The sequence below is a fragment of the Ovis aries genome, chromosome 11, assembly GCF_016772045.2.
Source record: "Ovis aries strain OAR_USU_Benz2616 breed Rambouillet chromosome 11, ARS-UI_Ramb_v3.0, whole genome shotgun sequence".
Classification (NCBI taxonomy): domain Eukaryota; kingdom Metazoa; phylum Chordata; class Mammalia; order Artiodactyla; family Bovidae; genus Ovis; species Ovis aries.
The window spans coordinates 8,894,344-8,955,291 of NC_056064.1; the positions used below are offsets into that span (position 1 = coordinate 8,894,344).

At 48.6% G+C, this 60,948-nt stretch overlaps 2 protein-coding genes and 1 non-coding gene across 8 annotated transcripts; 1 reads left to right on the top strand and 2 right to left on the bottom strand.

Annotated features, from left to right (window-relative positions):
• The first annotated feature begins 14,313 nt into the window (after nt 1–14,313).
• Nucleotides 14,314–44,400, top strand: LPO (lactoperoxidase). 5 transcript variants are annotated; one of them, XM_060394700.1, is made up of 14 exons: nt 14,385–14,427; nt 14,701–14,751; nt 19,181–19,301; nt 20,651–20,738; nt 25,353–25,513; nt 27,064–27,181; nt 27,593–27,722; nt 28,459–28,665; nt 30,117–30,441; nt 32,053–32,213; nt 40,569–40,821; nt 42,494–42,667; nt 43,285–43,522; nt 43,710–44,400. In XM_060394700.1, exons 3-14 carry the CDS (start codon nt 19,226–19,228, stop codon nt 43,915–43,917), a joined length of 2,139 nt encoding a protein of 712 aa, XP_060250683.1. In that variant the 5' UTR covers nt 14,385–14,427; nt 14,701–14,751; nt 19,181–19,225; the 3' UTR covers nt 43,918–44,400.
• Nucleotides 23,229–23,335, bottom strand: LOC114117028 (U6 spliceosomal RNA). The gene has a single exon (XR_003590824.1). It is a non-coding gene; the product is annotated as a U6 spliceosomal RNA (small nuclear RNA).
• Nucleotides 44,401–45,748: 1,348 nt separating the features above from the next.
• MPO (myeloperoxidase) lies at nt 45,749–56,377 on the bottom strand. 2 transcript variants are annotated; one of them, XM_027975362.2, is made up of 14 exons: nt 56,345–56,377; nt 56,117–56,194; nt 55,875–55,968; nt 55,398–55,573; nt 55,085–55,208; nt 54,859–54,988; nt 54,581–54,787; nt 53,422–53,740; nt 51,165–51,325; nt 49,291–49,546; nt 48,673–48,843; nt 47,490–47,727; nt 46,546–46,760; nt 45,749–46,000 (listed from the first exon to the last, which is right to left on the bottom strand). In XM_027975362.2, the coding sequence occupies exons 2-13, from the start codon at nt 56,190–56,192 to the stop codon at nt 46,553–46,555; spliced, it is 2,160 nt and encodes a 719-aa protein (XP_027831163.1). In that variant the 5' UTR covers nt 56,193–56,194; nt 56,345–56,377; the 3' UTR covers nt 45,749–46,000; nt 46,546–46,552. The 2 variants fall into 2 exon arrangements, with proteins under 2 accessions (XP_027831163.1, XP_042111204.1); XM_042255270.1 differs by having other exon boundaries at nt 56,117–56,213.
• Nucleotides 56,378–60,948: the final 4,571 nt, after the last annotated feature.

A 60,948-nucleotide genomic window follows, 5' to 3' on the forward strand; every position in this document is an offset into this window, starting at 1 on the left:
CCACCTAGGCAAAATCTGATGGCATGCCTTTTGGAAATTTAGTCTGAGACTCCTTCAGAGGAATTACACTGGAGTCAATGTAGAAAAACACACACAGTCAATGGACCAAACTTATTTTAAAAACAAATTAGTCTTGGCTGTACTTGAGAATGGCTTCCCAGCTGGCACTAATAATAAAGAACCCTCCTGCCAATTCCAAGAGACTTAAGAGAGGCAAGTTAGATCCCTGGGTCCAGAAGATCCTCTGGGAGAAATCCTGGCAACCCACTCCAGTATTCTTGCCTGGAGACTCCTCTGTCCGTAAGGTTGCAGAGTCAGACACAACTGAAGCAACTTAGCACACCCACAGGTATTTGATGAAAATGGGGATAACTTTAGGAAAACTAGGTTTCACAATTTTAAATTTTAGTTTTGTTAATAAAGGTCTGTGTTTACCAGGACCCACTTCCCAGATAGTTCCTTGCTGTTATGTTATACTGTTACAAGATTTTATTAAATTGTCAGAAAAACACTCCAAGTTTGTTTCTGAAACCTAACTTTGTAATCAATCTTTGGAAAAAAATCAGAGGCTGCAGGAGCTTAACACCAAGTTAGGGTCATCTAAATTTAAAGGCTCCCTTATGCTGGGGACAATTAAATCATTGTTATTGTTCAGTCACTCAGTCACGACCAACTCTTTGAGACCCCATGGACTGCAGCATGCCAGGCTTCCCTGTGTTTCACCATCTCCTGGAGCTTGCTCAACCTCATGTCCATTGAGTTGGTGATGCCATCCAACCATCTCCTCCTCTGTCATCCTTTCTCCTCCTGCTTTCTATCTTTCCCAGGATCAGGGTCTTTCCCATGAGTTGACTCTGCTCATCAGGTGGCCAAAGTATTAGAGCTTCAATTTCAGCATCAGTCCTTCCAATAAATATTCAGGATTGGTTTCCTTTAGGATTGACTGGTTTGATCTCCTTGCAGTCCAAGGGACTCTCAAGAGTCTTCTCCAACAGTTCAAAAGCATCAATTCGTCAGTGCTCAGCCTTCTTTATAGTCCAACTCTCACATTAATGCATGACTACTAGAAAAAAACACCATAGCTTTGACTATACGGACCTTTGTCAGCAAAGTATTGTCTCTGCTTTTTAATACACTGTCTAGTTTTGTCATTGCTTTTCTTCCCAGGAGCAAGCATCTTTTAATTTCATGGCTGCAGTCACCGCCCACAGTGATTTTGGAGCCCAAGAAAATAAAGTCTGTCACTGTTTCCATTGTTTCTCCATCTATTTGCCATGAAGTGATGTGACCGGATGCCATAATCTTCATTTTTTGAATGCTTAGTTTTTAAGCCAGTCTTTTCAGTTTCCTTTTTCACCTTCATCAAGAGATTTTTAAAAATTCCTCTTTGCTTTCTGCCATAAGGGTGATATCATCTGCTTATAAGAGGATACTGATATTTCTCCCAGCAATCTTGATTCCAGCTTGTGCTTCATCCAGCCCAGCATTTCACATGATATACTCTGCACAGAAAAGCAGAGTGATAACATACAGCCTTGATGTACTCCTTTCCCAGTTTGTAACCAGTCTGTTGTTTCATGTCAGGTACTAACTGTTGCTTCTTGACTGCAGACAGGTTTCTCAGGAGGCAGGGAAGGTGATCTGGTATTCCCATCTCTCAGAATTTTCCAGTCTGTTGTGATCAATACAGTCAAAGGCTTTAACATAGTCAATGAAGCAGATTTTTCTGAAATTCTTTTGCTTTTTCTATGATCCAAGAGATGCTGGCAATTTGATCTCTGGTTCCTCTGCTTTTTCTAAACCCAGGTTGTATATCTGGTTGTACTGCTGAAGCCTAGCTTGAAGGATTTTGAGCATTCCTTTGCTAGCATGTGAGATGAGTGCAATTGTCCAGTAGTTTGAGCATTCTTTGGCATTGCCTTTCTTTGGAATTGGAATGAAGACTGACCTTTTCCAATCCTGTGGCCACTGCTGAGTTTTCCAAATCTGCTGGCATATTAAATGTAGCACTTTCACAGCATCATCTTCTAGCATTTGAAATAGCTCAACTGGAAATTCATCACCTCCACTAGCTTTGTTTGTAGTGATGTGTCCTACTTGACTTCACACTCCAGGATGATGTCCTTTGATCACACCATCATGGTTATCTGGGTCATTAAGACCTTTTTTTTTTTTTTTTTTTTTAATAACTCGTCTGTGTATTCTTGCCATTTCTTCTTAATCTCTTCTTCTGATAGGTCCATACCATTTCTGTCCTTTATTGAGCCTGTCTTTGCATGAAATGTTCCTTTGGTATCTCTAATTTTCTTGAAGAGATCTCTAATCTTTCCCATTCTACTGTTTTCCTCTTTTTTTTTTTTTTTTTTTTTTTGCATTGTTCACTTAGGAAGGTATTCTTATCTCTACTTGCTAATCTTTGGAACTCTGCATTTAGATGGGTATATCTTTCCTTTGTCTTTCACTTCTCTTCTCAGCTGTTTGCAAGTCATCCTCAGTCAGTTGTTTTCCCTTTCTTTTTCTTAGGGATGGTTTTGATCACAGCCTCCTGTACAATGTTATGAACCTCCATCCATAGTTCATTAGGAACTCTATCAGATCTAATCCCTTGAATCTGTTTATCACGTCCACTGTATAATTGTAAAGGATTTGACTTAGGTCATACCTGAATGGGCTAGTGGTTTTCCTACTTCCTTCAACTTAAATCTGAATTTTGCAATAAGGAGTTCTTGATCTGAGTCACAGTCAGCTCCTGGTCTTGTTTTTGGTGACCGTATAGAGCTTCTCCATCTTCAGCCACAAAGAATGTAATCAATCTGATTTTGACATTGACCATCTGGTGATGTTCATGTATAGAGTCTTCTCTTGTGTTGTTGGAAGAGGGTGTTTGCTATGACCAGTGCATTCTCTTGGCAAAACTCTGTTAGCCTTTGCCCTGCTTCATTTTGTACTCCAAGGCTAACCTTGCCTGTTACTCCAGGTATCTCTTGACTTCCTGCTTTTGCATTCCAGTCCCCTATAATGAAAAGGACATCTTTTTTTAGTGTTAGTTCTAGAAGGTCTTGTATTCACAGAACCATTCAACTTCAGCTTCTTGGCATTAGTAGTTGGGGCATAGACTTAGATTTCTGTGATATTGAATGGTTTTCCTTGGAAATGAACTGACAGAAAAAAATCTTTCTGTTGTTTTTGAGATCAAACCCAAGTACTGCATTTTGGACTCTTTTGTTTTCAATGAAGTCATTCCATTTTTTTCAAAGGGATTCTTGACCACAGTCATAGATATAATGGTCATCTGAATTAAATTCGCCCATTCCCGTCCATTTTAGTTCACTGATTCCTAAAATGTCGATGTTCACTCTTGCCATCTCCTGTTTGACCACTTCCAATTTGCCTTGATTCATGGACCTAACATTCCTTGATTCAGGTAATGTTGTTCTTTATAGCGTCGGACTTTACTTCCACCACTGGACACATCCACAACTGGGCGTTCCTTCCACTTTGACTCAGCCTCTTCATTCCTTCTGGAGCAATTTCTCCCCTCTTCTCCAGTAGCATATTGGGCACCTACCAACCTGGGGAGTTCATGTTTCAGTGTCATATCTTTTTGCCTTTTCACACTGTTCGTGTGGTTCTTAGGGCAAGAATGCTGAAGTGGTTTACCATTTCCTTCTCCATTGGACCACGTTTTGTCAGAACTCTCCATCATGACCTGTCCATCTTGAGTGGCCACCAGAAAAGGCTGTGGTCAATGTGATCAGTTTGGTTAGTTTTCTGTGATTGTGGTTTTCATTCTGTCTGCCCTCAGATAGATGAGGATAAGAGACTTAGGGAAGCTTCCTAATGAGAGGGACTGGCTATGGGGAAAACTAGATCTTGCTCTAGTGGGCAAGGCCATGCTCAGTAACTCTTTAATCCCATTTTCTGCTGATGAGTGGGACTGTGTTCCTTCCCTGTAGTTTGGCCTAAGGCCAAACTGTGGTAGGGATAATGGTGACCTCCAAAAGGACTTATGCCAGCACCTTCCAGTACTGCAGTCAGTGTCCCTGATCCCTAAGCAGGCCACTGGTGACCATGCCTCGGCTGGAGAATCCCAAATACTCACAGGTAAGTCTGGCTCTCTCTCTTGTGGGGTCACTGCTCCTTTCTCCTGGGTCCTGGTATGCACAAGGCTTTGTGTGTGCCCTCCAAGTCTCTTTCCCCAGTCCTATGGAAGTTCTGTGATCAAATCCCACTGGATTTGAAAGTCAAATTCTCTGGGGGTTCTCAGTCCCTTTTGGATGCCCAGGCTGGGAAATCTGGGGTGGGCCCTGGAACTTTCACAACAATGCCATAACTTCTTTGGTATAATTGTTCTCCAGTTTGTGGGTCACCTGTTTGGTGGCGCTATACAGGGGCTGATGGCAACCTCCTCCAAGACTGAAACAGGAATCCCAGTTCTTGTTCGAAGAGCTGAAGAATGGAATCCATGAACACCCAAACACTCACTGTACCAAGTGAAAAGAATTTATTAGAGGGAGGAAAGTACAAAGATCTTGGCAACGATGCTAAGAGGGGATTCCCCAAAGGTGGAACTTACAGCAGTTTTTATAGCTTCAATCTGTACATTTTTGGTTGGCTCCTGTCCTTAAATCATGTTATTTCTAAAGGTCAAGATGCTTAAGTTAAGCATCTCTGTGGCTTCTCTTGGGCAGCTTTGATGACCCGCAGAGCGCAGGCGGCTACGCTACGACATCCTGGAATGTGAAGTCAAGTGAGCCTTAGAAAGCATCACTACGAATAAAGCTAGTGGAGGTGATGGAATTCCAGTTGAGCTATTTCAAATCCTGAAAGATGATGCTGTGAAAGTGCTGCACTCAATATGCTAGCAAATTTGGAAAACTCGGCAGTGGCCATAGGACTGGAAAAGGTCAGTTTTCATTCCAATCCCAAAGAAAGGCAATGCCAAAGAATGCTCAAACTACCACACAATTGCACTCATCTCACACGCTAGTAGAGTAATGCTCAAAATTCTCCAATCCAGGCTTCAGCAATATGTGAACTGTGAACTCTCTGATGTTCAAGTTGGTTTTAGAAAAGACAGAGGAACCAGAGATCAAATTGCCAACATCCACTGGGTCATTGAAAAAGCAAGAGGGTTCCAGAAAAACATCTATTTCTGCTTTATTGACTATGCCAAAGCCTTTGACTGTGTGGATCACAATAAACTGTGGAAAATTCTGAAAGAGATGGAAATACCAGACAGCCTGACCTGCCTCTTGAGAAATCTGTATGCAGGTCAGGAAGCAACAGTTAGAACTGAACATGGAACGACAGACTGGTTCCAAATAGGAAAAGGAGTACGTCAAGGCTGTATATTGTCACCCTGCTTATTTAACTTCTATGCAGAGTATATCATGAGAAATGCTGGGCTGGAAGAAGCACAAGCTGGAATCAAGATTGCCGGGAGAAATACCAATAACCTCAGATATGCAGATGACACCACCCTTATGGCAGAAAGTGAAGAGGAGCTAAAAAGCCTCTTGATGAAAGTGAAAGAGGAGAGTGAAAAAGTTGGCTTAAAGCTCAACATTCAGAAAATGAAGATCATGGCATCTGGTCCCATCACTTCATGGGAAATAGATGGGGAAACAGTAGAAACAGTGTCAGACGTTATTTTGGGGGCTCCAAAATCACTGCAGATGGTGACTGCAGCCATGAAATTAAAAGACGCTTACTCCTTGCAAGGAAAGTTATGACCAACCTAGATAGCATATTCAAAAGCAGAGACATTGCTTTGCCAACAAAGGTCCGTCTAGTCAAGGCTATGGTTTTGTTAGGGGAAGCACACTGATTGAAACCGCCCACACTGGCCAAGCACCATAGTAACCATTTGCAAGAGTTGTTTTATGACAGGAGATCCTGATAAGGAATACGGAACTAATAAGCCACCACCAACCAGAAGAGTTCGGGAAAGGTCTAAAGGAGACACCGCGTGTCCATCCACTTCCCGGAATCCCTCTCAGTAGCATCCATCTTGGCTGAGCAATGCATGCACCACCAGGAAAGACTCTGAATTAGAATGATTGGCCAAAGACCACCTGGAAACTAATCCCATTACCATAAAACCCGAGACTGTGAGACACGCGGCAGAGCAGTTCTCCTGGGTTTCCTTACCCTACTGCTCTCCACCCGGGTGCCCTTTCCCAATAAAATCTCTTGCTTTGTCAGCACATGTGTCTCCTCGGACAATTCATTTCCGAGAGTTAGACAAGAGCTCAGTTTCGGGCCCTGGAAGGGGTCCCTCTTTCTGCAACAGTTTTTCCAGTGGTCATGTATGAATGTGAGAGTTGGACTGTGAAGAGAGCCGAGGGCCGAAGAATTGATGCTTTTGAACTGTGGTGTTGGAGAAGACTCTTGGGAGTCCCTTGGACTGCAAGGAGATCCAACCAATCCATTCTGAAGGAGATCAGCCCTGGGATTTCTTTGGAGGGAATGATACTGAAGCTGAAACTCCAGTACTTTGGCCACCTCATGAGAAGAGTTGACTCATTGGAAAAGACTCTGATGCTGGGAGGGATTGGGGGCAGGAGGAGAAGGGGATGACAGAGGATGAGATGGCTGGATGGTGTCACTGACTCGATGGACGTGAGTCTGAGTGAACTCCGGGAGTTGGTGATGGACAAGGAGGCCTGGCGTGCTGCAATTCATGGGGTCACAAAGGTTCGGACACGACTGAGCGACTGAACTGAACTGAAATGTGGCTTCTCTTGATACTCGGATTAAGTCACCGCCCTTTTTCATGCCCCCAGGCCATTTTATAATGGGCCAAATGTATCAGTACTGTACTCCTTTTCCTATTGGGAACCAGTCTGTTGTTCCATGTTCAGTTCTAACTGTTGCTTCCTGAACTGCATACAGATTTCTCAAGAGGCAGGTCAGGCTGTCTGGTATTCCCATCTCTTGAAGAATTTTCCACAGTTTATTGTGATCCACACAGTCAAAGGCTTTGGCATAGTCAATAAAGCAGAAATAGATGTTTTTCTGGAACCCTCTTGCTTTTTCCATGATCCAGTGGATGTTGGCAATTTGATCTCTGGTTCCTCTGACTTTTCTAAAACCAGCTGAACATCAGGGAGTTCACAGTTCACGTATTGCTGAAGCCTGGCTTGGAGAGTTTTGAGCATTACTCTACTAGCATGTGAGATGAGTGCAACTGTGCAGTAGTTTGAGCATTCTTTGGCATTGCTTTTCTTTGGGATTAGAATGAAAACTGACCTTTTCCAGTCCTATGGCCACTGCTGAGTTTTCCAAATTTGCTAGCATATTGAGTGCAGCACTTTCACAGCATCATCTTTCAGGATTTCAAACAGCTCAACGGGAATTCCATCACCTCCACTAGCTTTGTTGGTAGTGATGCTTTCTAAGGCCCACTTGGCTTCACACAGCAAGATGTCTGGCTCTAGATTAGTGATCAAATCATCATGATTATCTGGGTCTTGAAGATCTTTTTTGTACAGTTCTTCCATGTATTCTTGCCACTTCTTCTTAATAGATTCTGCTTCTGTTAGGTCCATACCATTTCTGTCCTTTATCGAGCCCATCTTTGCATGAAATGTTCCCTTGGTATGTCTAATTTTCTTGAAGAGATCTCTAGTCTTTCCCATTCTGTTGTTTCCCTCTATTTCTTTGCATTGATCACTGAGGAAGGCTTTCTTATCTCTTCTTGCTATTCTTTGGAACTCTGCATTCAGATGCAGTTAGCTCCTGGTCTTGTTTTTGTTGACTGTATAGAGCCTCTCCATGTTTGGCTGCAAAAAATATAATCAATCTGATTTCGGTGTTGACCATCCGGTGATGTCCATGTGTAGAGTCTTCTCTTGTGTTGTTGGAAGAGGGTGTTTGCTATGACCAGTGCATTTTCTTTGCAAAACTCTATTAGTCTTTGCCCTGCTAGGCTTAAGATTAATGATCACCAGTTGTTTTTCCTTCAGGCATATGGAGCAAAAGTTAATTACTGTCCTTCCCTGGATCTGAGTGCTGATAACTTAGCAAACCAGGGACACATTCCAGGAATTCAAGACAAATGATATACAGTCAGCAAAAACAAGACCGGGAGCTGAGTGTGGCTCAGATCATGAACTCCTTATTGCCAAATTCAGACTTAAATTGAAGAAAGTGGAGAAAACCGCTAGACCATTCAGGTATGACCTAAATCAAATCCCTTATGATTATACAGTGGAAGTGGGAAATAGATTTAAGGGCCTAGATCTGATAGACAGACTGCCTGATGAACTATGGACAGAGGTTCATGACATTGTACAGGAGACAGGGATCAAGACCATCTCTATGGAAAAGAAATGCAAAAAAGCAAAATGGCTGTCTGGGGAGGCCTTACAAATAGCTGTGAAAAGAAGAGAGGTGAAAAGCAAAGGAGAAAAGGAAAGATACAAGCATCTGAATGCAGAGTTCCAAAGAATAGCAAGGAGAGATAAGAAAGCCTTCCTCAGTGATCAATGCAAAGAAATAGAGGGAAACAACAGAATGGGAAAGACTAGAGATCTCTTCAAGAAAATTAGAGATACCAAGGGAACATTTCATACAAAGATGGGCTCGATAAAGGACAGAAATGGTATGGACCTAAAAGAAGCAGAAGATATTAAGAAGAAGTGGCAAGAATACACAGAAGAACTGTACAAAAAAGAGCTTCACAACCCAGATAATCACAATGGTGTGACCACTCACCTAGAGCCAAACATCCTGCTGTGTGAAGTCAAGTGGGCCTTAGGAAGCATCACTACGAATAAAGCTAGTGGAGGTGATGGAATTCCAGCTGAGCTATTTCAATCCTGAAAGATGATGCTGTGAAAGTGCTGCACTCAATATGCTAGCAAATTTGGAAAACTCGGCAGTGGCCATAGGACTGGAAAAGGTCAGTTTTCATTCCAATCCCAAAGAAAGGCAATGCCAAAGAATGCTCAAACTACCACACAATTGCACTCATCTCACACTCTAGTAGAGTAATGCTCAAAATTCTCCAAGCCAGGCTTCAGCAATATGTGAACCGTGAACTTCCAGATGTTCAAGTTGGTTTTAGAAAAGGCAGAGGAACCAGAGATCAAATTGCCAACATCCACTGGATCATGGAAAAAGCAAGAGGGTTCCAGAAAAACATCTATTTCTGCTTTATTGACTATGCCAAAGCCTTTGACTGTGTGGATCACAATCAACTCTGGAAAATTCTGAAACAGATGGGAATACCAGACCACCTGACCTGCCTCTTGAGAAATCTGTATGCAGGTCAGGAAGCAACAGTTAGAACTGGACATGGAACAACAGACTGGTTCCAAATAGGAAAAGGAGTATGTCAAGGCTGTATATTGTCACCCTGCTTATTTAACTTCTATGCAGAGTACATCATGAGAAACGCTGAGCTGGAAGAAAAACAAGCTGGAATCAAGATTGCCGGGAGAAATACCAATAACCTCAGATATGCAGATGACACCACCCTTATGGCGAAAGTGAAGAGGAACTAAAAAGCCTCTTGATGAAAGTGAAAGTAGAGAGTGAAAAATTTGGCTTAAAGCTCAACATTCAGAAAATAAAATCATGGCATCTGGTCCCATCACTTCAGGGGGAAATAGATGGGGAAATGTGGAAACAGTGTCAGATGTTATTTTGGGGGGGCTCCAAAATCACTGCAGATGGTGACTGCAGCCATATAAAAGATGCTTACTCCTTGGAAGGAAAGTTATGACTAACCTAGATAGCATATTCAAAAGCACAGACATTACTTTGCCAACAAAGGTCCGTCTACTCAAGGCTATGGTTTTTCCAGTAGTCATGTATGGATGTGAGAGCTGGAATGTGAAGAAGGCTGAGCGCCGAAGAATTGATGCTTTTGAACTGTGGTGTTGGAGAAGACTCTTGAGAGTCCCCTGGACTGCAAGGAGATCCAACCAGTCCATTCTGAAGGAGATCAACCCTGGGATTTCTTTGGAGGGAATGATGCTGAAGCTGAAACTCCAGTACTTTGGCCACCTCATGTGAAGAGTTGACTCATTGGAAAAAACTCTGATGCTGGGAGGGATTGGGGCAGGAGGAGAAGGGGACGACAGAGGATGAGATGGCTGGATGGCATCACGGGCTCAATGGACGTGAGTCTGAGTGAACTCCAGGAGTTGGTGATGGACAGGGAGGCCTGGCGTGCTGCGATTCATGGGGTCGCAAAGAGTCGGACATGACTGAGCGACTGAACTGAACTGAACTAGGCTAATGAACTGAAACGTTTACTGAAAACAAGACAGAGGTCTCAGAGTTCTACACTGACTGCCTAGCAACTTCTGTCTCAACCCACTCTTCTAGAGATGGAGACTCTAACTGCCATTATGGGGCAAGGGGTGATGACTGATCTGGCTTCTTCAAGCTATGTAGGGACAAGAGGATGGCAGTTAGGTTTTCCACCAGTGCGGCGATCCAGTGGATCTCGATATATCATCTTAGGCTCCATTTCCATAACCATTTGAAGTTTGATAGCTTCTATGCAGGACATTACAAAGCAAGAGAGACGATTTAGAATATAAGGGCCAAAAGGCAATAAGAGCAAAATAAGGCTTCCAGTGAGGACCAGGGGTTTCCACAAGATGGAGGCTGATATCCAGCTCCATAAGCCAGTCCCAAAAGGAGGAGCAGTATCAGCCATCTTCTGGACTTGACTTTTCATATCTTGAAGAGAATCAGACACATTCTGTAAGAATCATGTATGTGTACACAGCATTCTGTATGAATTATGGCACAGGTTCCTCCCTGTGCAGCCATTAATATATCTAATGCCATTCTCTTTTGGAGTACAGCTTTGCGCAGTAAAGCTTGTTCTGAATTTAAGGCGGCAATCACCACTGTACTATCATTTAAAGCTTGTCTTGTAAAATTAGTCAAGGCTTCTACTTTGAGCATCATGTCAGTGGTGCCAAGTGATGGCACAAATATTGCAGCTAGGTAGTTATGGTGGAACCAAGATGGTGTCCAAAGGGCCCAGATAACTCTTTTAACACAACATGCTCAGACGCACACTGCTCTATTTAGTTCTTCTCAATGTAATAATGACCTCTCAAGTGCCTTTAGATTGGACACAGGCTAATGTTCTCATTTCATGGGCACATTATTGTGCAATGTTCCAAAACTGGTCAGACTGTTGGGTCTGTGGAGCCCTACCATTATCCTCCATTCACAGACTGCTTTGGGTACTGTCATCCTTAGATAGACCCAATTTTCAAAGGTATGTCATTCTACTCAAGAAGATCAAGCCAAAGATTTAAATGTCCTTAACATGACTTTATTGACTTGGTGTAATGATATGAGTGGACTGGGACACAATTTACATTTTGATTATGATCAAACAGAAAGAGATACCTATTGCTGTTATATAAAAGAAACAACCAATACTAGCAGAGAAATTAAAACTACACAATATACTGCCCAACAGATATACCAAATTTGGCACCAGGATATGTGGATAACTCCAGAAAAGGGACAGTTAATAAAAATAGCTCCCATTTGTTGGGGACAAAATAATCATACCAAGTTATATCCTGACAGTACTAACCTTTAGGATTCTTACCAAAGCCTTTATGTAATCAAGCAATAATAGCAAATCACATCAGCTCAACAGATTCAGTCATACGGCCAGGGACCAACTGGGTCACTGTAGAGGACTCATGCCACTCACTGTGTCTCCCAGGACTGCTGTGCCAGAGCCCCAGTCCCTGCAACAGGCTGCCTCTGACCTGTGCCTCCACAGGAGACTCTCAAACACACAAAGACAGGCCTGGCTCAGTCTCTGTTTTGCCTGTTTTACAAAATTATTGCTTATTGCATAACCACACGTGTGACTGAGCTTTTGATAGAATGATGACATATAGTTCCATATGAGATCAATGACTGTAATAGTGTAACTCTGGACATAGGAAGAAGGAACAAGAGGGAATATTTTCCTGGACCACAAGAGGCTAGTGAGACAGGTGGTCTGGAGCCTTTTGACAGTGTTAATGAGACCTAGTCTAATATTAGCAGCATACTGAGTGGCCTGTCAGTGAAATCTTTGCCAGACCTGGGAATAAGCATTCTTAGCACCGTGAAAGGGGATGAGAGAAATAAACAGCCAAGAGCAGCCTTGGGGCAAAGTCCTGGTTCCCCATCACTGGATGCGCACAATATCTTTGACCTATTTTGCAATACTGAAACCCTCTGTGGGTAATGGTTTAAAATAGTAAGCTGCCCTTAGGCATGTAGACCCCAGATCAGTTGAACCTAAAGAATGACAATGTGGACTGCTGCTTACCTCACTACCAACCCATCAGAAGAATGTCCATGAGCTGATCACACCCTCTTTGAGCAATTGCTATAAAACTTCTCACTATCTTCCCCAAGTGGGGACACATGGTTTTGAGAGCATTAGCTCACTGTGGCCCCCTTTGCTTGGCAAAACAGTAAAGCTATCCTTTTATACTTCACCCCAAACTCCATCTCTGAGATTTGATTTGCCACAGCTGTACAGAGAAGCTGAACGTTCGGCATCCGGTGTTTCCTGATGCTGCTATTACTAAAATGTCTTGAACTCTCTGTGCTGACATATAAGAAACTGTTGGCCTTTTTAGACTGGACTACTTGTCTTCCAGTCTCTATTTCTCAGGCAAGTTCCCTAATGGGGAGGCATCTAACTGTGCTAAACAGGTATAACTAGACTGAGATAAGTCCATGAATACATGTCAGCAAAGCTCTGAAAACACTAATTAGCCTTAGGACAGTTACATGTCCACTGTGATGCCTCCGGGTCTGCTTCACACCCAGAGCAAAAGGAGGACCAGCCCAGTCTGGAGCTGACAGTGCCCCAGCTGCCCATTCCAAAAAAATTCAAACCTGAGATATATCGCATCATAACTTGACCAAGAGCCAGGGACAGTCAGACCTATAACCCTGACTCCAGTAGCTCACTATATGCACATAGGAAGACAGTGTTATCCTACACAGTCTTCCAGAAGGAATTTCCATCTTGTAATTGTTCAGAACCAACTATGTCAAGATTCACCTAAAGATACAGCTTCGTTAACTCATAAAGCATGAAACCCAGAGTTGAGAGCCTTGAGAATCATGTACCAAAGTTCAGGGAATGGTCAGACAAAGAAAAACTTGGCTGAGAAGCAGAAATGTCTTTCAAAGAAAACAAGAAGAGCCTGCAGTCCCTCACTCGCCTTTCCTAGACAGCTGCCTTCTTTTGAGATGCCCAGCTCATTTGCCTATATTCATCACAAGAGAAGCAGCTTCTAACTACCTTGCATCAGCCAGAGAAAAGGAATATCACTTTTTGGAAGGTAAATTCAGGGGACTGGTTTGGGGGTGATGAATTCCTGACAGTCCCCCAGAGTATTTCCAGTGCAAAGTATAATTTTATAAAGAAGTTTATATTTTAATCTGTCTGTAAAATCCATCTTCATGAAATTTTGTATTCTTTGAACCTTCCTGTTTCCTTCCTATAATGATCCAATGAACTTGATGGTGTATAACATTATAATCGGGCTTTCAATCAATAAGGTCTTGACTATTGGTGTTTTTTAATGGCTCAGCCTATAGAAGGTATGAAGTCATAGAATCCTAGGAATCATCTAAGCCAACCACTGGTTTTGCAACTAGAGTATACAAGGAAACAGAAGGTGAAGTGACTAGTCCAGAGCCACACAGTGACAGAGACAGGAATTTAATCTACCCCTGACAAGTCCAGGGCTCTTATCACATCTCTGGTGGCCAAAATGGGACTGTATTTTGAAATTTTGATCATCCAAAAAGGGAACATTTGAAAACTATTGTAAACCTCAGAGATGAATCTCTTGGCTTCCACAATGACAGGATGAAAAGTAAAAGAGAAATCAAAAGGAAGTGGATAAAGGAATGGCTAAGTTGCTTCAGTCGTGTCCGACTCTGTGTGACCCCATAGACGGCAGCCCACCAGGCTCCCCTGTCCCTGGGATTTTCCAGGCAAGAGTACTGGAGTGGGTTGCCACTGCCTTCTCCTAAAGGAATGGGATAGAAGCCATTTATTTGTTCCTAATTTTAAGAGCTAGAGTGACAAGCCTGCTCAGAAACTGGAGTTTTGCCTTTCATGACTGCAGCAGGACCACGTAGTCAAACTGGAAAATGAGAAGACGAGGATTTGTCTTATCCAGGGTCAGTGACAGTGTACCAGCCAATCCCTGCAGCAGTTTCCTCCTGCGTGTGCCCAGAGTCACAGGGTGTTTCCTGCTGAACCTGAGTCTCCTGCAACCCCCATCAGCCATTCAAAATCTTTCCTTCTGGGCTTTTCTCTGAAATTCACTCTTGATAGACGGTATATAAGGCCAGCTCCTCCAAGCAGAGAAACTCCCCCTGGCTGCCACAGGAGGCCAAGGCACTCAATAGGTAAGACTCATCGACTTAAATTTTTCCTGGTGTCTGCAAAGTTGATGATGAAATTTCCTAAAGCCTTCTCAGAAAGCTTGGTATAGTAAGTCTCCTACATAGGAACCTTCAAGTTCTGAACTTTCAAAGATGGGAAGGTGCGTGCTCTCAACATCAGGTGTTAGCGAAACTGCACCTTGCCTCTATCTCCTCTATGCTGACAGTCCTCCAGCTCTACCATCTCCCACCTCCTCTCCCTGCTCCAGTGAGTAACTCTTCTTGCCTGTTCACTAGGTGCCAGTCACTGTATGCCAGCTGTTGTACTGTCCCACTGTACTTTTCAAGGTACTGTACTGTAAGATTTCAGACGTTCTCTTGTATGTGCTTTTTATGTGTTATTTGGTGAACAGTCTTATAAACCTATTATAGTACAGTATTCTGTAGCTGATTGTGTTAGTTGGGTACCTAGGCTAACTTTATGGGACTTATGAACAAATTGGACTTACAAATATGCTCTCAGAATGGAACTCATTCATATACAGGGGGCTTACAGTACTGGATCTAGACTTGTCATCATCCAGCACTTTCTAGTGCCAGATTCAGCTGCCACCCTGGAAGGTCATCCCTGTTCAGTGTAAGGGAGAATATTATTGAATTCATTGTGGGGAAAAGAGGCCTTTCTGAGTCTAAAAAAAGAGTCATAGAATTGTAAACTCTTAGGGCCTGAAGGTACCATATTACTCTCATCCATCCTGTTTGGGAAATAAAGCCTAAGAGAGACCATGTGTCCCAGACACTCAGAAAGTTGGGGGAAAAATAATACAGAATGATGCTCCATATGGTGTTCTTGAGACTGATGCAAACCAATATGATCTATAGTGAAAATTTTGTGGTGTTTAAAGTGTTGTCTATCATAGCCAGGCATATCATGCCTTCATCTTGTTTCTATCAGTATTATCTCATGCTATCTACAGAAGACCTGAACATCGAGTTAACCCTGAATGTCTAGTTCTAGGTGTCTCCAATGTCTTGTGGACCCTTGGTTCTTAATCAGACTTATAAATTGCAGCAGTATTTAAATGTGTTTCATCTGAGGAGAATACAGAGTGATTGAATCATGTTGTTTTTGTGGAATTGGGTAACCCTGGACTTCCCAGGTGGCTCAGTGGTATAGAACCCACCTGCCAACGCAGGAGATGCAGGTTCCATCCCTGGGTCAGGAAGCTCCCCTGGAGAAGGAAATGGCCACCCACTCCAGTTTTCTTGCCTGGGAAATTCCAAGGACAGAGGAGCCTGGCGGGCCACAGTCCATGGGGTTGCAAAGAGTCAGACACAAAAGAGTGACTAAGCAGGCAGGCACATAACCCTATGGCTCAGGGGGATTTTTTCCTGCTGTAGGGAGCTTGATAGAGCTCTCTCTTTTCCATTTTCCTCTTGATACTGGAGCTGCTCAAAAGATCAAATAGTGTTCCTGGGGGTGATGGAGAGTCTGTTGGTTTCCCTTCTGGCTCATCCCACCACCTTCAGCAGAGCACTCGCCATTGCTTTCTCAGGGCTTCCTGCAGCCCTTTTGGTGACTTCCCAGCAAAGTCTGAGAGGCCAGCTCTGGGAGGTCATGGTGCTCAGTGTGGTCTGTACACCAGCAGCATTGACATCACCTCCGTGCTTGTTGGAAGCGCAGGCTCTCAGGCCCCTTCTGAGTTAGAATCTGCATTTAACCAGGTCCCCCAGTGATTAGTAGCCACATTAAGGTGGGGAGAAGCCTGTTAAGGGACCACCACCACCCTCTCTCTCTGTACCATCCATATGCTGAACTCCTCTGCCCTGGGAATTTCATTCAATCAGTGTGTACGCAACACCTATTGTGTGCCAACATTAGGCTTGGGCACTGAAAAAACAGCAGATGGTTCTTGAGGAGCTCAAGGTCTAGTAGGGGAAACGCATGAGAACAGTGACAGCAAATGTGAATAAAGTACTCTGGGAAGACAGAAAAAAGAATGACCTCACTTTGCCTGGACAAATCTGGTACTCTTCACAGAGAACATGGCTTTGGGCCTGGGTTTCGAAGGATGAATAGTTTATTTGGCCAAGAAGACTTTGCATAGGAAAGACTGTGAGTAAGAGGCAGAGGACTGTGGAAGAGCCTGGCATTTGAGAGGCAGAGGTTGTGGTTTTGTCTCCAGATCATGTTTCATCTATCAGGAAAAACTTTAAGCTGTGATGCAACCCAAAGGGGCTGGAAAATGATTTCTTCCTTAAGCATGATGATAAGAACATGGGTAAATATCCAGACGTCCCAGAAGCCTCTTGGCTCTGGCTGCAGACAGTGTTCCTCTGGGATCTTTCTGCACACCCGTTTCCCAGTGGCATGACCTTGTGTTTGCTCAGCCTGGTGTTCTCTCCCTCGTGCTTCCTTCACACCCACCAGGAAAGATGATCCAGAGATGAAAAATAATTTAGCTTTGGCTTTGAGGTTCCCTCCCATCACTTTTCAGTGAGGGGAATATAAAGGGGGTTTCAAGGAAAGGAGAGGAGAAATGAGTCTCCGAGGACTTTTCCCTGTTCAGATTTCTCAACTTTTATTTCTTGGCCTACGATATAGTTCTTCCTCAGTCTATCTCAGCTGATGCCCTTTTCCATAGACTAACCTTTCACTTTTTGTTTTTGATATCATGAAATACGTTAGTCATTGAAAGAATAATATAATGAATACTTGTATGTGCCTCAGCTCTCTTTAAAAATCAATGATATGGTGGCTGCCAGGGCCTGGGAGAAAGGGGGATGGGGGAGTTGGTGTTTAGTGGGTACAGAGATTCAGTTTTGCAAGATGAAATAGTTCTAAAGATCTGTTGTACAACAATGTGAATACACTTATGACTACTGTACTGTCTGGTTAAAATGATTAAGGTGGTACATTTTATGCTATGTGTTTTCACCACAATTTAAAATCAATGACGCTTTGATTCCAAATCATCACCTGTGTTTGCCTGAAAAGGCAGATTTCTGCTGGCTCAGTGGTGTCCCTGAATCACAAAGAGGAGGACTGTGTTTCTTCTCAAGCCCACAGAGGTGTAAGGACAGGAGCTCACTGAGGAGTCAAACTGTTTTTCTCTTGGGAAGAAAACTGTGCCAGGGAGAATCCTGGCCAGAGAGGTTATTTAGTCATACTTTGCCCTTTCTTTTCCTACAGTTAGCTTACAAAAAGCACATCCAACAAGATAAAAATCATTCAGGGGATCATCCAAGGCCAGAGGAAAAGTGACAGAGTGTAATGGAGGCTGAAACTACCTTAGAGACACGGTTCACCTTTTCTGGAGATTATCTGGAGAGTGTCTGGAAGACCGCCTAGGTGGTCTCTCAGGCGAAGCCCCAGAGCCACAGTTTCTCCAGGGGAACCTTGAGTAGACACGGAGCAGCCCATCTGAGGTCGTTTCTGGAGTCTATCTATTGAATGCAGACTACAGGGGGAACTTGTGCGCTCTTATGAACAGTCTAGACATGTGATCGTTCCATCTGGACACGTGGGTGCCTCCCAGGCTGGAGCTAGAATCTCCCCAAAAGATGCTTTTGGGGTCTGTTCCACCAAACCTAATGAACACTCTGAGCCCCAAAGCCCCTCATCGGCAAACAAAGCTGCCCGATTTTACTCTGATGACTTAGTTTAAATCACGAGTTAAAGTTCCTGATGAAGGCGTTGACCTAAGAGCAGGAATCTCTCCAGGCAACCTGGGACACAGCTGTGAGCTCTGCCTCAACTTTCATTTTCTTGTTCCATCAGGTCAGTTCTTGAGGGAGGGTGAAGCCCTGCCAGGTCCTGAGGGAAGGAACTGCCTCTGAGGCTCACTCCCCTGGGGCTGGGCCAGAGCAGGATGGCTTCCAGGGAGCAATACATCCTGAGGGGACAGAGGAAGGGGACCCCAAAGATGTGTTTCAGGTTTGGTAACAGCATTTGTCACTGGTCACAAGACAAGGTCAGGATCTTGGGTCAGAATCAGATGTCCTGGATCACCTGGTCCAACCCTCTCACTCAATCGGGCCAGGGGCCCAGAGGTGTTAAGTAATCTGCCCAATATCACAGAGCTAGTAGGGCAATGCATAACTGCGGCTCAGGCCCTTCTGACCCCAAAGCCTGAGTCTTTTTCCTTCTACCACGGCCCCTTTTATCTCCCAGTACCTAAGCACGTGCTGGGCTGTGCTTAGTCACTCAGTTGAGTCCGACTTTTTGCAGCCCCACGGACTACAGCCCGCCAGGCTTCTCCGTCCATGGGATTCTCCAGGCAAGAATACTGGAGTGGGTTACCATGCCCTTCTCCAGGGGATCTTCCCAACCAAGGGATTGAATCCAGGTCTCCCGTATAGCAGGCAGGTTCTTTACCGTCTGAGCCACCAGGGAAGCCCAAGCATTGGTCTGCACATATCGGCTTCCCAGGTGGCACGAGTGTAAAGAAACTGCCTCCCAATGAAGAAGATGAAAGAGATGAGGGTTTGATCTCTGGGTTGGGAGGATCCCCTGGAGAAGGAAATGGCAACTCACTCCAGTATTCTTGCCTGGGAAACCCCATCGACAGGGGAGCCAGGTGGGCTACAGTCCGTGGGGTCACAAGAGTTGGACATGACTAGTGACTAAAGCACCACCAGCATGGTCTGCACACATGGTGGATGCTTAGTTAGTTACTGCGGTTTCCCCTCCTTTGCTCTCATGTTAGGGTGTCTGGTGTTCTCTGGGTTTTCCCTGCTTTCTCATCCTCTTTCTCTGAGTCAGTCCTACCCACAGGGATTCTGCAAGGCTCACATCCTCATCCGGGGTCTTGTTTCAGCGATGTTGGTCTGTCTCCATCTTCAAGTCTTTTTGGCTTCTGTGGCCTTATTCGAGGTTGCAGCATCTGACACAATTGGTAAGTGCCACCCTGCATTGGTTTCCTGGGGCTGTGGTTACAGAGGACCACAATCTGGGTGGTTTAAGACAAGAGAATTTCGTCTCCTCCAGTTCAGGAGGCTAGAAGTCCAAAATCAAGGTGTTAGTGGCCCATGCTGCTCTAAAGGCTCAAGGGGAGAATCCTTCCTTGCCTCTTCCAGCCTCTGGTGGCTCCCAGCCATCCTTGACTTACAGCCGCATCACTCCAACTCCAGCCTGCTTCTCTGGGGGGTCCTCTTGTGTGTCCTTGCCCCTTGTGATAAAGCCACTAGTCAGCAGACATAGAGCACCCTCTAATCCCGGGCCCTTATTACTTCTTCTTAAAGTCACATTCTAAGGTTTTAGTTGGACATGTATTTTGGAGGGACACTATTTAAGCCACTACACTCCCCTTGTTCAAAGACTTCATCCTGATTCCCCCACCACTCCAGACCCTAATATGAACGAAAACAAGGAAACCCACCTCTACTCTAAGCCATCTCCTTCCCTACCTCGGGATCCTGATGATCAGCTAAGCCCTTTGAGGGACTTGCTTATGGGTCCACCTCACCAAGAACCAAACAAATCCCACAGTCTAGTATCCAGATCCAATCTGAGTGGTCACACACCTTAATCCCATCACTGGATCCAGGCAGCCCTCTATATCTGCAGGTTCTGCGTCAGCAGATTCAATCATCAGTAGATTGAAAGTATTTTATTTTTAAGATTCCAAGGACTTCCCTGGTGACCCAGTGGCTAAGATTCCATGCTCCCAGCGCTGGGGATCTGGGTTTGATCACTGCTCAAGGAACTAGATCCCACATGCCACAGCTAGACGTTCGCATGCCGCAACTAAAGAGGCTACGTGTTGCAACCGGCACAGCCAAATAAATTAATTTTTTAAAAAAGATTCCAGAAAACACCCCTTCAAAAAAAAATGCACTCTGGCAGCTATTTACATGACATTTACATTGCATTAAGTATTATAAGTTATCTAGAAATGATAACTTATGATTTAAAATATATAGGATGATATGATAGATTTACAAATACATTTTATATAAAGGACGTGAGCATTCTGGGGATTCCTGGAACAAATCCCCTGTGGATACTGAGGGATGACTGTATTCTAGTGGACTCCTAAAGAGTGATATTAATACCCTATTGAGGAGGATCAGAGAGTATTCTTCTCCTTCTTGGCTTTTCCATCTGGGGGATGTTTCCTAATCTTGATCTCTTCCTGCTCAGATTTGAGGAGTGGGGATAACAGCAGAGAAAGAGGGGGACAGAGCAAAGGGCTTCTCCAAAGAGTGGCGTCTGATACCTTGCTCCTTGTTTCCCTGCTCCAAGCACAGGCCGCCAGCACCACCACCATCTCTGATGCTGTGAGTAAGGTCAAGACCCAGGTCAACAAGGCCTTCCTGGATTCCCGGACCAGGTAGGTGAGACACACACCACGCGCGCTCCTTCCTGGGCTTCCTGTTCAGGACAAGTGCATCTAGACCAGCCCTGACAGGCCAGTAAGCCAAAGCAGTTATACAGCCTGCCCTCCCAGCCCTCACCTGCGAGCAGGGGCCAAGCAGGAGCAAGAGCCCGCAGCTCCTAAAGTCCTCAGCCTCGAAGTTTCCTTGAAGGGGATGTCTCATCTGATCCCGTGAGCACTTTCTTTCCTGTAGTTGAGTGATTCCTTGGGTCATGCCTTCCAGGGTCTCAGAAAACCGGTCAGTAGTTTTTCGTTCGTTCAGCATGACTTAGATCAAGTCCTTAGGAACAGAAACTGAGATCTGCATTCACATACAGGTGACTTACTGGGAAGCACTCTCAGGAAGCTCTAGTGGAGTGAAGGAGTGAGGCCAGATGGGTAAAAAGAAGGCCAATAAGCAGGGATGTGGTTTAAGGTCCAGCCCCAGCTGACCCTGCAGGGAGATCCAGAGTGTGGGCTGTATCTCAGAGCCTGTCCTACCTCAAGCAAGGGAGCAGAGCATTCACCTGCCAAAGGTGTCCTTGGCTCAGCCAGATGTGCTGCAAGCTTGGTACTGGGGCTGGGGTGGGGGCGGCCAGAGGATGTCGCACACTGTGTGACTCCCAGGCATTCCAGACCGGCAGCTCCCCTGACTCAGAAGCCATTGCCCAAGAAAGTTAGAGGCAGGAGCCATCAGCAGCAGCTGCACGCAGCAGCCAGCGGAGGGGCCCAAAGGCACTCGGGGAACATACAGGACACCGGCAGAGTCAGCTACCTCCCAACTCCGTGCAGGGACTGGGCTTCCCAGAATAAGCAGTGCAGACTGCGTCCCTGCCCTCAGGAAGCACACGCTGGAGCCAGAGAGGCAGACAAACCAGGTGATCACTTCACGGAGCTGAAAACCACCTTGCTCATTCCTCTTGCTGTCTCTTTACTGAACTTGGGGTTTCACTCCCCCTTGGCTCTTGCATAAACTCTCAAGAGGTCCCCCAACTTCTTGGCTGACTTTTAGAGGACAAGATGTGCTCTGATCTCTTCTAGTCCCAAGAACAGCATCCTTTCAAGAACTCGAATATCAGCAGAAGAAGATGAAGCCCCGAGCCTCTCACTTTCCTCTGCTCAGAGCTGTTGTAGACGTCAGAGAGAAGGAAGGGTCCACGATCTGTCGTCCCTCTTTCCTGGGCTTCTTGCCATCCCCCAGCCCAGGTTTCTGACTTAGGGGTTAAGCTGAGGGGAGGAAGGAGAGATATAGGATGACAAAGCCTAAATCACTTGGATAATGTAGTGCCTGGAAGTGGGGTGGGGAGATCAGAAGTCCTTCCCTCCTTGGGCACTTTCGGCTCTCATACACTCTGCTGCCAAGCCTCTGACCCAGAGAAGTATCTGACCAGTAGCTCATAGCTCCAAGCCGCAGCCCGGAAGCTTGTGGCTCCCTCCCTAGTCCCTCGCGTATCACCTTGACCCAGGTCCCCTTTAAAGAGGCTCCAGAAGACCAAACAGTTTTTCAATGCAGGACCCTGGTGTGTCTCCCTTTGCCTGGCAAAGCAATAAAATTATCCTTTTCTACTTTACCCAAAACTGTCTCCGGGATTTGATTTGGGACCGCTGTACAGAGAGGGGCTTCCCAGGTGGCTCACTGGTAAGGAATCTACCTGCCAATGCAGGAGACGCTGGTTCCATCCCTGGGTCAGGAAGATCCCCTGAAGAAGGAAATGGCAACCCACTCCAGTATTCTTGCCTGGAGAATCCCATGGACCAAAAACAAACAAACGAACAAACAGAGCCTGGTGGGCTACAGTCCATGGGTCACAAAGAGTCAGATATAACTGAGCACACACACAGGTACGCGCAGAGGGCAGAAAGCTTTGCCCTGCCGCTGGAGGCTGTGTGGATTCAGGGCCCAGCTCCGGCCTGTCTGGCTTACTCTGCTGTTAGGTGCACAGTGCCAGCCACCTCCTCTTTTCTTGTTTTCTTTCGGCTCTTTGGGCAGGTGTCAGCCACCAGCCACAACTCCAGGACACACCGCAGCACCCTCTTCTTTTTCACTTTTTTTAAAATTAATTCTTATTGGCGTATAGTTGCTTTACAATGTTCTGTTAGTTTCTGCTGTATAGCACAGTGAATCAGCTATATGTGTCATATATCCACTCCTTTCTGGATTTCCTTCCCAATTAGGTCGCCACAGGTCATTGAGTAGAGTTCCCTGTGCTATACCCTTCGTTCTCACTAGTTACCTATTTACATAAGGTGTATATATATCAGTCCCAGTCTTCCAATTTGTAACCTCCTCCCCCTTGGTATCCATAAGTTTGTTCTCTACATCTTGACTCTGTTTCTGCTTTGCCAATAAGCTCATCTGTGCTGTTTTTCTAGATTCCACATGTAAGTGATATTATACAATATTTGTTTTCCCTCTTTCTGATTTACCTCACTCTGTATGACAAGGGTAAAAATCTGTCTCTAGGCAAAAATATGGAATCTTTCACAAATTTCCTTGTCATCCTTGTGCAGGGGCCATGCTAATCCTTTCTGTATAGTCCCAATTTTAGGATATGTGCTGCCAAAGTGAGCACCTGTCCTCCTTGTAAGGACCTTATCACGGGACTGAGAGCAAAGAGGAAGCCCCACAGTGGTGGGAGGGAAATGTCGGTATTTCAGCCACTGTCTCCCAATGAACCTTGTCTCTCCCTAACGTCAACCCTTTTATAGCCCAAGGTGGGGGTACACTAAAAGCCACAAAATCCGTGTTCAGCACCTCCTTTTTGAGTCATGCTGGCCAGGATGAGCAGCCCTGCCTTGGAACTCATCCCCACTGGTTAGTTCCTGGATTTGGGGACCTCATGGAGACATAATTAAACATTTTGTTCACAAGCAAACAAACAGTCCAGCGCCCCACAAACTGTGATGAGGACAATGAAGGAAATAAACAGAGCAGTGGCTGCTACTCTAGTTGCAGGGAGCAGGGAAGCCTGATGGAGGATGAGAAGGAACAGGCCATGTAGCGAGCCAGGGGCTAGCATTACAGGGCCTGGGGGCAGTGCAGAAAAGAGCTTTGGGTGCTGAGGACACGGAAAGAAGGCCATGCTGGTGGTGGCGGTAGGAAAAGAGGACACACAGGTGGAGCCTGAGAGGCAGAGGGTCAGAGGCAGAGCAGTGGCTTGTAGGGGCTGGGGGAGAAGGGGAGGGATCAGGCATGACAGTTCATGGGTGTGGGGTCTCCTTTGCAGGTGATGAAAATGTTTGGGAGCTAGACAGAGGCAAAGTTCGCATAATGCCATGAGCATGTACGCTATAAGACCATGGATTCAGGTCCGCCGCAGGGTGAGCCAAGAAAGTGCTTAAATCAGAGTATCCTGGTCTGCTTTTCATTTGAAAAAGCTCCCTCCTGCAGCCAGGTGGAGAATGGATGGGAGGAGGACAGGAGGGGAGGCAGTAGTCTGCTGCAACCATCCAGATGGGGGAGGGTGACGACTAGGACGAGGGCAGAGGCCTGGAGATGGAAAAAGAGTTCCTCCACAGCCCTGCCTGCTCCCCTGGAGCCCAGGTCGGCTTGTCCAAGTCACCCCTCCGGCTGAGACACCAGGCCCCTGTGTGCTAGAAGTAGAGTTAACGACTTGATCCACAGGGACAGGCCAGGAGTCACAGCCTGTGAAGTGTATCCCAAAAGCAAGGTTGTCTTCCTGAGAGTTTGAGCCACTTTCAAAATTTCAGAGTCTTCGAGCCGTAAAGATCATCTCACAGGACCCCTCATCTCACACAGGAGTGGGGAGAGGGTTCTCACGAAGGTCTTCACCTGCTTAGTAGTAGAAGTCTATTTTCTCTGTTTTTCCAGACTGACTACATTCTATTGACCCGTCTTCAATTCTGTCTTCTTATGTCCACCTGACTGCTGGGTCTAGCCAACAAGCTTTTTATTTCAGTTATGGTATTTTCAGGTCTATAATTTCTACTTGTTTTCTTTTAATAAATTCTACTCTTTTTTCCAAACTTTAAATTTTTTATTTTGTACTGGGGTATATAGCCAATTAACCATGTCGTGCTCGTTTCAGATGAACCGTGAAGGGACTCAGCCATACATAGTAAATTCTACTTTATGAAATGGTCTGGGTTTTTGTTTTTGTTTTTTTTTTTCATTTAAGAAAAACTTAAAATTGATTATTGAGCCATTTTAATGACAGCTGATTTTAAATCATTTTAAAATCTTTATCAGATGTCTCCAGCATCTGGTTCACGCCAGTATTGGCATCAGTTGGTTGCCCCCAAGGCTTGCTGAGGGGAGGGTTTCCACAGTCAGGGGCTGAATCGTACATCCGGGGACTTAGCCGTATTTGGTTTCCCCCAACTGAGCCGGAAGCCGCCAATACAGCGGCAACTCTCTGATTCTAATTCAGGAAGTTCTCAGGTCCATCTGCCTGCCTTCCCTTAGAACCTGACTTAACCAAGCTTAAAGACACTGCAGCTTCCTCCTCCCAGAGGCGGTTTTCCAGAGGCATCCGAGGAGAGCTGAGTAAAGATACCGAGAGCACAGACGTGGGGGGCTCCTGCTTGCTGCCCACACCCCTATGTCTCCCCCACTGCTCTCCACTGTAGGCTGAAGACGGCCTTGAGCTCTGAGGCGCCCACCACCCGGCAGCTCTCAGAGTACTTCAAGCACGCCAAGGGCCGCACCCGCACGGCCATTCGCAACGGGCAGGTGTGGGAGGAGTCCTTAAAGAGGCTGAGGCGGGACACAACCCTGACCAACGTCACAGGTACGGAAATCCCACCAGCCCCCCAAGGGCAGGAAGGACTCTTCTTTCTCCCTGCGGGAAAGAGCAGAAGCCATCAAGACTGCATTCCTGTTGAGAGCCCTCTTCTCTCCCTCAGAGCAAGGAGGGGCTTGGGAGGACAGCCAGGTCAGTGCTCTTTCGGCAGAGAAAGGAACTCGGGCCCAGAAAGATCACACTGCCAGCTCCAAATGAGGCGACATTCGTGCCCTTTGGCATAATACCAGCTGTAAGGCCTCTGTCCAGAGGCAGGACTAAAGTCAGTAAACATGGGCTCCCTGTCTCAAACCACAGTGCACCACTTCCGCCTGTGAAAAGGACATTTAAGCCACCTGTGTCAGGGGAGATTTACTGGGATTATGTCACGGGTGAGGAACTATCCCTCTTGTTCTGGGTCCTGTGGAGCTGAAACAATGGGCTTGCCAATTGATCATGAGTTCCTCAACCCCTCCACCCCACCCCTGGCCAAATGTCACAGTTCATGGACCGTCATGGAGGAAGGGGATTGATCTTGACGGAAGGAAGAGACTGCAGGTTCTTGCTGGGAAAACTTCAAGTGAGGGAAGATACCTGGCCTAGGACATGGGCAAATTCCAAAGTTCTCAAAGGAAGGAAGGAAACCAGGACAAGGTAGGGAGGAGAAGGGAGCGCTTTGAACTCGATGAGACTCAAAAGGTGCTGGGGCTTGAACCTTGGCCCCTGCCCATTTCTGCAGATGAGCCCCCTGAAGAAGCCCCCCAGGGCTGGATCCCCCTGACTCCTTTTCCCTGCAGGTACCAGGATGGAATAGACTGCTCTAGGACTTGGCCGGCTCTGTCTTCTGAGGCCTCATGAAGGCCTCTGATGCCTAAAACTCCCCAGTGTTACCCCCTCAAGACCACAGTGTTCCTCACTTAAAAATGGCCTATCCCTTCCCAATATCTTTCCCATTTAGATTCCTGTGTGCCTAGTACTTCAGAGGTCAGTGGAACTTTTTTACTTTTTTTCTTTTTTTTCGCAATGCCATGTGGCATCTGAGATCTTAGTTCCCCAAACAGCGGTTGAACTCTCACCCCCTATGGTGGAAGTGTGGAGTCGAAACCACTGGACCACCAGGGACATACCCATCAGTGGAGCTTTAGAAGAAAAGCAATCTTATCAAACTAACTTATACTAACATGCACCTAACCTCTCAGGGGGTACTTTTATTCTAAAAGAAAACCCCGCTGATTCAAATGATCTGATAGACCAAGAATTACTAACAGTTCTGGAGAGATTACTAATCTGTGCCGCCTTGGGCAAGTCTTGGGAACCCTATGGTCTCCGTTTCTTCTCTGTAAAATGAGAATTAAAAGTTTTACCGTAACGAGTTGTCAGGATTAAAGGTGAAACCCCCTGAGAAACGCTTGCTTAGAATGTAAAATGTATTCTTCCAAAAATCAAGTTCAAAAGATGAACCTCCCCTCCGGGCCTCGGAATGGAGGAAGAACCCAGGCACAGAAAGAATAGAGGGTTTCCTGACACCACCTTGCCCTGTGGCCTCTCTTCTCTTTCAGACCCTAGCCTGGACTTGACTGCACTCTCCTGGGAGGTGGGCTGCGGTGCCCCGGTTCCTCTGGTGAAATGTGATGAAAACAGCCCTTACCGCACCATCACGGGAGACTGTAATAACAGGTGAGCGGCAGTGGGGGTGTGTAGTGGGCAGGGTGGCCCACCTGCCCCGCCCAGCCTAGCCAGGGCCTTGGCCCCTTGGGCACTACGGGCAGGACTCCCACGGCCTCACCCTCCCGGGCCAGCGTCCCGCTGGAATCCGTTCTGTTGGAACCCGCCTCACTTTCCCAACTTGTCTAAAGAGACCACCGTATATCCGGCTGGAAGGAGCGCTTTTCCCGAGGGCGGAGGAGCCCGGAGCCCTCGGGGATGGGAGTGGTCCAGACCACCTCACCCTTGAGAGGCACCTCCTCCGCATCCAGTCTCCCTGGGGCTGAGGCTCCCGTCCTTCCCCGGGGGATCCCCGTGGGGTGTGCGGAGAAGCAGACCCGGGAGCCAGCCGGCCGAGGCTGAGGGCCCGCCTTGCCGTTTCAGGAGGAGCCCCGCGCTGGGCGCCGCCAACAGGGCGCTGGCGCGCTGGCTGCCGGCCGAGTACGAGGACGGGCTCGCCGTGCCCTTCGGCTGGACGCAGAGGAAGACGCGCAACGGCTTCCGCGTCCCGCTGGTGAGCGCGGCCGCGGGGAGGGGGCGAGCCCCGAGCTGGCGCGGGGACATGCAGTCAGAGGGGAAGGGAGGCGCCCCCCTAAGTACCCGAGGAGAGGACGCAGATACAAGCGCGAGGAGAGACAGACGCGCGGCAGAACCACACCCGGGGAGACACGGCGATGGGAACTCGCTCCCTCGTGCTGTTCCGGAAAACGCCACTAGAGGGCTGCAGATCCCGCGTCCCGAGCCCAGCCACGTGGTGGGCACGGCCCAGTCGCCATCAAGCCAAGTACCCCGGGGTCTCCCGGGCAGATGGCCTCCCTGCGCCATCCTGCTGGCGCTTGTCCAACCGCAGCCCCTGGAGTGCATCAGCTGTTGTTTGCCTGGAGGTCCCATCTATTGGCCTCATCTGAGTTGGCAGGCCCTCCCCAGAGCCCCTCTGTTCCTGTTTCCAGACACCTGGCACCTCCTCCGTGGCATTTTCTTAAGGGACAGCCTGTCTTTTTTTCCCTCTTTGAGTGGAAAGGGCATTGGCCTTGAAACCATCGTCATACAGACTTGGCCCTTTGTAGCTGCAGGACGTGGGTGAGTTGCTCTCACCCTTCTTGGACTTAGAATGGGAGTAATGCCACCCACTTCAGAGCTTGTCCTGAAGAGGAAGTGTACCTGTTACGTCATGGGTACTCAGTATACTGCGTTCAATATGAATCTTCAAAGCACCTTTTCTTCCCTCTCCTTCTGTCTCCATCTTGTAGGCCCGTGAGGTATCCAACAAAATTGTAGGCTACCTGGACGAAGAGGGTGTTCTAGACCAAAACAGGTCCCTGCTCTTCATGCAGTGGGGTCAAATTGTGGACCACGACCTGGACTTCGCCCCGGAAACGGAACTGGGGAGCAGCGAGCACTCCAAAGTCCAGTGTGAGGAGTACTGTATCCAGGGAGACAACTGCTTCCCCATCATGGTAGGCCCCTGCAGCGGGGGGCCCCTGGCAAACTGCTTGCATCCCTGGTGTAGCAGGTGTTCCCAGCCCATCAGCCAGGACCTCCTGGAGACCTTGAATGCTGATCTGACAGCTTCCCAAGCCTCTCACATTCTATTCATTCATTTGCCCACTTATTTAGTAAATAGACATCCATCATCTGCCATCATCAGGCAACAAGCTAAGCACCTGAGATTCAAAGGTGAACGAGACAGCATCCCTTCCCTCGAGGGCAGAGGACCTGTGTGGGAAATAGACAAGTAATCACTAGTGGCAAAACTGGGAAGCTCTGGAGAGAGTTTTCTTCATCCCTGGCCCAGCAACACTGATGTCACCGGGGGTCTTATTAGAAATGTAAAATCTCAAACCATACCCCAAAGATAAGCAGAATCTATATTTTATTCAGATCCCCAGGAGAGTCACTGTATACCCAGTAAATTTGTGGAATGCCACCGTGAGTCATCATGGCGTCCAGGAAGGCTACTCTCAGAAAGAGCTGAAACGTGATGGATGAGTCAGAATGAGCAGCAGGGACTTATGGGAATTTCCAGCAGCAAGGGAAAGGAATTTGCAGTGGTGCACCTTCTTATTCATGGGTTTTACAGCGAGAGCGTGATTATTCACTCAGGCATATCAAGAATATGTGCTGTGGTAGAAAGAACATGGGCTTCCCAGGTGGCGCTAGTGGTAAAGAACCCACCTGCCAGTGCAGGAGACATAAGAGACATGGGATCGGTCCCTGGATTGGGAAGATCCCCTGAAGGAGGGCATGGCAGCCCACTCCAGTTTTCTTATCTGGAGAATCCCATGAACAGAGAAGCCTGAAGGCTACTGTCCATAGGGTCGAAAAGAGTCAGACACAGCTGAAGCGACTTAGCACAGCACAGCACGTGAAGGACATAAGCTGTGGAGTAAGGTCAACCTAGATCTGAGTCCCACATCTTTCCCTTTCAGTTTGTAAGTTCTTGGGCAAATTACTTAACCTTTTGGAGCCTCAGTTTTCTCGCATATAAAGTGGGACAGAATTACCTACCTTACAGGGTTTTATGAGGACCAAAGTGAGATAAAGTATGCACGATACCAAGCACATGGTAGGTCCAAAATAAATAAATGGTAGCTGCTGTTAGTAGCAATTATTAACAAACTCTTTCCTGCCTCATGTCCTGATTCCCTGTGCCCGGATCTCAGGACTCCCTCACAACCAAAAATTTGGAGCTTTTCCTCTTGGCCCTTTTACACAGCAGGAGGTAGTGAACTTTAGGGTCCTGGGGGCCCAGGATGTAGCGTCAGCACGAGGCCTCTGGAGCCAGTGTCTGGCACCAGGGTCCCAGGAGGGCACCATCAGCATCTTTGCCAGCTGCATCCAGACCTACCCTGGGGAGGGGCTGCTGGCTGTACCACCTCTGCAGTCACCCACCCGCATCTCTCTGCAGTTCCCGAAAAACGATCCCAAGTTGAAGACTCAAGGGAAATGCATGCCTTTCTTCCGAGCCGGGTTTGTCTGCCCCACTCCACCTTACCAGTCGTTGGCCCGAGATCAGATCAATTCTGTGACCTCCTTCCTGGACGCCAGCTTAGTGTACGGCTCTGAGCCCAGTCTGGCCAGCCGTCTCCGGAACCTCAGCAGCCCGCTGGGCCTCATGGCTGTCAACCAAGAAGCCTGGGACCACGGGCTGGCCTACCCGCCCTTTAACAACATGAAGCCAAGCCCCTGTGAGTTCATCAACACCACTGCCCGCGTGCCCTGCTTCCAGGCGGGTGAGTCTAGGCTGGGAATAGAGGGGCCCAAGGACAAAGGGATTATCCTGGGGACTGAGAGCAGAGGGAGGCCGGAAAAGCTTCTCAAGGGTGATGGGTGGCTTCCAAGCACTGGAAGTGACCCTTGCTTCTTCTCATCGTCTTCTGGAAAAATACACACTGAAAGCCACCACTGCTTCAGGCACTGGTCCAGGACTGGCAGAAGGGCCCAGACGAATACAGGATCTAGGAACATGTGTTCAGTGTATGTAAAAAAGAGAGAATTATGGAAATCCAGAAAAGCACAAAGAAAAATAAAATCCACAAAATCCCAGTACTCACAGATAGTCATCGTTGACATTTTAAGGCCTGTCTTTCCAGCTCCTTTCCTATCATAGATCTTGTTCTACATTGTTTTACACAATTGGGGTCACACTAGAGTGCGGCTCTGCAATCCAATGTTTTCTCTTCACCTATCACGTCTTTAAATATTTTTTCTTCTACGTCATGATCTTTAATGGTTACCTGGCATTCCACGGCATATATTTATCATAATTTTATTTTACCAACCCTATTTGGAGACGTTTAAGTCATTTTTAGCTTTTCTGTGATTTTGTTGCTGTTTTTAAGGTCGTGAGCATCCTTGTTGATGAATCCTTGTGCTGATTTTCAATACGTTTACTAAGATAACTTCCTAGAGGAGGAAGTTCTATATAAATCAAAAGGAATGTATGTTTTTAAGGCTTTTTATAATCTTGGCACAGAGCCCCTACTCCATGCAGCCTGTGCAACTGAAGCCCTCCAATTCTCATTCTAGGGACTCATGCCCTCCTGATCCTCTCTGCCTCTGGCTTCCGGAGGTCTTATCTCTTCCAAAAATGCAGTCTTCTAGGATGAAGCCCACTCAGACATGGCAGAAGGCCCAGGTCTCTTGCTAGATCCCTTGGATTCTGTGTCCACACACATCTCACATCAGTCTAGACACAAAACCAAGCCCTTCCTGTTTTCTATAAAAATATCCACTAAGACCAAGCGTTTGTGAATTTCACAGACTTTCCTGAAGATTAAAGGACACAAAGAGAAGCCCCCCTGTAAAGCACCTGGTCTTTCACCATCTACATGACCCTCTCCTCCCGACAGCCCCCATCTCTAGATTCTTCTCCTTATTGCATGGAATAATTTAACCCTTCCCAGGTTCCTACCCTCAAACTTGCATTCCTAAAACCGTCAGAGTTGCTCTGAACAATAAAAAGCCCCTCGCTCATTTGTAGGCCCTGTCTTAGAAGGCAATTTGGATTTAATTAGCAAAATTTTACTTCTTAATGTCATCTGTAGTCTTTACCACAATCTAGTGGGGGGTCAACCTTATCATCCCCATTTTCACAGATATAAAGACTGAGGCTTAGAAACATTAGGTAACTTGTCCAAAGTCACAGAACTAAGAGGTGTGTGTGCAGAGCTGGGATTCAAATCTGTGAATCACAACTCAGATCTCTTTCCAGCTTAAATTAACTAGGAGGAGGGACTTCAGAGAGCTTCCCGCTGGGGCACCATCATGTATTTCTTTGTGTAGATTACTGGGTTCAGGGGCTGCTCGGGGTGAACCCACCTTCCTGCCTTCTGGGCTTTCAGGAGATTCCCGAGCCTCAGAGCAGATCCTGCTGGCCACTGTCCACACCCTCCTTCTCCGGGAGCACAACCGGCTGGCCAGAGAACTAAAGCGACTCAACCCTCACTGGGATGGAGAGAAGCTCTACCAGGAAGCCCGGAAAATCCTGGGAGCCTTCATGCAGGTGAGAAGCCCGGAAGCACTGCCTGTATAGCAGCCTGGCTCACTCACCCGACTCTGCCTTCTGCCTGCTGCCAGACCTCCATCCTCTCCTCTCCTGCTTCCTGCCCACTGTCTCAGTCTTGTAAACCCTCCCTTCTGTTTCTTCAGCTTCTCTGCCCCGAAATGAATCCCTGGATTCGGGGTGTCAGGAGGTCATTCATATGCTGGTCACTCAGTGTGCCCCCTCAGGTGCCATCACTGGGACCACTGGTTCCATCACTCCTGGGATGGTTACATCGCCATTATTTTGATTGTTTGGATCGGATTATCTTTTTAATCCCACACCTAAGCCAAAGGTCACAGGCACGAGTCAATTGCTATTGTGGATCAACTGACTGACTAGAATACACTTAGAAAGGTGGATATGTTGACATGAACCATACACATAGTTTTAAAAAACATTTTATTTAAAAATACTTGTAGATGCTTAGGGAGTTGTAGCCCCCAAAATGTGCATGCCCCTAGTATCCCCCAGTGCTAACATTTTGCAAAGCTATGGTACAATTGCAAAAGCCTGAAGTTAACATTGATATGAACCATAAAGTTAAATCGGATTTCACCAATAATAAATGCAGTCAATTTGTGTGTGGTGTGTATATGTGTGTGTGTGTGTGTGTGTGTGTGTGTGTGTGTAGCTTCATGCAATTGTATCATGAAAAATGTGTAGTTTCATGTAACCACCACCACAATAAAGGCACTTAGCTCTTCCATCACCACAGGATTCCCTCCTGCTACTTTTTTACCAGCTGTAGCTCAGCTGGTAAAGAATCTGCCTGCAGTTCAGGAGACCTGGGTTCGATCCCTGGGTTGGAAAGATCCCCTGGAGAAGGGAAAGGCTACCCACTCCAGTATTCCGGCCTGGAGAATTCCATGGGCTGTATAGTCCATGGGATCAGAAAGAGTCGAACATGACTGAACGACTTTCACTTCACTCACCCTTCCTGATAGGTATGTAATGATATTGCACGTGGTTTTACTTTGCATTTACCTGATGGCTGATCACACTGAACGTCTTTTCACATGCTTTTATATATATATATTTTTTGCCATCTGGATATCCTCTTCAGTAAAACTTTGGTTCGTGTATTTTGCCCGTTTTCTTTCTTTCTTTCTTTCTTTTTTTGCTTTTAATTTGTTTGTTTTTTTGGCTGCTTGGGTCTTAGTTGCGGCACGTGGGCTCTTTCACTGTGGCCTATGAGCTCAGCAGTTTCGGTGCACCGGGGTAGTTGTCCCCAGTGGGAGCTTAGTGCACAGACCAGGAGTGGAACCCGAGGCACCGGCACTGGAAGCATTGGAAGGTGGATTCTTAACCACCAGACCACCAGGGAAGTCCCTATTTTTCCCATTTTCAAATTCGAGTTTGTTTTTTGATGTTGAGTTTTCAGTGTGTGTTAGTCACTCAGTCGTGTCTGACTCTTTGCAACCCCATGGACTATAACCTGCCAGGCTCCTCTGTCCATGGAATTTCCCAGGCAAGAATACTGGAGTGGGTTACCATTCCCTTCTCCAGGGGATCTTCCCAACCCAGGGATCAAACCTGAGTCTCTTGCATTGCATGAAGATTCTTTACTATCTGAACCATCAAGGAAGCCAGTTCTCATACCATTCTAGCCATGAGTCTTTTGTCCGATATATTTTCTCCCAGTCTGTACTTTGTCTTTTCATTCTCTTAATAGAGTTCTTTTCAGAGTAAGGGCTTTAAGTTTAATGAGGTCAATTTATCAGGTTTTTTCCTTTCACATACTGTGAAATCCTTAACACTTTTGGTGTTAAGTCTCAATTCTTTCCCTAAGTCTTAGATCCCAAAGATCTATCTCCTGGTTTTATTTTTCTAGACGTTTTATGGTTTTATCTTTTACATTTAAGTTCATGACCCGTTTGAGGTTAACTTTTGTATAAAGCATAAGGTTTAGGTCAGGGTTCATTGAGGGGCAGGGTGGCTGTGGATTTCTGATGGCTCCAGCACGCCTGACAGAAAAGCTATCTTTCTCCTTTTGAATTGCTTTTGCTCTTTTGTCAAAAATTATTAATATTTGGCCACATTTATATCAATCTATTTCTAGATTGCCCATTCTACTCCACTAATCTATACGCCTATCCCTGTACCCGTACCAGTGTTCAATAACTGCAGTTATATGATAAGACTTAACATTAGGAAAAACGACTCTTCTCACTTTACTCGTCTTTTTCGAAATTACTTCGGGCCATCGTAGGGTCTTTACCTTTCCATAACATTTTAAAACATGCTTATCTATGTCTAGAAAGAAGTCTTGCTGAGATTTTGATAAGAATTGTATTAAACCTTAGATCAATTAAGGGACAATTGGCGTCCTTACTATGTTGAGTTTTCCAGTATATAAACAGTGTGTATGTCTGTGTGTTAGTCCCTCAGTCATGTCTGACTCTGTGACCCCATGGACTGTAGCCCACCAGGCTCTTCTGTTCATGGGGATTCTCCAGGCAAGAATACTGGAGTGGGCTGGCATGCCCTCCTCCAGGGGATCTTCCCAACCCAGGGATCGAACCCAGGTCTCCCGCACTGCAGGCAGATTCTTTACTATCAGGAAAGCCCATAAACATAGTACGTCTCTCCAAATATTTAGATTTTCTTTGATTTATTTCATCAGCATTTTATCATTTTAATCATACAGATCCTGTACAAGCTTGTTACATACCTGAATACTAACTTCCTTTGGAAGAATTGTAAATGGTATTACATCTCTTATTTCAGTTTCCACTTATTCATTATCAGTGTGTAAAAATATAATTGATTTTTATGTGTTGATTCTGTATCCTAGGACCTTGCTAAACTCAGTTCTAGGAATCTGTAGATTCCTTGGGATTTTCTACACATAGTTGTGTCATTTATAAATAATTAGTTATATTCCTTCTTTTCTAATTTGTGTGTTTTTCATTTCTTTATCTTGCCTTATTAGAGGCAAGAAAAGTATACCTCCACTACTATACAGAATAAGAGTGGTGACAGCAGACAGGCTCATCTTCCCAGCGGTAAAAGAAAAGCATTCAAGGCTTACCATTAAGTATGTTAATTGTGAATTTTTTTGTAAGTGCTCTATATGAAGCTGAGGAAGTTCTGCTCTTCTCCTAGTGTACTGAAAGTTTTTAGATGAAAAGATGTGGAATTTTGTCAAGTGGTTTTTCTGCATAGACTTATATGACTTTTCTTCTTCAGTCTATTCTGGTTGCTTTAGGTTTATTTTGTTCTTACTGCTAGTTTATTGAGGTGGGAACTTAGATTATTGATTTGAGAGCTTTTGTCTTTTCTAATAGAAGTATTCAGTTCAGTTCAGTTCAGTCGCTCAGTCGTGTCCGACTCTTTGCGACCCCATGAATCGCAGCACGCCAGGCCTCCCTGTCCATCACCAACTCCCGGAGTTCACTCAGACTCACATCCATCGAGTCAGTGATGCCATCCAGCCATCTCATCCTCTGTCGTCCCCTTCTCCTCCTGCCCCCAATCCCTCCCAGCATCAGAGTCTTTTCCAATGAGTCAACTCTTCGCATGAGGTGGCCAAAGTACTGGAGTTTCAGCTTCAGCATCATTCTTTCCAAAGAAATCCCAGGGCTGATCTCCTTTAGAATGGACTGGTTGGATCTCCTTGCAGTCCAAGGGACTCTCAAGAGTCTTCTCCAACATCACTGTTCAAAAGCATCAATTCTTCGGCACTCAGCTTTCTTCACAGTCCAACTCTCACATCCATACATGACCACAGGAAAAACCACAGCCTTGACTAGATGGACCTTACTCGGCAAAGTAATGTCTCTGTTTTTGAATATGCTATCTAGGTTGGTCATAACTTTCCTTCCAAGGAGTAAGCGTCTTTTAATTTCATGGCTGCAGTCACCATCTGCAGTGATTTTGGAGCCCAGAAAAATAAAGTCTGACACTGTTTCCACTGTTACAAGTGATATAAATTTCCCTCTTGGCACTGTGAGTTGTATCCCACAGATGTGATACCCTGTGTTTTCATTTTAATTCAGTATGTATGTTTTGTCGTTGCTGTTACGTCCTTTCTCTTTGACCTGTAGGTTATTTAGAAGTCTATTATTTTATTTCCAAATGTTCAGAGATTTTGCTGCTGCCTTTCTGTTACTGATTTCTAGTTTGATTCCATCATTGTGAGATAATATACTCTATATGATCTCAATTCTTTCAAGTTTGTTTCGGTTTGCTTTATAACTCTGGTACAGTTATCTCGTCAAATGTTCCACGGATCCTTAAGAAGTACTTGTGCATCTTGCTATGGGGTGGAATGTTACCTATTACATTGTCCCTTCCTTTCTGAAGGTCCTGGCCTCCTTCTGGTATCATTTCTTGATATTTAAAGAGTTTCTTTTAGCCATTCTCTGAGGATAGGTCTGCTCGCAGTAAATGCTCTTCCTTTCCTTCATCTGAGAATGTCTTTATTTCCCTTTTAGTCCAGAGGAATAGTATTACCAGATACTAGCTTCAAGGTTGACAGTTCTTTTCTTTCAGCACTTGAAAAATGTTATGCCACTCCTCTCTTGCCTCCATGGTTTCAAATGAGAAATTCACTGCTATTCAAATTGAAAGGGAAGGTCGCTCAGTTGTGTCCTACTTTTTGTGACCCCATGGACTATACAGTCCATGGAATTCTCTGGGCCAGAATACTGGAGTGGGTAGCCTTTCCCTTCTCCAGGGGATCTTCCAGTCCAGGGATCGAACCCAGGTCTCCCACATTGCAGGATTCTTTACCAGCTGAGCCACCAGGGAAGCCCCCAAAAAACAGGAGTACGTAGCCTATCCCCTCCAGGGGATCTTCCCAACCCAGGAATGGAACCAGGGTCTCCTGTATTGCAGGCAAATTATTTACCAACTGAGCTATGAGGGAAGCTATTCAAGTTGGTGTTCCTTTGTAGGTAATATATCATTTCTCCTTGGCTGTTTTTAAGAATTTTTGTGTTTAGTTTTCACAAACTTAATTATGATGTATCTTACAGTAGATTTCTTTGGGTTTATTCTGTTTGAAATTCAGTTTCTTATATATGTTAATGTATGTCTGTCACTAATTTGGGGGGGGGGGCAGTTTCAGGCATTATTTCTTCAAATACTTTTTCAGTCCTATCCAATTTCTCTTCTAATTCTGGAATTCCATTAATACGAACATTAGACTTTTTGTTATTGTGCCACAGAACACGGAGGCTGTGGTTTGTTTGACTTTTTTTTGTTCGCTTTTGCTTTTTTTTTTAAGTCTATTTTCTTTCTGTTTTTCAGATTGACTCATTTCTATTGATCTGTCTTCAATTCTATCCTGCCATGTCCACCTTACTACTGAGTCTAGTCAACAAGTTTTTATTTGAGTTAGGATATTCTCAGTTATATAGTTTCAATCTGTTCCTTTTTTATGTAAATTCTACTTCTTTTATTGGAAAAGGACATGGCAACCCACTCCAGTATTCTTGCCTGGAGAATCCCATGGACAGAGCAGCCTGGCGGGCTACACTCCATGGAGTCACAAAGAGCTGAACATGACTGAAGTGACTTAGGACTCCTTCTATGGAATGTTCTGTTTTTTCATTTAAGATAACTTAAAATTGATTATTGAGGCATTTTAATGACAGCTGCTTTCAAATCTTCATCAGATGATTCCAGCATCTGATTCATGCCAGTATTGGCATCAGTTTATTATCTTTTCTCATTCAACTTTGGCTTTCCTGGTTCTTGGTATTATGGGTGATTTTCGATTTTATCCTGGACAGTTTAGTTATTATGTTAGGAGACTCCGGATCCTATTTTAATCTTCTATTTAGGCACATACTATTCAATAATAAGTTACCCTGTGTAGGTTTGGTTGTAGGTTCTGGCATGCTTTTGCAAGCTTTAGTTCCAATGAGAGTTTAGCTTTCTGAGCCCTTGCAATGCTATTCTGGTCTGCTTCATTCTTCATTCTTCTGGGGTCCCCACCCAATCCCTGCTGACTCTGTCTGCAGGGCCGGAAGTTACTCTCCTGACCACCTTCTGTTGCTGAGTAACCTTCTAGAGTTATGGGTTAACCTTCTAGAGTTATAGAAGCCACTGTGCCTGAGTCTCTATGCCACTGGGTGAAGAACAGAGACACAGGGCTTCACTGCTGCAGGCAGATCGTGGGTTGGGGTGCGGATCAAGGGTTGAGACGGCTAATGGCTTGAATTGTGAAGCAGATGTGGGGACTCTTTACTAGGTTTTTGCTGAACTTCCCGCTAGCCAGGTCCTCTGGAGAATGAGAGAGAAGGTTTTTCTTAACTGCTTTTGTCTATTTCTGTTGAGGGTTGAAGACTGCCATCCTCTCATGGACCTAGTCTGGGGTATGTAGGAACTCACCATTTTGTCATTCCTTGACAAGGTCTTTAGCTAGTCCATCTTTCCAGCTTTTGGAGTCTATTTAGTGCTGTCTGTTGGCTAAAATTTCCAGGGCATTTAGTTCTATTTAGTGGAGGATACATTTAGGTTTATTTAGTTACAGTCAGTAAGGAAAACTGAGTGAATTCCATCTTGTTTTGGAACCAGAAGCCCCATGTGCATATTTTTAACCATCAAAGAGAACTATTTCGATTCATTTCTTAGCAAAATCTCCACAGTTCAATACTTATTTTTTAAGAAAATGTAGACCCATAAATCTTGCTGCTGGAGATGTGTATAGGAAATCAAAGGATAAAAATTATCTACCTGAAGGCTATCTGAGTTGAGGCTTTTATTAGGTTACTTGGACTGCCATAACAGAGTAATGCAGACTGAGAGGCTTACACAACAGAAGGGTATTTTCCCACAGTTCTGGAGACTGGAAATCCAAGATTAAGGGAGTTAGCAGGTTTGATTTCTCCTGAAGGCTTTCTCCTTGGCTTGGCCACCTTCGCTGTATGTTTTTCTCACGTGATTTTCATGCACGTGTGTGCGTCTCTCTAAGGACACTAGTCTTACTGGATTAGGGCTCCACCCTTATGACATCATTTAACCTTAATTACCTCTTTACAAGCCCTATCTCCAAATACAGTCACGTGAGAGAGTTAGAGCTTCAGCGTAGGGGTTCTTGGACTACAAGAAGAAGAAACCCACTCGGGATAATTATGATGTTCAGTATTGGTTCACCCTACACATGTATCACATGGAAGCTCCTAAGGGTTTCTCCTGGAACCCCAAGGCAGTGACTGTAACGCAGTCGGGCCTCAGCAAGGGTGACAGCCAGAGGCTGAAAATCCTTTGGAATTGAGGCAAGTCATTTTCACAGTCTCCCCCTCCCCTCTTCTCCTCCCCTGACATCTCTCCTTCTCTGTAGACGGGTTTTCTCTGCATTTCTGCTCACGGTAGAAAATGACAATCCATCTGTCCCCTCTATCGAGCACCATCAGAAACAGTCTAGGATAGCTGCATCTGGAATCTAAATTCCTGAGCAAGAGACTCTGATTAACCAGCTTAGTCTGGGGCCCCGGTCAAGCCAGTCCACTGTGGCCAGGGGCAGGGTTCCATCTCCTGCTGCCTCCCAGAGCCTGAGGAGCAGGCGGCCCGCTCCAAGGATGGCGTCTCCAGAGTCTGTGCTGCTGAAGGAATGGGAAGGACCCCTGAGGGCAAGAGAATATTATACACGGTCAGTGGCATAATCATGAGCTAGGTAGAAACATGAGAGAGATTAGGTAAAAAAGCAGAATGCATCTCACTACATCTTCTCTAGGATTACGACCAAGTTAAAATATGTATACCATAAAAATTAGAAAGAATAAACAATTAACATAATTATCGTGTTGTGGGATGGCATGACTTTATATTTTTTCAAAATTTTCTCAGTTTATGTTAGTTCACTCTTCTGAGCAAAACAAACGAGAAACTGACGTCTCCATGGAGCAGCACTTCTTTCAGAATGGGGGGCTGAATGAACTCCCCTTGGTTACCCTGTGACTCATTCCTGTGGTTCTCCATTCCTCTTGCCCTGGCCTGTGGGAAAAAGTTTAATAGTATAATTTTAGGTTAAAGTGATACACAGAGACTGTGATGTTAGCCTCATCATAAACTTAGAGCAAAGATGGCCAAGAGAGTACATTTCAAATGTCAAATTCAAGGGACTGATCAGTAGAGCCTGTATTGAGACAGATCATGGAAGATCAGCAGAAACTATGTCATGATCAAGCAGTAATGTCTGCTAGGGTTATGGGAAGGAGAATTGGACACGTGCAACGCGTAGGACACATATGCAGTCCGTTTGCCATCCTTGATTTTTGACCACTCCTCCTTGGCTCCAACCTCACTCCACCAAGGTTTGAGTCTTCTCACATCCTTTTCTTCATGACTTGTTTTTCCTTGCAGATTATCACCTTTCGGGACTACCTACCCATTGTGCTAGGTAGTGAGATGCAGAAGTGGATCCCGCGCTACCAAGGCTATAACAACTCTGTGGATCCCCGAATTTCCAATGTCTTCACCTTTGCCTTCCGCTTCGGCCACATGGAGGTTCCCTCCACTGTGTCCCGCCTGGATGAGAATTACCAGCCGTGGGGCCCGGAAGCAGAGCTCCCCCTGCACACCCTCTTCTTCAACACCTGGAGGATAATCAAAGACGGTATGTCCTTCCGGGGATGCACTGTCACCTGGCTGTCTCACTCTGCAGCCTGCTTCTAGAAAAACCTGGCATGGAAGTCAGGCTCCTGCCACTTCCTATGCAACCTTGGGCAAGTGACTTCACCTCACTGAGCCTCAGTTTCTTCGTTTGTAAAATGGGGACACTAATAATATCTCTCTCACTAGGATATTAAAATGAAATGACTATATACTAAATAATTATCAATTATTATAAATATATAATGAAATTAATATTTGTGTGTCTCTTTAAACATAGTCACAAACACACAAATAAATCAGCAATTACTTTTTTCACCTATTAGATTAATGGTATATTTATTAGCAAAGTATGGAGAATTTGGAACTCCTTGTGTGTTAGTCTGTCCAAAAGACAGTGAAAATATGTATTAGATGGAAATTAGCACATTTTGACAAGCAGTTTTATATTTAGAAATTTACCTATAGGACATAATAAGGAGTGTTCAAATGTGTATGTAAACTCAGCGGTACTCATTACAGCCTTAATTATACTTGTAAGATTATGAGTAATCTGTTTACCAAATCATAATGCTAGGAAAATTAATAGTGCACTTATGCAATTTAGTTGTATTTAATAGATTGAAATTAATTGACATTAAAATCTAAGTTTTTCAAAAGTTTGGCCATTAGTTCCTGAGTATCAACTATGTTTGAAACATTAATATTGTATTTTATTCACATAAAATGAAATATGTATGTGCTTGTTTGGACATGGTCAATAAACTAATTTTATAGGAAGATTGTTAAAAAAAAATGAAATACATATATAAAGCGCCCTACGGTAGTTCCTGACACACAGGAGGTGATCACTAAATATTAGTTATTATTCTTTCTTTCTTGCACTGTCCTTTAAGATGCCGAGTTTTCCCTGCTTCCTTTCCCTCCCTCAGGCTTCCCTGACCCTTGCAGAAAGAATTCCTGTGTCTAATAAATACATAGGGCTTCCCTGGGTAGCTCAAATGGTAAAGAATCTGTCTGCTGTGCAGGAGACCTGGGTTTGATCCCTGGGTCAGGAAGATCCCCTGGAGAAGGGCAGTGGCAACCCACTCCAGTATTCTTGCCTGGAGAATTCCATGGACAGAGGAGCCTGGTGGGCTACAGTCCATGGGGTCACAAAGAGTCAGACATGACTGAGCAGCTGACTCACACACACAGTAAATAAGTTGCTCTTTTCTGCTCTTCTCTACAGCTTTCCACCTCCATTAAGTGCCAAAGATTGGACCCCTGTTCCCCTTTATCCTGAGCTGGGCTGTGTTGAAACTGGCTTTTACTTAAGGCCGGACAAGTCAGGGCATTTTTCTAGAGATTTCTGCCATCTCTTCTCATGGTGCACAGTTCCTTGTGGGACCATATGGAGGAGAAGGAGCCAGCTCTCTGAACTGGAGCTTGGAAGAAACCCTGAAGCTTATGCTCATACATCCCCGCAGGATGGCAGGTGGTGTGGATGGGCTTCCAACCCCCAGCACACCCTGTGGGCTGTGCTGTGTTCTTCTTTCCCCAGTTCCAGCCCCAGAGGGGCAGTTGGCCCGTCTTTCAGCTGAGAAAGAGAAACTGTCAGGAGGAGGGCGTGCCCAGCAATGGAAGATGTCCCCAGCTGCCCCACCCCCAGCATGGCCTCTGGGTCTCCCTTGCAGGTGGAATTGACCCCCTGGTGCGGGGTCTGCTGGCCAAGAAGTCCAAACTGATGAATCAGAATAAAATGGTGACGAGTGAGCTGCGCAACAAGCTTTTCCAGCCCACTCACAAAATCCACGGCTTTGACCTGGCTGCTATCAATTTACAGCGTTGCCGGGACCATGGGATGCCTGGTGAGTGGGCCCAGGGTCCAGCCAGGCCTGGGGAATGTTTCACCACTTTCTGGGGTTCCCAGGGACTCTCCTCTATAGCCCTGAGGAGCTGATCAGTTCTAAAACAGAAGGCGGAGATGCCTGTTTTAAAAACGCACCTGTGAAATGGCATCTTCCAGTCTCCCTAAGACAGAGACCAGAGAACATATCTGGTACTATGCCTGGGCTCCTCAAATGAAAGCGATCAACCACTGACTTGTGAAAGCAGTTTAAAAATCCAGAAAATATTAAGAAAAGGAGAATAGAGAGAAAGCGATGGCTACTGGACCTTCCTAAATGTAGAACTTTAAGGGCCAGACTGTCTGCGTTCAAATTCTAGCTGTGTGACCTTAGACAAGTGACTTAGCATCTCTGTTCTTCAGTTTACATATGTGTGCAGGGCTTAGAGCAGTGCCTGGGCCCACAGTAAGCACCACATATCCTGCGAGCTCCCTTGAAGCCCAAGTGCCACAGGGTGAAACAGTGGCTCACTGCCTCCCCGTTCCCAGAGGCTGGGGAAGCAGACTCTCTGGGGCTGATGGAGCTGGAGTGGGCATGTCCTCAAAGGGCATTAGACAGCCTCCACCTCTCTGCCCTAGGGTACAACTCCTGGAGGGGCTTCTGTGGCCTCTCACAGCCCAAGACGCTGAAGGGGCTGCAGGCCGTGCTGAAGAACAAGATACTGGCTAAGAAGTTACTGGATCTCTACAAGACCCCCGACAACATTGACATCTGGATCGGAGGCAACGCCGAGCCCATGGTAGAAAGGGGCCGGGTGGGGCCTCTCCTGGCCTGCCTCCTAGGGAGGCAATTCCAGCAGATACGTGATGGGGACAGGTGAGTGAGACCTCAGCGGGGAGGGCAGCGGGGGAGGCCCCTCTCAGAGGTGGGCATTAGGGTGGGCGTCCTGCAGGACCGATGCCAGACCTCGGCATGTTCCCGGGGACCTCCTCCCTTCCCTTTTGGCAGAGTGGGAAGGGGCCAGCAGCTGGGCTGTGTGGAGACCCTGCTTGTGTCTCTGTAGGTTCTGGTGGGAGAACCCTGGGGTCTTCACTGAGAAGCAGCGGGATTCTCTACAGAAAGTATCCTTCTCGCGCCTCATCTGTGACAACACCCACATCACGAAGGTCCCGCTGCATGCCTTCCAGGCCAACAACTACCCACATGACTTTGTGGATTGCTCAGCTATTGATAAGCTGGATCTCTCACCCTGGGCCTCCAGGGAGAATTAGGGGCCCGGGCTCCACAGCCTCCCACACTGTGCAGTAGAGCTCCCCTTGGCCCCGATGCCATTTCAAGTAGACTCAGTGACCCGGCCCCTTCGGGCTCCCTACCCTATCCCAGGCCTTCTGCCCAGCCGAGTCTCTCTGCACGCCCCTCAAGCACACCTTGCTCAAGCCCAAGGCAGCCTCCTTGCCGCTCCAGCTCTTCCTGTTGAATCCCACCTCTCCACCCTCATCCTCTCCATCTTCGGAAACCCCCCTTCTGTCAAGACTTACACCCTCCAAAATGCTTTCCGATCTTGCTTGCCAGATGTCACCCATCCTTTCCCCAAAAAAGTCTTGGCTGAGGCTGCGGCCTTGACGCCCGTATCTCTCCTCCCCTTGAACTAGATTGTAAACTTCTTGAGCTCGGCTTCCAAGTGTGTCCTGGGGCCCCCAGCGTAGTACTTGGCACACAGTGAATGCTCAATAAACACCTGATGATTGACTACAGATGCTGGCGATGACCTTGTTCCCCTCTGGAAGGCAGGCCTTGGAATCACTGCCAAATGAGCAACGGGGTTTACAGTTCGGACATGTCTCACCACAAAGGGGTCGCGTGCATGAGTCTAGGCAGTGAGAGGGCCCAGTTTTGTGCTCTCAGCTTCAAAGCGCTCCCAAAGAAAAGGAGGGAAGGGGCTCCTGCACAAAGAAGGCATGGCCGTGGGGTGGCAGGAGAACTTTCAGGGCATCACCACAGAGGCAGAGAGATCCAAGCCTGGATTTCCCCCAGAGCTAATTTGGGGGAATTCCCTGGTGGTCCAGTGATTAGGACTCCACACTTCCCCTTCAGGGGACACAGGTTCAATCCCTGGTCAGGAAACTAAGATGCCCACATACCATGATGTGCAGTTAAAAAAAAAAAAGTTAATTTCTTTCCCAGGAGTTCTTTAGGGAAATACCCTCTTCTTCTAGGTTAGTCTGGGGAGCCTGTGAGGCCTGTGACCGGCAGCTCCAGAAAATTCCTAGTTTGCCACCCAATACACACTCATGAGTTCTCTCTCAGAGCCCCTCCTGGGTAAGGTCAGCCCAGTGGGGACCCCCAGGCCCCCTGACTGGCACGACGGGGGCAGGAGGCCTGCAACCATTCTACAGGAAAGCCTGGGAGCCATAAGAGGGGGTTGAGCAGGGTTTCTCCCTCTTAGGGGAGGTGCTAATGTCTGGGGCTCCCGTGGGTACCTGAGCCTCACATCCTTTCAGGCCCCAGCTGTGGGTGCCCCCCTCCCCAAATGTGGGAAGAAGGGAGAGAATGGGAGGGAATCCACCACACAGAGGGATCAAGTTGCAGGCACGCTCATCAGGGGAGCCTGCTCCTTCCCCTCCCTCAGACCCGCCTGCTCTCCTGGGCATCTACCATCCTGGGGCCTCTGACCCACCGGGCTGGCTGACAGGGTCCCCAGGTGTCTTGTCACCTGGGGAGGGAACCACCTTCCCACCAACCTCCTGCTCTTTCCTCTCCTGAGTGCCCTCTGTTTCCCAACACTTGGCACAGGCCCGATGCAGAGCGAGCATGTAGCAAGCATAATACTTCCCGGGGCAGGGCACCAACAGAAGGGCTTGGTGCCCACGGTTCCCGCTCTCTGGGGAAGGTGAGGGAAGAGGATCTGCTCGGTTTGGCCTGGCCCCTAGGCGTCCAAGGATGATGGCCTTCCGTGTATGAATCAGCCCAAGGAGAACGCCTGGACGTCCTGGCCCCCAGCTTGGAAAGGGCCCTGAAACACAGACCACTCTGGTTCAGGTTCAGAGCCCAGAGCAAGCCTCTTGCTGAGGGTCCAGCCCCACTGCAGACACAGAGCAAAGATCCCCATCTGTGGTGCTTTATTATCATAATCATCAGATATAAACGAATGGTATAAAAGGGCCAAGTTCCTCTCCAAGCAGCTCCTCTGAATAAGTAAGACAACAGAGTAAGGAAGAAAAAGGGGGGCCATGGACTGAGCCTGGCGAGCCTGGGCCTGTAACTCAACCCACGCGCAGCCCACTTCTAATAGCCACTCCTCCGGGGTCGTCACTCCTCCGGGGTCGTCACTCCTCCAGGGTTGCTGCTTCACCTCTGTTAACAGGACACAGTCAAGGTATAAGCTCCACAAGGGCAGAAATGGTGTCTGACTTTTTCTGTGTGTTTCCCATGCGGGCCACACTGCCTGGCAGGTAATGGGTGCTCAATCAACCCAATACTAGAGGATGCAACGGACCCTCTAAGGAGCCGTGACAGCAGTTATTTATAAAGGAAATTCAGGCTGAGCAAGGTTGAGGAACTTGTTCAAGGTCACACAGCTGGTAGGCTGCAGGATCTGAACCCAAGCAGTCTGGCTCCTTAGCCTGTGCGTCTCACCAATCCACTCTGCTGCCTTCCACACACCTAGTATCAGCAAATACACACTCATGTATCCACAGCACACAAAACACTACCCACGTTCACATGTAACACACACAAAATGCAATTTCGATTCACTGTGCACGCACGCACACAAACACAAATGTCCAGTTGTTAGTGGTGTCTTTAGGGAGGGGCTCAGCTAGAGAAGGGAGAGCTCTGTGGGCCCAACCGGCCAGCCCAGAGATGCCCAGCCGTCACTTGCCCGCTGCCCCCCTTACCCTGCCTCTAGCTCTTTTCCCTCCAGGGAGCCAAGTCCAATGCCGGGAGACTACTGCAGCGGACAAAGTCCCGAGGGAATGTGTTGGACATGAAGATGTTGTTCTTGGACACGACAGTGATGCCTGTGTTGTCACAGATGATGCGGGGCAAGGAGATCTTGGCCAGGGCCCGCTGCTGCCGCTTGCTGAACACGCCCTTCTTCTGCCACCAGAACCTGCACGGGAACACCCACGGCCACTGTGCCTGAGGCCCTCCTAGGCTGCGAGGACACCCACTGTCTGGAGCTGCTCCTGGGTGACAGAGGACCACAGTGGACAGCGGCCCCACAGCACAGGAGAGCTCCAGGCCCTCGGGTAGCCCAAGGGGGGATTCAAACAAATAGAGCCCCACTCACAGCTGCCCAGGTGCCCCCCACAACCCGCTCCCACCCCAGCAGCCTCCAGGCATCACTAATGACAGACGGGCCCACTCTCCCATGAGACCCTGGGCCCTGGACAGGGCTATGTTCAGGTGGGAAGATGGGATCTAGGGAGTGTGTCTCATCTGTCCACCCAGAGAGGGACACCTTGTTAAGAGTTTCCCCAAGGCACAGTTCGGGCCAGGTGAGAACTGAGTGTGAGAGAGGTCAGGCCCACAGTGGAATGAAAACAGGAGCGGTGGCCGGGGGGAAGCAAGGACGGGACCTTCTAATGGAGACTGGTGGCCCCGTGACCACACCCGGGACCTGGAGAAGCATGACCTAGGGTAGCATTTTCTCTTGTCCCTCTCCTTGACAACCACAGATCCCTCCTTTTTGCACCCTCAACAGCTTCAGGGTACATCAGTGACGACCTTGAGGCTCCCCAGCACACACTGGAAAACCACAGACTCCTTCTAGCAGGAGGAAGCGGGGGTCCCCCGAGGGTCAGGGGCAGGGCCAGAGCTGCGAGGCCTCCACCCTCACCGGTCGCCATCACGGAGCTTCCTGAACTGGGTCCCAATGAGACAGGCGAGCAGTGGGCCCACGCGGCCATTTTTGTTCAAGGGCTCAGCCACACCACCCATCCAGATGTCAATGTTGTTGGGCGTGCGGTACAGGGCCATCAGCCTTCTTGCCAGGTCCAGGTTCCTCAGGACTGTGCCCAGCTCACCCACCGTGTTGGGCTCTGGGAGCCCACAGAAGCGCCTCCAGGCGTTGTACCCTGTATGGGAGGAGCGGAGGGTGGTTGTGGGTGGGTCGCAGAAAGGCCACCCTCCCAACACAGTGAGGCCACATACAGAGGTTCATGCAGGAAAGGAGGGCACAAAGGGGCTGCTACCCGTCTACAAATCCCCCAGGGAATCCTCTGGCCTCCCCGGGAGCCTGGGCGCAGCTGGGTCTCTCCAGGAGCCTCTCTGTCTTCCCCTACCCTTCCCACTCTAAGGTAAATCCTAAATTGTCATCACTCCCGCTGGGTCCAAGAACAGGAGTATCTCCTTGCGCCTGTGGAGATCTCAGACCTGTGATGGGCGCAGTGTGTCTGGGAGGATCAGCCCCATACCAGCTGTCCCACAGTACAGGCATCAGCAGGATGGTAGGCTGATCTGGGCTCCCATTCTGGCTCTGTCCCTGACTCGGCTGGAGAACCCGGGCAGGTTCTGAATTTCTCCAAGCCTCAGTTTCCTCATCAGTAAAATGGTGGTGGTTTAGTCCCTAAGTTGTGTCCAACTCTTGCGACCCCATGGACTGTAGCCCGCCAGGCTCCTCTGTCCATGGGATTCTCCAGGCGAGAATATTGGAGTGGGTTGCCATTTCTTTCTCCACATCAGTAACATGGAAGTGATAATAATCTCTTCCCCTCAGAATCCACATAAAATGAAGCAAAAATGGATGGAGGTAGGTTTTCAGGGCAGTAGGGGCTCATTATTATGGCAATGCACTAAACTGGGGGGGTTCCAGCAACACAAAGTAGGTAGAAGGTGCTGGAAACAGGGCAGAGGGGCCCAGGGTCCTGACCTCAGGCCGAACCCTAAGAGCAAGGTTCTGAGGGTTGGCGGTTGGGGGGGAAGCGGGGGAGGGGGGGTGCCCCGGTAGCTGGGGGCACTGGAGAGGACAGGCACTGGACTGGGAGGTGGGTGGGCCCGGGAGGCCAGGGCAGCCCCCTCACCAGGAAGGCCGTGGTCGCGGCTGCGCTGCATGTTGAGCGCGGGCAGGTCCAGCCCGATCCTCATGACCTGCTCAAACAGCCGCTCCCGGATCTCGTCCACCGCGATCTGGTTCTGGCGGTTCAGCTTCGCAGGGGTGGCCATGAGGCCCCGCAGGATGGGGTCGATGCCACCTGGAGCAAGAGGAGCACGCCGGGGGAAGGGTCCAGCTCGGTATCGGAGCTCAGACCGCAGCGAGCCAGACCCGGGGGCAGTGGCGAAGAGCGCTGAGCACGTGTGGCTCCTGGCGCCAAGGTCCCCGGGTGGGCAGATCCTGACTGAGGCTCTGCGGCCTCGGGGATAAAGCCATTCAAACTCGTCAGGCTCAGATGCTCCCAGCCCTCCTGGGTCCCTGAGGATCCCAATGCACAGGAAGGAGCCGGCTCCCTAGAAGCTGTCTCACCCCACTCTCTGCTGTTGGATGTGCAAGCAGAGTCAAGCGAACCAGGCCGGAAATCAGATGCCCCGAAGACGGAAGGAAAGACAATTTATTCCGCCCTAGCTCCCTGTGACCAAGTCCACGCCCACCCCGCCTTCGGCTGCCAGTTCACTCCCTCACTCCCGGACAGGGTCTTGCTCACCTTCGAGCACAACCCTCCAGCTGGCAAAAAAGACCCTGCTGAGCGGCACGCGGGGGTTGGGCTGCATAGGTTGGTATCGACTGTTCAGGCGGAACATGAAGGGTTGGATGAGGGTGTGGCCGTAGCGGAAGGCGTTGGTGAAGACGTTGGCGATGCGCGGGTCCACCGAGTCGTTGTAGCAGCGGTACCGGGGCAGGTACTTCCGCATGGCCTCCCGCCCCAGCACCAGGGGCAGGTAATCCCGGTAAGTGATGATCTAAAGGAAAGTCACTCAGAGTGGCCTCTCCACTCACCCCTCCCTGCGGATTCTTCACCTGCTCCTGACTCGGACGGATCCCTCCCTCGCCTAAGGCCAAGGATTTGCCTTCCACAGTACTGGACCTGGGTCCCACAGAGTGGGACCAAGTGGCATGAACAGGGCTCGAATGCTTGCCTGCTGTGTGACCTTAGGCCAGTTATTAACCTCTCTGAGCCCCAGTTCCTCAAATGTAAATTACAGGTAATTACACTGCACTCCGCCTTAGAGGATTAAATAATAAAAGGTTTTGTGAGTCCTTTCATAGCTCCCTTGCCCTTGAGTTATTCCTGTCTCATTTCTCTTATAGGGAGAAGGCAATGGCACCCCACTCCAGTACTCTTGCCTGGAGAATCCCATGGACGCAAGAGCCTTGTGGGCTGCAGTCCATGGGGTGGCTAGGAGTCGGAGACAACTGAAGCGATTTAGCAGCAGCAGCAGCAGCATTTCTCTTAACTAGCATACTCCTTGAGGGCAAGGGTTGGATCTCATTTCTCTTGAAATTACTCAGTAGGCAACAAAGTACCTGGCTCACAGTAGGGTTCACTAGAGGGGAGGCAAAATGGAAAAGGGCCACCCTAGGTGATTTCTCGCAGTGAAAAGAGAGGAGAGGGAACAGACACGCTCTAGATTCTAGACTCTGGAATCTCCTCTCAGAGTTAAACAAATCTCATTTAAGTTCTTAGTGCCAATGGAAAACTGGTCACCCTGGTCACCCTCAGCACCAGCAACTCTCTCCACTTCAAAGCTGAGTATTAACAGGCCGTGTGTGTGTGTGTGTGGTGTGTGCTCGAGTGCATGTTCATGACCTGGGAGAGGATGGGGATGCTGGAGTGTCAAAACGGGAGAAAGGAAATCCCCTGGCAGTCCAGTGATTTGGACTTGGCGTTTCCACTGCAGGGGGTACAGGTTCAATCCCTGGTTGGGGGACTAAGATCCCAAAAGCTAAATAGCGCAGCCAAGAAATAAATAAAGCATTTAAATATTTTCCCCCAAATCGGGAGCACACCCCTTTAAGCGAGGATAAGAAGAGTAGGTGAGCTGGGATACAGCCGTAAAAAAGAGGGGTGTGTAAAGGAGCCAAGAGTGTCAATGTGATGAAGGAAAGAAGAAGAATTTACTGAACACCTACTGTACGCCTGGTGGCTCAGCTGCTAAAGAATCCGCCTGCAATGCAGGAAACCTAGGTTTGATCCCTGGGTTGGGACGATCCCCTGGAGAAGGGAAAGGTTACCCACTCCAGTATTCTGGCCTGGAGAATTCCACGGACTGTATAGTCCATGGGGTCGCAAAGAATCGGACACGACTAAGCAAATTCCACTTTCACTGGGCACCAAGCATTTTAGATCCACCTGTTTAAACCTGTCAGTATCATTCCTGGTAGACAGGAAAGTCGAAAGGAGAGCAAGCCTGGGAAAGAGGGGATGAAAGGCAAGTGACCCTCGCCAGGCACTTAGTATCTGCCAGGTGTTTTCAAATAGCTCATAAGGGTTAATTTGCACAGCTAAGATGCAGCAGAGGAACTTTGGCATCCCAAGTCTGCCGACCTCTGGCATCACAGATACCCAGGACTGCCTACCTGGACCATGGCTCCCACGATCTTTCGGGCTTCCTGATAGAGCCTCTCTCCGTCCCAGCGGGCGTTCAGGCGCTTGAGCTCTGTGGCCAGCCGGTTGTGCTCCCTCACAAAGAGTGTGTGCATGGAGGTGAGCTCAGGCATCTCACTTGCACGGGAGTCCCCTTGGGGAAGCAAAAGCTACTGTCATTCTTAAGACCTCCCTCCCGGAAAGGACTTGCTCCACTGAAACTCCCTCTGGGGCCAAGGCCTCAAATGCTGTTTATCGCCACTCAACTTTTCACGCCATGCTCAGTCTGCACCCCATCTAGGAGGCCTCCCTTGATTCCCTGGTCATCCTTAGCAGCTCTTCAGTGCTGGCCGGGGATGCTCATTTACTAAGCATCAGATCTGACACAAGACTTGCCACCTTCCCATACCTGAGACTGCTGGCGCCTGGAGGACAAGGACCATGGATCGTGCCTTTTTGTATCTGACCCTCCCACCCAACATACACAGAAACACATGGCGTTTAACACACTGCCTGGGACAAAACAGGAGATCCATGAGCACTGCTTGATTGACATTTTCTTGATTCAGGGAAGGCCAAAAAAGTAGCATGCATGTTGGCTCTCCCTGTTTTCCTGCCCATGTCAGACACAGCAAATGATCACAGCCTTTACTCCTGATAAAATTAGATGCAGACTTCCCTGGTGGTCCAGTGGTTAAGAATCTGCCTGCCAATGCAGGGGACTTGGGTGTGATCCCCGGTCTGGGAAGATCCCACGTGCCATGGAGCAACTAAGCCCGTGTGCCACAACTACTGAAGTCTGCGTGCCCTAGAGCCTGTGCTTCGCAACAAAAGAAGCCACCACAGTGAGAAGCCGACACACTGTGACGAGAGTAGTTTCCACTTGCCACTAGAGAAAGCCTGCACATAGCAGTGAGGCACTGAAGACCCAGCGTAGCCAAATATAAAAATTAAAAATTAATATAAAAAAAGAAATTGGATGCAACCTCAGAATCCTTCTTACCACAGGACTCTAGAAAGCCACTACCACCTGCTCAGAGCTGCCATGCCCACCTTACTACATGCTAACTCTGCAACCTGCTTGGGAGAGGGAGTCAGGGCACAGGATGTTTGAAGGCCACACCTGAGACTGTTCAAAAGAACCAAGAGTGACCCTCTGATCCTTCTAGTCCTCCCCTAACCCTGCTCTGGAGGATCAGGACCAGGCCCATTTCTGCAAGACACTGGGTTCCGTCCTCCCCAGCTCTAAAAGTCGGTGGCAAGGAAATTCCCTGAGAGTAGCCTTTCCTTCTCATTACTTGACAAGAGGTCAAGACCATCTGGGCCGGGGACACGTGACTCAACACCATGTGGAGGCGGAGGACAGCTGCTCCTTCTCCTCTAGCCCAGAAAAGTCCACAGTGGGGCTGACCTTGATTCTCTTCCCCAGGGCCCAGCCAGCAGAGCCATCATGAGGAGAGGCTGAGAGGCCAGAGAGAAGGGCCAGACTCACTGTTGGGTTCATAGTCAAAAACACTGTATCAAGCAAAATTTCTGGGCATGGCCACCATCACTGCCCCAACTTTATCCCCAGGACTGCCCGTTGTCTAAATCGAAAGTCCCACCCTCTTTTGTTACAGGAAATCAAGGTGGGAAGGTGGGTAGGTGGCGATGTTCTGGAGCAGCTCTGTCCCACAGAAATTCTGCACTGATGAAAACGTTCTACATTTGAGCTGTCCTGTATAGAAGCCATTAGCCTATGGGGCTACTGAACACTTGAAATGAGCATTTGAAAGGTAGCTGGCACAGTGGAGCAAGCTTGTTTTTAATTTAAGCTAAATTACATGTAAATGAAAATAGCCACGTGTGCCTAGTGTCTGCCATATTGGATACTGTTGTTCTAGAGCGTTGAGGGCGTCATGCTGCTCTCTCTTTGGTTTCCTGTCCCTGGAGGATTCAGCTTTCCCCTCTGGCAGAGCCCAGATGGAAAGGGAGCAACAGAGAAAGGGCTAGATGGATGGAGCCAGGCGCCTTGGCCATCCCTGAGTCTCCTTCTTAAATTTGGGGGTTTTGTTCTTATCGTTTTGGGGGTTTCTTTCTGTTTTGCCTTTCCGGCTCCATCCAACTTGTTACCAAGGCAACTCGATTCACATCCTGTAAGTTGGTGAGGGCAGTCTCTCTCAATGCTAACCCAAGGGGCTCTGCAATAGGCTCGCCATGGCTCCAGTAGGGGGCGCCCTGCATCAGTCCAGGTCCCTGCCCAGGACTGACCTGCCAGGAAACAGGGAATGTTCGCCGAGCGGTTGGTGAGGAGGCAGGGGTCATCGTGCAGGTTGTCGAAGGGCAGCAGGGCCCGGCCGTTGTCCTGGAAGCGAGTGTTGACGGCCAGCAGCCCCAGCTGGTTGGTCAGGTTGCGCAGCCTCATGGCCAAGGGGTCCTCGCTGCCGTAGACCATGCTGGCGTCCACGAAGGAGGTGAGCGCGTTGATCTGGTTGCGGATGGTGATGTTGCTGTGGGTGCAGGCAGGGGAGGAGCGGAAGAAAGGGATGCAGTCCTGCTGGTTCTTGATGCGGGGGTCATTGGGCGGGATCTGAGGTGCAGAGAGAGGCCCCGCGGGCTCGCCGCGGCCAGGGACAGAGGTCAGGAGGGGCTCGCCCTGGTCCACCTGCCGTTTTAGGCCCTGAATTCCCGCCAGGGAAGCCGTCTAGAACCGAGGACCAGAGCGGGCAACCCAGACGGTAAACAGAGCCCCTCGGGGCCCCTCAGCTGACAGGAAGGTTTCTCAAGGCCCCCGAGGGATGAGCCTAAGGTCCCACCGGCAGAGCGCCTCTGAGCAGGAGGGGCGGTGACTGGAGGGCTGGCATGGAGGACCTGGGCCCCCTGGAGGTGCGCTGGCCGGTCCTCCGACCCTCCCCCTCAACCTCCCTTCTCTCCCCTCCTCTGACTCTGTTCCTCTCTGCTCGGGTCCCTGGCTCGCTCCCTGTCCTCTCCGGCGGCCTCTCTTCTTTCCCTTCCCCCTCTTTCTCTGTCTCTCCCTCCGTGCCCGATCTGCCTCTGTCCGCCTCTCTCTGGGACCCTCCTTCCTTCCTTCTTTCCCCTGCTACCTACTCTGCACGTGTCCACTCTCACCCCCGCTCCAACCCCACTACCAGGCTGTGTGTGATGCGCGCTGGGGGTGGGGGCCCCCGAGTGGGGAGGGAAGACGACTGAGCCCCCCGGCGCTTGCACACAGAAGTCTGAGGGGCAGTGGGAAGGTCGTCAGCACAGAGAGGGTGGCAGATGCTGGGTGGTGGAGGCGTGGGGAGCGGTCAGGGCAGGCTTGCTGGGGCCCGGAGAAGAAACGCTGGGCAGGAAGGGAGGTGGCCTCTTCGAGGAACGGTGCCCCCGCCCCCGACCCGGCGGGCTGCAGGGCGAGGCCGGGAGCAAGCACCTTGAGCGGGAAGCACGGCGGCTGCTGCAGGCAGCTGGTCTCACAGTTGATGCCGGTGAGGAAGGAGGCGCGGGCGGCCGGCTCGGGGGTGAAGTCGAGGTCGTGGTCGAGCAGCTGGCCCCACTGCATGAACATGAGTGAGCGCTCCTGGTCCGGAGTCAGCTTCTCCGTGGGGAAGCGCACGATCTCATTGGACACGGCGCGAGCCTGTGGGACACCGGGCGTCAGGGGCCGCGGTCTTGGCCGGGCTGCTCCCTCTCCGCCCGGCCGGGGCTCACCAGGGGCACTGGGAAGCCGCTGCGCTTGACCCCGGGGGTCCAGCCGAAGGGCAGCGAGAAGCCGTCCTCGTACTCCGCCGGCAGCCAGCGTGCAAAGGCGCGGTTGGAAGCCCCCAGCGTGGGGCTGCGCCTGCAGGGGCGAGAACACGGCGCTGACACCCCTTGGTAGAGTCCCCAGCCTCCAGCCACCGCCCGCGCATCGAGGGTCGGCCCCCAGCGGCCGCACCTGTTGTTGCACATCCCGGTGATGGTTCGGTACTTGTCCTTCTCTGGGCAGCTCACCCCCAGGTCCTGGTGGGCGCAGCCGCTGGTCTTGGACAGCAGGTTCAGCTGGGCCGGGGTCAGCACGTCTGTGGACCGGGCAAAGTAGGAGGCAAGTGGGAGCTGAGCCCCTGTTTTCTACCCACTGCTGGGGAGACTTGCTTGGGGGATGTGGACTGAGGACATAGCGGGGGGGATGCTAGGATACCCCCCGGAAGGAGGGATTGGGAGACCCACAGATATTGAGTGAGGCACTGGAACAGTAGCGGGGACTGTACCTGTGACATTGAAGCGGCCTGGCCACAGGGCCCTCAGCTTCCTCTCCAGCAGGCTGAGGGCCACGTGCAGGTAGTCAGCCGCCCTCACAGCGGTCCTGGTGGCCGCCACTGGCTGCTTGAAGTAGGACAGGAGTTCCATGGGGCTGGCCGAGCCGCTGCGAAGCCGCTGCTTGACGCTGGTTGAGGGAAGGAGGGGTGAGCCCAGAGGAAGGAGGGGGAGACACTCAGCAGGGCCCCAGCCCAGAGCTGTGGGCTCGAAGGACCCAGAGCCCGGAAGCAGGTTTGTCTTTGTAAACACCAAAGGTTTGGACCTGGGAGTCCAAAGACAAGTGGGAGGCATGGTCTTGAAGATGTTTTCACACCCAAAGACAGAAAGACCGCCCGGCAGAGGGCCCCCCCTCCAGCCTCCAGCCGCACGTTCCCTGCTGCCTGTTCCTTCTCTGAAATGCTGGGGACGGCCTCACTCAGAAGCCCCACCTTTCCCGCCGCTCCTTGTAGGCTTTATCCACTAGCCGCTTGGCTTCCTCCATGCAGGTCAACACCACTGAGGTCTCCACTTCCCCCGGGACAGCTGCCCAGAACAGAGGTCAGGAGGTCAGGAATGGACCCAGAGTCCCCATCAAACCCCAGAACCCGGGTGGCTTACAAGGAGGAAAGGAATCCCGGGGACTCAGAACTACCCTTAACACGCCACCTTTTCCCTTCTTTTGAACTGTTACCTGGAGGGGCACCCTCCGAGGGCTGGAGCATGATCAGAACTGCCAGGAGGCCCACCGGGCCCAGGAGCAGCTTCATCTCTGCAACAAGACCCCGTGCCTGCGAAGTGTGCAAAGCCCACAGTGCATTGGGGAGACGAGCACCCCACAGCCACCTCCTCCCAGGCCCCCTCCTTCTCACCCAGTGCCCCTGCAGTGGGTTCTGCCTACAGACAGAGTCTAGGACCCTACCTCTGAAGTTTCAGGGCTCCACCTGGCATTGGCATCCCCTCTTAGCTGAACCTGGGCTTTTATGTTCTCCAGGCTGGGGGAGGGCTGAGGCAGGTGGGTCCCGCCCCTGGAGACTCAAGTCTCTCTCCTCCCCCACTGGGCCCAGGGAGCACAGAAAGAGCCCCCTCGCATGGGAGAAACAGGCAGTGGAGGAGGGACCAAAACCATCTCCAGCCCGTGACCTTGGCACTCCTCCGGAGAATCTCAGCTCCCCATGTGTGCTAGACCAGTGCTGTCCCCAAAGCGTTTAAAATTTTATCCCCCCTCTCCAAAATTCTGGTTCAACTGAGTATCCAGGTTTCCTTTGCAAGGGATGAAAGTTAGGAACCAACAGCCCAGGGAATAATGGGAAACAGACATTGGAGTGATGATGGCCCGATCTGCCTCCAGACACCGTTCCCCCACGCTCAACAGTAACCAGGCCCCTGGGGCCAACCGTGATGGGCAGCTCCTCATTCTTGGAGCAGGCTAAGAGGACAGGAAATCTGACTGGAGATCGTTGAGCTTTACAGGAAAGAGGAACATGGGGGCTACGGGCTGAGGACCAAGGTAACTTCCTCTATCCCTCTCCTCATCGCCTTTCCTCTTGGCTCTTGGTAGGGGACTACCTCCAACACCCCCTCCATCTGCTCCCAGATTTCAGGAACCAGGAGAGAACAGAGCTGGCTGTGGTTAGTGGTCAGCTGGGTGACGCAGCCCAGACCCAGAGGAAGGCTGGCAAAAGGGAGTGCCGGTGGGAAAGGTGCCCTACAACTCATGACGGTGTTCATCTGCCTTCCTGTGCCCTCGTCAGGCTGGGCACATGCCAACCATGGCCCCCATGTCCTGTTTGGTCTACCCACACGTCCTACCTCCAGACACCCTCCTGCACTCACTCTTGCCATCTATCCCCAGACCACCTCTTGGCCAAGGAACAAGAGACAGCGACATCTTCCCGGTGTTCCTTCCCACTTGCCAGGAAGTTCTTCCAGCCTTGTTCTTCCAGGGCTTGCTATGTGTGAACTTGGACAGGTGGCTCTTTGTGAGTCAGGTTCTAGAATTTTATAGGCTTTTGAAAAATACTTTTTAAAAAAATCCTGTAATGTATTTCCATTCATGAAATGTTATAGAATAAATAAATACACTATTTACAAACAGGTGAGATTAGGGTAATTTTTTTCTTTCCAGCTTTGTCATCTTTCCCATAAATAAGAAACAAGAAGGAAAATAATTTCCCATATTCCTATCACTGACGAATCATCCCATTTCATAATTTGATATGTAGATGTAGATATAATGTGTATTTTGTTTATTTGTTATTTCATTTTGGCTGCACTGGGTCTTTGTGGCTGCTTGTGGGCTTTCTCTGCTTGCGGCAAACAGGGGCTACTCTCCAGTTGCGTTGCACAGGCTTCTCATTGCAGCGGCTTCTCTTGTTGTAGAGCATGGGTTCTAGGCGTGCAGGCCTCAGTAGTTGCAGCACGCAGGCTTAGTACTTGTGGAACACAGGCTCCAGAGCTCAGGCTTAGTAATCGTGGCTTTGGGGCTTTGTTGCCCCTTGGCAGGTGAAATCTTCCCAAACCAGGGGTGGAGCCCATGTCTCCTGCATTGGCAGGTGGATTCTTAACCACTGGACCACAGGGAAGTCCGATATGTATTTCAAACAGTGATAAGAACATACTTATCCCTAACGGTCCAGCGGTTAGCACTTGGCATTTTCACTGCCGTGCCCTGGGTTCAACCCCGGGTCAGGGAACTAAGATTCTGCAAGATGCAAGGCATGATCAAAAAAAAAGAACACACTTTAAATATTATTTTATAATCTGACTTTCAATACTTAATTTAGCCTGGACATCTGTGTCAATAAACAGATTTATTTCATTCTTTTATGTCTGCGTAATATTTTGTATAAGATGCTATGTCTTATTCACTAATCCTCTCTTGTTAAGATACTTGGGTCATTTCCTATTTTCACTGTTAGAAGCAGTACTAGAATCATGATCCATGTAAATCTCCAGTCACCTCTTCAATTATTTCCTTAGGTAAAAAGTCCTGAAAGTAAAATCGCTGCATACCTGGGGAGCCACATTTTTAAAGCGTTCACCCTCCCAGTCGTGCGTGGAAGCACCCCATCACCCTCCTTAGCCCTGACAGTTAGTGTCCTTTTACTCTTTTAAGGGAATGGTCAGAGCCCAAGAGGGGAGAGACATTTAATACAAGCTCCTCTTAGCACAGATGAGGAAGACGGAGGTCTGGGAAGGAAATGACTTTGCCGATAGCAGCAATGTGACAGCTCGGAATAATCTACTGGTCAGATCTCTTGACTTACAAACGAGTGCTCTTTACCCAGTGGCCTCTGAAGGTTTACTCCTGCTCTTTCACCCAGGATTGTTCAATGAGTAGTTACCAAGCCGCTGCACATGCCAGGTACCGTGCCCTCTAGTGAGCAAAGACCCTGACCTCAAAGAGCACAGGAGGATGAGGACCAACAGCACCCCAACAACCTTGGGCAGAATTCTTCAGGAGCATCAGAAGAGGCCTTTTTGAGGACTTAGTATTTGAGATCGTCTTGAAGAATGTTTAGAAGCTGGGCACAGGAAGGAAGAGTGCTCTGGCCCCTGAGAATGACACAGCAAAGCTCCGACACTGGCGGGCTTCATCCAGACGGTTCCAGCATGGGGGGAGTTTGGGGCAGGCAGAGGCTGATGAAGCAGGCCTAGGGCCCAACACCCTTGCTGACCCCCTGAGCAGTCCTTGTTCTGAAGGCTCCAGGGAGCCACGGAGGCGCTGAAGTGCCTGGTCAGGGTTCATTTTAGAAAGCTCACATGGGCACTTCAGGGACCAGCCCAGAGGCCCAGGGCCAAGCCTGAGGCATTGCAGTGATTCACAGGCATCAGGAGACCTGCCCTATTTCTCACACACACGTGGCGATGAGTCAGTGAGTTTTGAAAAACTGAAGCATTTTCAAAGGATGATACTAAAATGCCTTAAATCCTCTGTGTGGATGGGAGAGGATTCTCAAGATGGACCATCCCAAACCACCTGCCTTTGGCCCACGATGGGGGCTGTGGGCCCGCATTTGTGTGCAGAGGTTTGAGATGCTCTACGATGATGTGAGATGCTCTTTATGATTTTTGCAACTAATTAATAATGGGCCAAGTGACATCATTGCAAGGCTGACCAGTCTGTATCATTGTTGATTCCTCTTCTCAGCCCTGTTTGTCTGAACGCATGCAGGCTGTTACTTCAGTCATGTCCAACCCTTTGCGACCCTATGGACTGTAACCCACCAGGTTCCTCTATCCACGGGATTCTCCAGGCAAGAATACTGGAGTGGGTTGCCATGCCCTCCTCCAAGAGTTCTTCCCGAGCCAGGGATAGAACCCTCCTCATCTCTTACATCTCCTGCGTTGGAAGGCGGGTTCTTTACCCCTGTTGCCACCCGGGAAGCCCAGGTGTAACTGAGGCTCAGAGGGCTTCTCAGCGTGCAGAGTAACCAGAAGGAGAATGTGTTTGCCAGAAGAGAGATTTCTGACAGACCTCATGGCGCAAATTACCCCTAGCTAAGGTCCCTGTAGTCAAGGCTGTGGTTTTTCCAGTGGTCATGTATGGATGTGAGAGTTGGACTGTGAAGAAGGCTGAGCGCCGAAGAATTGATGCTTTTGAACTGTGGTGTTGGAGAAGACTCTTGAGAGTCCCTTGGACTGCAAGGAGATCCAACCAGTCCATTCTGAAGGAGATCAGCCCTGGGATTTCTTTGGAAGGAATGATGCTAAAGGGGCCACCTCATGCGAAGAGTTGATTCATTGGAAAAGACCCTGATGCTGGGAGGGATTGGGGGCAGGAGGAGAAGGGGACGACAGAGGATGAGATGGCTGGATGACATCACTGACTCGATGGACGTGAGTCTGAGTGAACTCCAGGAGTTGGTGATGGACAGGGAGGCCTGGCGTGCTGCGATTCATGGAGTCACAGAGTCGGACATGACTGATCGACTGAACTGAACTTAACTCCCATCCTGGGGTAGCCTCTGGATGGCGCTGCTGAGACTGCTACATTTTAAGACTACAGTCCTTTGCAGGCAAAGAAGGCAATGGCACCCCACTCTAGTACTCTTGCCTGGAAAATCCCATGGACAGAGGAGCCTGGTGGGCTGCAGTCCATGGGGTCGCTAAGAGTCGGACACGACTGAGCGACTTCGCTTTCACTTTTCACTTTCCTGCACTGGAGAAGGAAATGGCAACCCACTCCAGTGTTCTTGCTGGAGAATCCCAGGGACGGGGGAGCCTGGTGGGCTGCCACCTATGGGGTCGCACAGAGTCGGACACGACTGAAGCGACTTAGCAGCAGCAGCAGTCCTTTGCGGGAGACACCCTCCGCCCACACACACTGCCCTCCGCCCCACTTTACCTTCACAAACATCCCCACTCCTAAGGTGAAGTCCAACTGTCTGTGGGGTAACGGGCTCTCTCTGCTACTGCTTGCAAAAAAGTTTATCTGTCTGTGGGGTAACGGGCTCTCTCTGCTACTGCTTGCAAAACAGTTTATTCTTTCTTAATGCTATTTAGGAAACAGTTCAGTTGGGA

Excerpts from the sequence above, each read along its gene's own strand:
- LPO (XM_042255214.1), top strand. The coding sequence starts at position 14,715 with ATGCCAGCTGTTGTACTGTCCCACTGTACTTTTCAAG. Across the intron at positions 20,739-25,352 it reads TTCCTGGATTCCCGGACCAG|GCTGAAGACGGCCTTGAGCT; the intron begins GTAGGTGAGACA and ends TCTCCACTGTAG. Across the intron at positions 27,182-27,592 it reads ACGGGAGACTGTAATAACAG|GAGGAGCCCCGCGCTGGGCG; the intron begins GTGAGCGGCAGT and ends TTGCCGTTTCAG.
- MPO (XM_027975362.2), bottom strand. The coding sequence starts at position 56,192 with ATGAAGCTGCTCCTGGGCCCGGTGGGCCTCCTGGCAGTTCTGATCATG. Across the intron at positions 53,741-54,580 it reads CGCCGTGCTTCCCGCTCAAG|ATCCCGCCCAATGACCCCCG; the intron begins GTGCTTGCTCCC and ends TCTGCACCTCAG. Across the intron at positions 48,844-49,290 it reads CTGGAGGGTTGTGCTCGAAG|GTGGCATCGACCCCATCCTG; the intron begins GTGAGCAAGACC and ends CTCTTGCTCCAG.